The sequence below is a fragment of the Arabidopsis lyrata genome (genome assembly GCF_000004255.2).
Source record: "Arabidopsis lyrata subsp. lyrata unplaced genomic scaffold ARALYscaffold_7, whole genome shotgun sequence".
NCBI lineage: Eukaryota > Viridiplantae > Streptophyta > Magnoliopsida > Brassicales > Brassicaceae > Arabidopsis > Arabidopsis lyrata.
Window position 1 is genome coordinate 11,773,114 of NW_003302549.1, and position 66,593 is coordinate 11,839,706.

The 66,593-nt window shown below is 35.4% G+C and overlaps 10 protein-coding genes and 1 long non-coding RNA gene across 36 annotated transcripts; 8 read left to right on the plus strand and 3 right to left on the minus strand.

Annotated features, from left to right (window-relative positions):
* Positions 1–57: 57 nt before the first annotated feature.
* LOC9304170 (serine/threonine-protein kinase CST20) lies at positions 58–1,792 on the plus strand. The gene has a single exon (XM_021019693.1). The coding sequence runs from the start codon at positions 208–210 to the stop codon at positions 1,615–1,617; it is 1,410 nt and encodes a 469-aa protein (XP_020875352.1). The 5' UTR covers positions 58–207; the 3' UTR covers positions 1,618–1,792.
* Positions 1,793–2,944: 1,152 nt separating this feature from the next.
* LOC9304171 lies at positions 2,945–4,418 on the plus strand. The gene is made up of 4 exons (XR_002330205.1): positions 2,945–3,230; positions 3,316–3,417; positions 3,874–3,939; positions 4,216–4,418. It is a non-coding gene; the product is annotated as an uncharacterized LOC9304171 (long non-coding RNA).
* Positions 4,419–10,665: 6,247 nt separating this feature from the next.
* Positions 10,666–12,298, minus strand: LOC110226800 (homeobox-leucine zipper protein HAT4). Its single transcript, XM_021019505.1, has 4 exons — positions 12,019–12,298; positions 11,543–11,841; positions 11,191–11,270; positions 10,666–11,102 (listed from the first exon to the last, which is right to left on the minus strand). Exons 1-4 carry the CDS (start codon positions 12,176–12,178, stop codon positions 10,808–10,810), a joined length of 834 nt encoding a protein of 277 aa, XP_020875164.1. The 5' UTR covers positions 12,179–12,298; the 3' UTR covers positions 10,666–10,807.
* Positions 12,299–15,175: 2,877 nt separating this feature from the next.
* LOC110226958 lies at positions 15,176–15,427 on the plus strand. Its single transcript, XM_021019995.1, has one exon. It carries the CDS (start codon positions 15,192–15,194, stop codon positions 15,279–15,281), a length of 90 nt encoding a protein of 29 aa, XP_020875654.1. The 5' UTR covers positions 15,176–15,191; the 3' UTR covers positions 15,282–15,427.
* Positions 15,428–33,205: 17,778 nt separating this feature from the next.
* LOC9304172 (2-oxoglutarate-Fe(II) type oxidoreductase) lies at positions 33,206–36,100 on the plus strand. Its single transcript, XM_021018386.1, has 11 exons — positions 33,206–33,339; positions 33,426–33,618; positions 33,763–33,843; positions 34,353–34,404; positions 34,580–34,704; positions 34,843–34,943; positions 35,033–35,091; positions 35,176–35,232; positions 35,324–35,369; positions 35,458–35,537; positions 35,823–36,100. The coding sequence occupies exons 1-11, from the start codon at positions 33,262–33,264 to the stop codon at positions 35,899–35,901; spliced, it is 951 nt and encodes a 316-aa protein (XP_020874045.1). The 5' UTR covers positions 33,206–33,261; the 3' UTR covers positions 35,902–36,100.
* Positions 36,101–36,985: 885 nt separating this feature from the next.
* LOC110226486 lies at positions 36,986–39,591 on the minus strand. 24 transcript variants are annotated; one of them, XM_021018388.1, is made up of 8 exons: positions 39,257–39,591; positions 38,955–39,050; positions 38,640–38,868; positions 38,475–38,567; positions 38,337–38,404; positions 38,121–38,178; positions 37,378–37,618; positions 36,986–37,278 (listed from the first exon to the last, which is right to left on the minus strand). In XM_021018388.1, the coding sequence occupies exons 3-7, from the start codon at positions 38,651–38,653 to the stop codon at positions 37,531–37,533; spliced, it is 321 nt and encodes a 106-aa protein (XP_020874047.1). In that variant the 5' UTR covers positions 38,654–38,868; positions 38,955–39,050; positions 39,257–39,591; the 3' UTR covers positions 36,986–37,278; positions 37,378–37,530. The 24 variants fall into 24 exon arrangements, 2 of the variants coding, with proteins under 2 accessions (XP_020874047.1, XP_020874046.1); XR_002330528.1 differs by having other exon boundaries at positions 37,378–38,028; positions 38,337–38,375; positions 38,475–38,868; positions 39,257–39,587; XR_002330525.1 differs by adding an exon at positions 37,948–38,028 and having other exon boundaries at positions 38,121–38,404; positions 38,475–38,868; positions 39,257–39,583.
* A 594-nt stretch (positions 39,592–40,185) lies between these two features.
* Positions 40,186–44,665, minus strand: LOC110226211. The gene is made up of 4 exons (XM_021016982.1): positions 44,435–44,665; positions 42,213–44,362; positions 40,481–40,553; positions 40,186–40,401 (listed from the first exon to the last, which is right to left on the minus strand). Exons 1-4 carry the CDS (start codon positions 44,663–44,665, stop codon positions 40,186–40,188), a joined length of 2,670 nt encoding a protein of 889 aa, XP_020872641.1.
* Positions 44,666–45,362: 697 nt separating this feature from the next.
* Positions 45,363–47,182, plus strand: LOC9304173 (putative pentatricopeptide repeat-containing protein At1g43010). Its single transcript, XM_002868055.2, has 2 exons — positions 45,363–45,694; positions 45,813–47,182. The coding sequence occupies exons 1-2, from the start codon at positions 45,431–45,433 to the stop codon at positions 47,034–47,036; spliced, it is 1,488 nt and encodes a 495-aa protein (XP_002868101.1). The 5' UTR covers positions 45,363–45,430; the 3' UTR covers positions 47,037–47,182.
* A 457-nt stretch (positions 47,183–47,639) lies between these two features.
* Positions 47,640–50,168, plus strand: LOC9304174 (2-oxoglutarate-Fe(II) type oxidoreductase). 3 transcript variants are annotated; one of them, XM_021018385.1, is made up of 11 exons: positions 47,640–47,793; positions 48,027–48,219; positions 48,290–48,370; positions 48,456–48,507; positions 48,845–48,966; positions 49,147–49,247; positions 49,334–49,392; positions 49,467–49,523; positions 49,605–49,629; positions 49,735–49,814; positions 49,955–50,164. In XM_021018385.1, exons 1-11 carry the CDS (start codon positions 47,650–47,652, stop codon positions 50,019–50,021), a joined length of 981 nt encoding a protein of 326 aa, XP_020874044.1. In that variant the 5' UTR covers positions 47,640–47,649; the 3' UTR covers positions 50,022–50,164. The 3 variants fall into 3 exon arrangements, 2 of the variants coding, with proteins under 2 accessions (XP_020874044.1, XP_020874043.1); XM_021018384.1 differs by having other exon boundaries at positions 47,641–47,793; positions 49,605–49,650; XR_002330513.1 differs by lacking the exons at positions 49,467–49,523; positions 49,605–49,629 and having other exon boundaries at positions 49,955–50,168.
* Positions 50,169–51,049: 881 nt separating this feature from the next.
* Positions 51,050–55,247, plus strand: LOC9304175 (peroxisomal acyl-coenzyme A oxidase 1). Its single transcript, XM_021017494.1, has 14 exons — positions 51,050–51,416; positions 51,547–51,655; positions 51,742–51,803; positions 51,901–52,110; positions 52,203–52,290; positions 52,374–52,536; positions 52,661–52,859; positions 53,106–53,303; positions 53,468–53,599; positions 53,969–54,089; positions 54,201–54,311; positions 54,399–54,468; positions 54,561–54,744; positions 54,820–55,247. Exons 1-14 carry the CDS (start codon positions 51,279–51,281, stop codon positions 55,027–55,029), a joined length of 1,995 nt encoding a protein of 664 aa, XP_020873153.1. The 5' UTR covers positions 51,050–51,278; the 3' UTR covers positions 55,030–55,247.
* Positions 55,248–59,157: 3,910 nt separating this feature from the next.
* Positions 59,158–60,134, plus strand: LOC9304176 (ethylene-responsive transcription factor ERF039). Its single transcript, XM_021016511.1, has one exon. It carries the CDS (start codon positions 59,363–59,365, stop codon positions 59,900–59,902), a length of 540 nt encoding a protein of 179 aa, XP_020872170.1. The 5' UTR covers positions 59,158–59,362; the 3' UTR covers positions 59,903–60,134.
* The last annotated feature ends 6,459 nt before the right edge of the window (positions 60,135–66,593 follow it).

Sequence of the window (66,593 nt, forward strand, 5' to 3'; positions counted from 1 at the left end):
AAATAAAGTTAGGAGTGATTCACACATCAACTTGGATTTCAGATTTTGTTCTCTTCAATCTCATTTTTTTCTTACAAAAAAAAAAAAAAAAAACAGAACTTAACCTCTAAGTCTTAGCATTTCCACTAACTTATCTCTCTCTCTTCTTTCATTACCAAAATAAAGAACCTTTACAAGTTCTCTACACACACTCACTTTTCCTCTCCAATGGTGGAAGCAAGAAGCTCAAAGAAACCAACCCAATTGGGTAATAAAGAAGATCAAAACCCTAGAAAATTCTACTCTCGATTCCTCTTTAAAGCTCTTATCCTCACCCTGCTTTGCGCCGTCGTACCTGTCTTCCTTTCTCAGACGCCGGAGCTTGCTAACCAAACAAGACTCATCGAGCTTCTCCACCTAGTTTTCGTCGGCATCGCCGTCTCTTACGGCCTTTTCAGCCGCCGGAACTACGACGGAGGAGGAGGTGAAGGAACAAGCAATAGTGATAACAACAAAGCTGATCATAGTAATAACAATTTGCATCCCTATGTGCCTAAGATTCTTGAAGTATCCTCTGTTTTTAACGTGGGTAACGAGAGCGAATCTGAACCGTCCGATGACTCCTCCGGCGATCAACGTAAGTTTCAGACATGGAAGAACAAGTATCACATGAAAATTCCTGAGGTTGAAACTCGTTTCGTTGAGAGAGTTAGTTCAGAGATCAGAGAGAAGCCTCTGCTTTTGCCGGTTCGGAGCTTGAATTACTCTCGTGTTCCTGATTCCTCCAGCGATAATTCCGGTCGATGGGAGAAAGTGAGATCTAAGAGAGAACTTCTGAAGACTCTTGGTGATGATAATAGTGATGTACTTCCTTCTCCGATTCCATGGAGGTCAAGATCATCATCATCATCAATGGAGACTGACTCTCAGCCGTTGGTTAAGAATATGGCTACAGTTGAATCACAGCCGTGGATCAAGAATCTGACTCCCTCTTCTGCTTTCCCTTCTCCAAGAAAGTCGAATCTTTTACCTAATCTCGCATCTCAGTTTCATCCATCTCCGCCACCTCCTCCTCCGCCGCCGCCACCTCTACCGGCGTTTTATAACTCATCGTCGAGAAAAGATCATCCCGGAATTTACAGGGTTGAGAGGAGAGAATCATCAGTTCACAAGGCGAAATTTGCAGGAGGTGAGTTTCATCCTCCGCCGCCTCCACCACCACCACCTCCCGTGGAATATTATAAGTCAGCTCCGACGAAATTCAGACTAGGCAACGAACGGAGAAAGTCTTCGGAACAAAAGATGAAAAGAAACTCTCCTAAGAAAGTGTGGTGGTCTAATCCAATCGTGGAATCAAAGGAACAAGACACGGAACAGAATGATCAAAGAAGTTTCTTGGGAAGCAAGGCAACTGAGGAATCGGAAAATGAAGAACTTAGAAGGAGAGAAAATGAAATTCACGACGAGGTTGAGAAGAAGATAGTAGAGGAGGAAGGAGTTAGTGAGAGCAACAATGGAAGTGACGTGGACAAGAAGGCAGATGAGTTCATTGCAAAGTTCAGAGAACAGATTAGGTTACAAAGAATCGAGTCTATCAAGAGATCTGCTAATAAGATCTCTGCAAATTCCTCGAGGTAGAATATATTCAATATTTTAATAATAGGGAAAAAAAAACATTTTCAGTCGATGTTGGGAATCATCACAAGGTTGTAATATTTTTGTTACATTTTAGTCAGCCAGGAAAAAACTGGAATGGAGGTTTTATGTGAATTAAAAGTCAGATTTGAGTATACCCTCTCTTTGTTTCTGGATTGCACATGAATCTTTTTTTTTTTTGTTTTGGTATGTTTTTCTGTGCTGGAAAAACTTAATAGATTAATGATCCGATGGGAAGAGACTTGCCTCTAAAGAGAGTGAATCCGACACGAAGTTGCTTACATAGGAAAACAAAAACCTCATGCTCTTGTCTTTTTAGTGAAGCCATTTTTAGGCAAGATAGATTCATGCTCAAATGAGCTTATTGAGATAGATAATAAGCTATGAAATTTGATAGCTCATGAGGAGCTTTGTTGTACAAACAAACTAAAAAGGAAAGATTAAGTGGAAAACACACGAGCTTAGTAAATCTTTGATTGATATATCATAAAAGGTTAAGAATGAGAGTTACTCCAAATGACAACTCTCTAGGTTAGTCACATTGTTCTCATTACATGATTATAAACAACTACTTGCTTAGATAACCTAACTAGATGCAGGTCCGGTCCATCCATTAAGCAAGCAAAGCACTTGCTTTATGCCACAAAATATATAAGAAAGTTAAGGGCCACGTTTTTCGAAAGTGTTATGTTAGTTTAGTGGTTATGTAGGCCTGAAGTGACCTTAAATATTTTCCACTTTATATAAGCACATTTTTAAATATGCTTCAGGCCACCTACAGGCTAGGACCGCCCTGATTACATGGATGCGTGTTGGACTTTACCCATGTCATGAGAGCTCTAAAATGTAGCAAGCCAATTTGTACGATTATTATTACTTAGCTTCATGCAATCAAATATATCCAAAATACGTTAAACGTATCCCTAAATTAAAGAAAATTCATCTAACTCCGTCAAAAGGCTTGCCAATCCGATTGATTCGATCGATCATCTAGAATTTTCAACATCTTAGAGCAGTCAAATTCAAACACCATAAAAAAAAAAAAAAAGCTCTGTCAACAAGACACATTTCATCGCCCAAATCAGAGTTTGTAATTTAACATGTGTAGTGAGGATAAGACCATGTACATAGGAGAACTTTTAAGAGTATCATAAGCCCATTTATTATTTTTAAATAGACCAAACATGTTTTATGGATCTGATCCGTATCAGCCCAGTGAAACTCATGATACTGGGTATCATGTGACGTGGCAGGGCGTGATTGGTCGCAAAAATTTTTTTTGCCGACAGAAGAGAAAAAAAAAAATCATTTACTCTCTCTCGATTTTTTCTCTCCTCTCTCACGGCGATTTGCCGATTTCTTCTCAGCTCCGGCCGGTACGACGTAGATCTGTCGCCGTGGAGAATCGCAGTACCAAACCAATCTCCCTGTGAGCGACGGAGCTGCTTCGGTTAGGAATAACAGAGGAGGAAGAAGCAGTTGTTGTTGCTGCGATTGGATCTCTAGTTACTTTAGTCTCAGTTTCATTCATGGAGGACAATTTGCTGCAGCTTGAGAACGATATCACCGATGAAATAAGCTTTTCCATGACCAAAGTAAGGCATCCTTATCTCACTCGCAAAAAATTCCATTGTTTCTATGTTGAGAATTCTGTAACGTTTGTTTCTTTTCTTGAGCCAGGTCTTGTTGTTCTCGTGTCTGGAACCACTTATAGACATTGCAGAACATCAAGCTTGTGCTTAACGATGATGGACTGAACTTCAAGCTTCTCCATCGTCCACGGTAATGTTCTGTTCTTTCATCCGAGAAAAATATGAAGGGACGTCGTGTTATAGCTTGAGAAATACAAGGTTGTTGGTTTAGATTCATAGGATTGGAATCAAGAAATAGATTTGTTTGATTGGGTTTGATAAGAATGGGTTTATGGCTGCAAAGTTTCTTGGTTTTGCTGAGCGCACACAAGGTGTTTGATAAATTGCCAAAGAGAAAAACGGATTGGGTTTATGCAAATTTTAGTTGGCTGATGGATGAGAATCAAATAGTGAGTAGGTTTTAAGGAGTTGTGGAAGATATTCTTCGTCACCATGAGACAAATTAGAGGAGTTAAGTGGGTAAAGAAACCCGGATTTTTTTTACATCTAGTCAGGTATATATGTGTAATTTCGCTATAGGTTTTGTTTTGAAAATGAATCTTTTAGACTTGAAACGCTTTCTCAAGCTTATGACTTGTGGATATAGGGAGAGGAACTGAGAAAGCAAATTGGTGCAGCTGCTTATATCGAGTGCAGTTCCAAGACTCAACAAGTAAGTTCCCTGACTCAAGAAGTAATGTTTTGGTGAGAATGTTAGAATCTTATGATGACTTTACTTTGGTTATGTTGTAGAGAGAAACATGTAAGATCTTCCTTTTATTTTCCACTTTCTCCATTTTCATGCACCACATGGATATAACCAGTTTGAAATGCAAACGAGTGATTTCTTGTATGAGCTTATCCAAAAGACTAGAACATGTTCATATTTTAGCTCATCTCTTATTTTCTGAATGTACTAAAGTATGCTAACCCTCTCCTTTTTTCCCAGATTCCATGGCCTAAGCCTCCTACAAAGTGGGACGACTTCTGTGTTCTATAGTTTGAATGTACTAATGTTTATTTGGTTTGAAATTGTTTTTGGTTCTGTTTCTTAGGTATACTGATCAGTTTATACTTTATTTTTGAAAGGAAACCAAGTTTTTTTGGATTGTAATATTACATTTTCTAATCTTATGTTTTTATATATTTATTTTTGATTTTGCAAATAATTTTTTTTTTTTATGATACTTAAACCAGTTTTACCAATGTAAACAAATTTATCAGCAGTATCATAAAAAATCTCAAACAATAAACAAACATTAAAATTAATACTAAAAAAATGTTAATGATATTCATAGAGTATCAACTATGTGCATGCTCTAAGCACTTTCGTGAATCTTTCAAACCAAAGACGCGAAGTGGCCCATAACTTCCATGTTCAATAAGGCCTAAATTTAGCCCATACTCATGTATGGCCATACGGTAATGCCAGAACATTTGGGCCCAAAGTATATAAAAACTATTTCTCGTCATTTTAAGTTTCTACTATTAACAAAAGGGTCTAGTGGTAGAGAAAGCTTTGATGAAGGATGAAACTCACATATCAGAGTTCGATTTTTCCTGGAAATAAAAATACATTTGTTTGGGAAGTCTGTCAGTTAGACCATAGCCAAATTGGTTTACTTGGTAGTCAAAAATGCAGGCGGCCTGACTACCCCTGGTATTAGTCGGAAGGCATTCTAAAATCGGATCAGACAGTGTCAGACAGTGTGGTGGCCCAATTCTACCTGGATTTGGAGAAGTCCACTCTGTAGCACCTCGGTGCGTTCCTACCGAGGCCGACCGGATCCGCCGATAGGGTTTATCAAAAAAAAAAAAAGGGTTTTGTGCAAAAAAAAAAAATCTCTTTATCAACTCGTCCATTTTTACAACTTTACCTTCCATTTCCGGAAAATGAAAATTAATCCTACGAAATACAAAATAATTCGCAATATAACCCTTATACGTATATTGTAAACGTTTTTCCGGTCACATACACTAGTTTTTCAAAATTCTTAAAGTAGATTTGAACTCTTCATCGCGAGGACTTCGATTTGACATATTTTTAACGAATAAGAGTTACATTACATATTATTTTGGACTTTCTATGATTAATCTGCATTTTTCAAAGATAAAAGGTAAAATTACAAAAATGGGCATAACAAAAATAACAAATCCTGAAAAACTTATAGAAATTTCAACTACTTTAGTCGACTATTTAATATTTTAACATAGCCACATAAAACAATTTGGACCATTATTTTTCTTTTGCATTTTCTACATCAATTGTACTTCTCTCTTTTGTCGCTAGACACAATTAAATCTTCTACGAAATATTATTACAATAAGTTTTCTTGTGATAGTTTTGTCCAAAATAATTATTGCAACAAAACAAAACAAAATGATTTCAAATCATAATATCGGATATAATTGGCTGTAAGCATTTGTTGTTACTTGTTAGCATGAACATGGGGAAAATTCCCAAAAAAAACCCCAAGTAATTTTTATTTGGAAGTTTAATACCTAATTCTTTTGCGTTGGTCTAAAAATACTTTAGTTAATTAATTGTTGTCAATTAAATTGTAAACTTATTATTGATGGTCGTTTAAGTCATTCGACTTAACAGACGTTTAATCGGCTGACGGAATCCCTAAACCCGGTTTACTGGTTAAGAAAATGTGGTTTATTAGCCTAATTAAAAGACTATAATGCCCTCGTTACTTTCCCCCAAATTGATATATGAGTATGAGACCAAGAACCCTAGATCAAAACTTCCATTTTCACAACAATTAGAGAGATGTTGAGTCAATGTTCTGGGTCTGATGCCAATTCGGTGAGCAGAAGCTGGGGTCCTCTTTGCAACTGTGGTAGGGCGACAACAATTGTTAAAGCATGGACAAACGAGAATCCGGGAAGAAGATTCTTCAGATGTGGTGTTCATGGGTTCTTCGATTGGGCTGATCAAGAGAAGCCATATGGTTGGCAGAAGGTGAGCTTATTAGAAGCAAGAGATGAGATTCGTCAGCTTAAAGAGGAAATAAAGATGCTTAAAGAATCTGTGAAGACGAAGAATGATCAAGGTATCAGTGCTTCGACGAATTTGGAAAGTGGTTTAGGGATTAGATACGAACAAGAGAAGGCATAGCTTGAAAGTGAAGTTATGGGTGCTAATGAGAGGGAGAAAATGCTTCGGCAGTTCATTGTGTTGTCTTGGGGATGCTTCATTGTTGTTATTGCCATGATACTTGCAATGGGGAAGTAGTTTTCGTTTTGTTTGTTGTTGTTGTTGTTGTTGTTTTCTGTGTTGTTGTTGTTGTTTTCTGTTTTGTTGTTGTGGTGGTATGACAAGTTTGTAAGTCTTGTTTGAACTAATGGGAGTTTCATAAAAAGTTAATCCAACATAAGAGCCAAAAAGAGCCGTTTAGTCATAACGATCCCACCAAAAACATACAAGGATCCCACCAAAACAATCATCATCCAACTTAAGCAGCATCCTACATATCATATCATCCTACATAATCCTAATCCTACATCAGAAAGATCCTAAAAGACATCAATAAGATCAGCCTATTTCTTGCCAGGCTGCCAAACATCAAACACTTTGTCAGTCCATGGGGACATAAAGAAAACAGGCGGTCTAGGAGCTTCATCTTTGCCAGCACCTTTGCCACGACCCTTGCCAGCACCTTTGCCACGACCCTTGCCTTCACCATTCTTAGTTCCTGGAGGGCGTCCACGAGCACGTCCCCTACCACTTGGATTAGCAGCTGGAGCACTTGAATGCTGAGGTACTTGTGTAGACTGACTTTGAGAACCAGATGGTGTGGACTGGCTTTGAGCTTGCTGCCACCTCTTTGGAGCATTGTTAATGCTCCATGGATCATCATTATCCTATGAATAAGACATACCTTGATCAAATCTGAATAAGACATAACTCAAAAGAGGCAATACTCAAAATGTCAGATTACTCTTACAAGACATTTCCTTGGTCTGCCTCTTTTGCGTGGAGCTGCTGCTTGTACACTAGCATTTTTGCATGTTCCTTTATTATGCCCTGACTGCTTACAGTTTGAACAACTCACAGTGCCTCCTTCTCTTGTAGACTTTGTAGGATTAGTTGCTGATTCACCTGGTTCCAGTATCCTAGCAAACTTCTTAGGACGCCCTCTCTTCTTTCTTTTATCAGGCACTTCTATTGGTCCTTTTTTTGTTCTCTTCCACAACATCTCTCCATTCACAGGTGCTATGTTGTCCTTATAGTTAGCTTGCCAGACAGTTGTCAGAAAATGTTTATTAACATAACTACACATAGAGATAAAATGAATCAGTCCACAAAAAAAGGAAAATTGAAAGAGAAAGATCAAATGAATCAATACAAGACTTACTTTTCTGGATCACGGTTGTGTTCTGTTATGACATAGATTGCATGTGGACAAGGTACACCAGTGAGATTCCATTGGTTGCAAGCACAAGTCTTATCTCGAAGATTGACACTGAAGCTTCCACTACCCTCCATCACCTCATATATGTTCTCACTACTCTTGAGGACAGAACAGAACTTGGCTGACTTGCGATTTGCTTCAAGTATCCCCATTATATGCGGTGGAAATTTAGACTTACATTTGGCAGTCTTATCACGTCTCTTAGATATACGCTTCATTGCTTGTCTCCTAACATCTTCAAGCATATTTAGCACAGGCTTCTTCCTAGCTTCTTTGATTGTCCTGTTGAAACTCTCTGATAGGTTATTGCAAACATCCTCACAACTAGCATGACCTTTGAAAAATGCTCTGCACCAAGTACTTGGCTCTGTTTTCAGCAAATCCTCATGTGCAAGTGGATCATAGCTTTTCAAAGCTGTCATGTTATAAGTGTAAACACCTTCTGTTGAACTGTAAGCAATTGCCCAGAAGTAACTCTCATGACAATAGTCCCAATACACCTTCTTCCAATTAGCATAGATGTGCCTAGCACAATGTCTATGTTCTGCCTTAGGAAGTAAGTCAGCTACTGCATTGAGCAATCCCTTCTGCTTATCTGAAATCACAGTCAAACCACTACCTATTCCCAAATCCAAATCCTTCTTTAGTTTCTCAACAAACCAAGCCCATGAGTCATTGTCCTCCACTCTAACTACAGCCCAAGCAATAGGATAAATCCTATTATCTGCATCTCTCCCCACAGCTGCTAGAATCTCACCCTTCAATTCCCATTTCAAGAATGACCCATCTAATCCAATGATAGGCTGACAGCAACTCTTCCAAGTTTTTCTTAAAGCATCAAAACAGATGTAAAACTTGTCAAATTGTTGCTTACCAGACGCTTGAGGAATGGTCACAATCTCTGTCTTGGTATCCTTATTAGACCTTTGAAGTTCAGCCTCATAATCCCATAGCTTTGCAAATTGTTGCCTTTGTGTTTCTATCACCAAATCAAATGTCATTCGTCTTGCTTTCTGGCATATCCACTTAGAAACAGAGAGTGTATACCTCATCATTATCTCATCTTTGATGTCAGTCCACCTCAATCCAGGCTTTCTTCTTGCTTCATCTCTGAACATTCTAGCAATGACTCCCTGCTTCAACATCCTTGCTTTCCCGCTAATAGAATGGTGGTGTTCATCAACATAAGTCATGACTATCCATTTTGCTGGACGCTTATGTGCAGAGCAATAGATCTTCCAATTGCAATTCTCACGACTACATATAGCTGCCAGTTTTGTTGCACCCCATCTACAAAGCTTCACATCATAATTAGTCTTCAATACATACCTCAAGAGCTGATCCTTGAACTCTTCCCCACTGTTGAATTTCTGAGCTATCCAGAGGTAAGGAGGTTTATCCTTGGAGTAGTTCTTTCTTGATGATCTTCTTCTGCTTGGTCATACGCATCCCATTCTTCATCTGTGTCCATGGCAGGATCCGGACGGTCTGCATCAAAACACTGTCTCTCAAATTCTTCTTCATCCTCTAACTGTTCACCCACTGTTTCTTCTTGATCTTTGTGAGTCTCTTCACCACCAGCTTCAGCAGCTGCTTCTGTACCATTGTGAACTTCTGCAAAGAAAGCTTCAAACCTAGGATCATCGTGCACATGTTCTTCTACTGGATCTTCCCCTTCATCTGGTACACCTTGTGGCTCTGCATTTGTTTCTTGTGCAGCCTTGTCAACACATTCTTCATTCCCGTCTACAGAATATGCACCATCATCACCTGCTATTTCTTCCTCATCTTCTACATCAAGATGAAATATAGGTTCACAGACGCCGGAGTCAATGTATATGTCGACTTCACCACCAACCACAGCCTCACGACACAACTCCCTAATTCCACCATCTTTGTCTGTCTTGATAACCCTTGCTGAACTTATGTCCTCATGCGGAAGCTTGTACCAAATCGCTCCGACTTCACCACTCACTCCCTTTTCTTTGCAAAAATCCTCGAAGATTGACCATGTCATCAGATCAGGATCCATCAACATGTCTTTATCCTCGAACCCTCCAATGTAATCGAACGACTGCTCCTTGATTGATACATCTCCTCGGTAGTGAATGTTGAGTTTCAAACACTCGTAATCACTACAAAATAAGAAATTCAGTTGTTAATCGTTGTAAACAAAGTAAAACAATATCGATCCAACCCAAACCCAGAAATTTTTTGAAATCGGATAACCCTAGAAATTCTAATCGACAGAGAAAAAACGCGAATCAACATACCTCATCTCTTCGATATACAATCCACTGACTCAACACATATGCAACCGATCAAACGCTTCAAATCATCGCCTCACTGAATTTCTTAGGAGATGAAACGAAGGAGAGAATCGAGAGAGTTAGAGAATTAGGGTTTCTGATTTTTAGGGTTCGTCGATTTCGATTTGGGGGAAAGTAACGAGGGCATTATAGTCTTTTAATTAGGCTAATAAACCACGTTTTCTTAACCAGTAAACCGGGTTTAGGGATTCCGTCAGCCGATTAAACGTCTGTTAAGTCGAATGACTTAAACGACCATCAGTAATAAGTTTACGATTTAATTGACAACAATTAATTAACTAAGGTATTTTTAGACCAACGCAAAAGAATTGGGCATTAAACTTCCAAATAAAAATTACTTGGGGTTTTTTTTGGGAATTTTCCCCATGAACATGTATATTGGTTTAAACGAGAAAAACTACTCCCTCAGTTCCTAAAAGATTGATGTTCTAGAGTTTTCACATATATTAAGAAGCAATCATTGTTTAATTATTTATCAATTACTTTTTATACTAAATATTTCTTAATAACTTTGAACCAATAGTATTAAAAAACAGTTAATCATTATGTCTTGAAGTTTACGATATATTAATTTTAATCAATAAAAAATAAAACAAAAACCTAAAAAATCAAATTTTGGGGAACAAACTAAAACTCTAGAACATCAAATATCTAGGAACAGATGGAGTATTAATCTGTTTTCTTTCTAAAAAAAAATACATATATGTTAACAACTACATGCACATCTGGTCCCTGAAACTTAATAAAACGACCGAAATGCCCTTTGGTTGCAAGTAAAAGACTTTAGGACCTAGGATGGACGAAGAGCGTCAAAAGTCAAGCCATGAGACCACGCATTGACCGGCAACGACCGGTGGTGCGCTGACGTTGCAGCCTGAGGTTGTGGTGGTGGGACAGACACGTGTTCACATGAAGGGCACATGGTCAAAGTAGTGGGTGGGCTCATGTGCATGTAGAACTGAGGAGAGAGCTTAAGTGCTCTTAACTCCGTTACTTCTTTCTGTAGCCGACGGTTCTCTTCCGTTAGATTCTCGCAGCATCGCCGTAAGAACTCGCAGTCAACCTCCGTCTGCTTCAGCTTTGTCCTGTTTAAATTACGAAAATACCCTTGTCAGTAAATTGGCGAAATAGAGAGATCTTTTGTTTGTGTGTCTGTGTGTGTTTTTTTTGTACCTTGCTCGTCTGTTCTGAAACCAAACTTCCACTTGTCTTGCTCTTAATCCTAATTGCTTAGCCAATGCTTGCTTCTGCTTCTGTAAAAAAGTTGGAAATAACCTTGATTCAGTCTAAATTTACGAAAATGCCATTTACAAATTAATATCTGCATTTATGAGTGACCAAAACCTATAGTAGTAATGTTTTAACTTTGTCAACATGTAATAATAGTCGTGTTGAATACAATAAAGTGAATATTCATTTACGCGTTTTTTTTCGTTTCCACAATAATCATGGCCATTAATTTTCTCAGTAAAAAACTAAATTTTCTCGGGTGAAAAAATAAAGTAAAAGAAGAAAAAAAAGTTACCGGATTGAGAGTACTGTGATCTTTAAAGGTCTCTTCAAGAATAACAGATTGATCTTTGGAAAGTCTAAGCTTTTTCCTGGAGTTATCACCATCTTCATCGTCACTGATTCCTCTTGAGCCTTGTGGATCTGTGTCTTCTTCTCTTTCGCTTCTTTTTCCGGTAGAGCTTGAGACTGTACTGTTAGGTGAAGATACTCCGGCGTCTTCGTCGCCGTATTCCGCTGTAGACGGTGGTCTGTTCACGTCGATTCCACGGATGAAGGTTCTTGTTTCTTTTTGTGATGAATCTGAGTTTGGAACTGCATGCATAAGATCGAAAAATAGATCAAAAGGTGAGACCTTTAAGGTTTTGTCGATGGTGTTTTCCGGAAAAATGAATGTATTTTTAAGAAAGCGAAAAAAAGGTGAGACCTTTAAGGTTTTTTATTTTCTCGGGAAAAAAAAAAAACAGAGGAAACCAGAAAGCTATGAAGTACCTGAAGAAGTAAAACTCTCGTTCCGTGAAGATCTTCGGAGTAATCCAAAGGAAGAAGAAGAAGGAGTAACAGAAACAGAGGGATTTGTTTCGAGATTGATTTGTTTCTTTGGAAAATTCAAGCCTAAGCTTAGACCCAGATCGTCTTTCTCCAAAATCATCTTTTGTTGAATTTTCTCAAGAAAAAAAAAAACTCTGTTTTGCAATAAAGTTTTCTGCTTTTCTTTTGAGAGAGAGAGACAGAGGAAAGATGATGAATGGGCAAGTAAAGGAAGAAGAAAGGTTAATATATAGAGGTAGAGAGAGAGAAATTGATGTTAGTATTTTTTTATTTTTTGCAATCATGAGTGTGTGACTAGCTGGGGGCAAAATAGTTATTATTATTAAAGTCAATAAACTATTGAAACTTTAGTTCAATGAAATAATTTTATAATCACAAACTTTGCTTCTTTGTCCCCCTCTAACTCTCTCAAACCTAAACCAATTATCAAATCTAAGAAATTAATAAAATAATAATTGTAGTCGCACCATTAATGATTATGTTAATATATTAATGTTTATGTAACATCAATTTTCTCAGTCAAAGATGATTATCAAACTATCACTAATTGATACTCCATCTGTTCTTAATAGTTTGATGTTTTGGAGTTTTCACACATATTAAGAACTCAATTATTGTTTAATAATTTTAATATTTTTTAAAATCTTAAATATTTTTAATAATTATCACCCAATAGTAGTATAAGAAAGTTAATGATTTATAATCATTATATCTTGAAGTTTACAATTTATTAATATAACTCAACAAAAATAAAATAAAAATACTAAAAAATCAATCTTTGTGGAACAAACAACAAATGCTAGAACATCAATTTTTTAGGAACAGTAATTTTTAGGATTTTCATATGACTTTTATGGGGGTGTATTGGAACTAGGATTTTAGAAAATTTTGGGTTTTTACTAAAATCACCTGTTATTGAATTTGTGATTTTCAAATCTCTTCTCAAATCCAATGTTATTGAAATTGAGATTTCAATAAAATCACTCACAATCTCTTGTTATTCAAACTATAATTTCTAAACTTGATATCAAATCAACTGTTATTGAAAACACAACTTTGTTTTTTTTAAAAAGCCATAACATTGATTTTGGGAGACTTTGGATACAATTTTACATGAGAAATTCAAATAAAGAAATCACACCTTGAGAGGTGTTATTTGGAAAAAACTTCTTTTAACAAAATAAACATAAGAGAAGTTGTCCTTTCACTTTCTCATTCTCATCGTCAAAAGTCAAAACAAATCTGTCACTTTTTTTTGTTCTTCACTTGCAGAAAAAAAACAAAAGATTTCAATGGCAAATCAAATTCATTACCAACAAAATCTCTCTCAGTTTCAAGTTTTTAATTTGAAGTCCTAATACAAAAACATACTTTTTTAGAACCACAACACACCATGATTTCTTTATCTTTTACCACAAACAACGTTGAACGTGTTTTGGAACGTGTTGTAGAGAGAATCCAATTTTTCTATTTTTTTGTAAAGCAACGTTGCAAAGAGATCCCAAATTTTCTAGACAATGTTGGAGATAAGTTTTTTTTGTAAATCCAGTTTTCCTATTTTTGTTTTAAAAATCTCACCAAATCATCCAATATTATCTCTTAAATCTCACCAAATAACAAACTAGTATTTCCTTTTCTAAAATGAAAATTCTAACAATTCCACCAAAAGTATCCTAAAAAATCACATAACTTTCTCAAAATCCAAAATTTCCTAAATTCCACCAAATCCACCCAAATCTTTAATTCCATACACCCCCCTTAGTGGACAAACTAATAAATAAATAATATTAGGCGAGAACAAAATCTAATCGTAGTTATTTTATTTTGATTTTGTTTACTTTGTTTGTTTTTAACATTTGGATGTATTACTTTTTGTTTTTGTTTCAATCAAATGTTCTAGTGTAGATGATTGATTAGATTTTGAAGTCGTGAGAATATATGAACTAGTCAAATAAAAATTGAAATCCTCTTTGATACGTAATGAAATTAGACATTTCATTTTCGATATTAATTACTATCTGCAACAAATAAACCTTATAATTAAATTAGTAAGCTACGATGCACAGCCAACAATTGTTAGTCAAACGTTTATAATTTCCATGGAATTTATCAAATTTTTGCGATGATTTGACTTTATTTTATAGGATTATTAAAAGTAGAAATGATAATGCAAATCCATCCTTGTGATTGCTGTTGTCGAGAAAGAGTAAAAAAAATGATTACTCTTCTTAATGGCTCTAAAGGCCAAAGAGTCACGCTTGTTGCACACTTTGAAAACCTTTTACTTTTAAGCATCAGTGAGAAAATTAATTAAAGAACAACTAAACAAAAACGGTTGAATTGGATTCAAACTTCTTTTTATGAAAAATTAAAGAATTCAAACTTCTTTTTCAGATTTTCTTGTTCTAACGCATGGGTCGACCTCATGAGTTTTACTTTTGTCGTTGAACCACTTAATGACCAAAAACAGTACATTGTACCAGGAAATAAAATACTATTTAAACTTATTAATAACTTATAATGATGCTTTTTTCTTCTTTTTGTTAACTTAACAATAATGATTAATGAGGATGTTGAGAGACTATCATCATATACCATAAACCTATTTGTCTGAATGATATTTGAGTTTTTTGTTTTGTTGTCTAAAGATTGATATTTTGTGGGGATGTGCCTTTAGTCAAGTGGTTAAGTCCACTTGACTCCGCCTTCCTCACCGGAGTTCGACTCCACTAAATCGCGTTATCCCGCGTAGTAGGGATTGGCTATGGATCGGACCTTGTCGATCAAAAGATGTCAAAAAAAAAAAAAAAAAAGATTGATATTTTGTATCATAATTACTTTCATTTTTCACCAATAAAAAATGGAAGAAATAAAGTTAATACTGTTAAACTAATAAAAATAATTAAAAAATTATAATTATTATTTTTAAATTTATGTTAAAATTTAAAATATCATATTAAAAGCAGAAGGAGTAGTAATTATCATAATTATAACACAATATTCGTGTTGTGGTTCAAACCAAAGATAATTTTTTTCAACAATATCACTCTATCAAATTTTTATATATAGAAAATGTCATAATAACGACACTAAGAGAATCTCCATCGGTAGACATGATCTTGGTTCTAGGTTCTGAGAGATTGGCTCTCTTCTTGATAGGAGGTGGTAGATGTTATCTTTGGGTTGGCCGAGGGCACTCGTGATAAATCTCTTCTACAGGAGCTTCAAGAGAAGAGGTTTTTGCTTTCTTAGGTCTAGTGTGTTTTCTAATGTTCAAGCCTTTTTGCTTATGTTCTTAGGTTATGAGTTTGTCCTCTTTCGATTTCGGTTTGAAATTTCTTGCTTGGTGGTTCTTAGTTTTCCTTCCATAGGGGTTTGACTCCGGAAATTTCGTTTTCCTCCGGCTTTGACTCCGGGGACTTGTTCGTTGTCCGCTGGCTTTAGTTTCCCTCTTTTGGGCGTCTGCAATTTTCTTTGGTTCCAACAAGGTTTATTAATATAATTCAGATGACAAAAAAAAAAGACATGATCAGAGTTTCTCAAAAAAAAAATATTTAATTAATTTTTTTTTAATAATTAAACTAATAAATTTATGACATGTGTGCAGAAACGTTTCTCAGAGTTTGAGAAACTATGTCTTTCTCTCTCTCTTCATTTATTACTTTTTTTATTAATAAATTTTGAGCAGAAACCCTCCTCCATCTCACTGAAGGAGGTGCTCTAACACAATAGTCTATTATATTAGAATACATGTTATCATCAAATAAACCCAAAAAGTTATTGCCAATATCAAAATGCAAACTACTCAAAAAATCACTAGTTAGGAGTTTACATGTATACTCTTTTTATTTAGGGACGATTGGCGCAGAGACAAAAATGGAGTAGTATATTAGTGAAAAGACAATAGTTCAAGACAAAGAATAAATTACATTATAATTGGGTCTGAAGTTCGAAAAAATTACACAAAAACCAGTCTATAATTTTGTCATGGGCGTGAAAATAACGAAATTGACTTTTTCGGCAAAAGAATTTAATTCTGACATATATCTATTGCAAATGGGCATTTAATGACAATGAGACTATTATTAACCGTTGTTTTCTCAAATTGGAGAAGTTTTAACACGTTACAAACATACATTACACGTCTTTAACATTTGTACATATGTTAACACATATATAGAGCGTTAAAAATAGTGATAATGTTAAGTTATTCGATCTATATATATATATATATATATATATGTAAATATATATAGAGCGCTATTAACATTGGTATACATGTAACATATACATAGAGGGTTAAATTTATTTATATGCATAGAAATACATACATAAAACAATATTAACATTTGTATACATATAAACACATATATAGAGTGTTATTTAGAGATCATTGAAATCATATGTTTCGTCGGATTTTTAAAAAAATTCCGTATGTTTTCAAAGAATTTTCACCGGGTTGTCACCAAAATTTTCACTAGATTCCATCGATTTTTCACCGGATCTTTATCAATTTTTGTGAAGTCATCACTGCATCTTAGGTGTGATTCATCATCCTAGTAACATTGATTAGATTCCATCATCGCTAGCGGGTTTTCGCCATTGAACCAAAGTCGTCGAACCATCAAATATAATTACAATTTCATTCGTCTATTGCAAAACGGTTACCAGAGACGAGAAGTAACAAGAAGCGTGATAAATCTTGTATAAATGAAAAATTAATTACGATAAATTCCAAAACTTAATCATGTTTAATAAGTCAAAAAGATAAGAGAGAAAGAAGAGAGCATGAATCTTTTTTTTTATGAAAAAATGGAGCACTATTAACATAGATAGATAACCTAAAAGTCAAAAAATTTGTTTGTCTCATGTAATAGATCGACTATAAAACAAAATGGAAAGGAAGCGCGTGAGGTTATATTTGGCAAAAAAATGTCTAAAATTTTCATTGTTGTGGATTTTACTAAAAAACTAATTTATTTCTCAATCCTTGTCTCCCAATTAATTGTTTCTTTTGTTTATTTGAAGTGTATACTGTTTTTTTTTTTTTTGCTTTTTGAATTCACACACATGTTATTCTTCTTCTTCTTCTTCTTCTTCTTCTCTTTTTTTTTTCTTGTAAATTACCATATATTTTTTAGGGAGACTCACAAAAATGCCCCTTTTTCAATACCCCTTTTCAAAAATGCCCTCTTTGGCTGTCAATTTTTAAAAATACTCATTTTATGTACAAAATGACTAAATTACACTTCTTTTAATAAAAGATATCACAAATATATAAGGAAATATAACAAAATTAGGTCCACAAAATACAAAATATTTTTTGGCGGGAAAAGTGATCCCGCAATTTTTCCCGCAAAAACTCTTGTAAAAACCTTTAAAATACCTTGTAAAATTTTCCCATAAAATTTTTTCCCGCCAAAAAAATTTTTTTGCGGGAAAAGTGATTCCGCAATTTTTTTGGCGTTAAATTTTTGGCGTGAAAATTTTACAATGTATTTTAAAGGTTTTTTACAGGGTATTTATAAGGTTTTACAATGTATTTTAAAAGGTTTTACAACGTATTTATAAGGTATTTATAAGCTATTATAAGATTTTACAAGCTATTTTATAAGATTTTGCAAGTTATAAGGTTTTACAAGTTTTTTATAAGGTTTTACAAGTTATAAATACCTTATAAAACCTTATAAGTACCTTGTAAAACCTTTTAAAATACATTGTAAAACCTTACAAAATACTTGTAAATACTCCGTAAAACCTTTAAAATATCTTGTAAATTTTTCCCGCCAAAAAAATTTTACGGGAAAATTTTACAAGGTATTTTAAAGGTTTTTACAAGTGTTTTGGCGAGAAAATTGCGGGATCACTTTTCCCGCCAAAAAATATTTTGTATTTTGTGGACCTAATTTTGTTTCAAATAAGGGTAAAATAGTCATTAAAAATTAAAAGAGATCAAACTTAAAAATTGACTCTCAAAGAAGGCATTTTTGAAAAGTGTATTGAAAAAGGGGCATTTTTAACAATTTTTGTATTTTTTATTTAATGCTCAAATAATTTTGTTGTAACACAGAAGAAAGTATTACTTTTTTAACTCACATATATATTTTTTATAAAATATTGGTACACTAGTATATGTACATGTATATCAAAAATATAAAACATGCATTGATACATGGGTTCATTCGACTTTATAAAATGAATAGCATCGTACATTAAGTATGGTTAGATGTTGTTGTAATGGGAAATCATTGAATAATTTTAAAAATCAAATGGTTACTTGTCAAATCATATATTTATTTTAAAATTAAATTTCCTCAATTTCATAAAAAGTGTCATTCTACCATTTTTTACACAAATTAAAAAAAGTAAACAAATTTCATTTCTACTCTTTATTAATATACTAAATAATACTCTCTCTCTAATTAATAAATTAAAATAGTGAGGTTAAAAAAGAGAATTAGTCTTTCAAACTGTATTAAAAACACAAAACGACACTCTTTATTAAACGAGATTAAAACTTTAAACGATACTCTTTCTGAAAGGGAGAAAGTATAAACATTTTATATTAGCCTAGTTAGCATAGAATGATTTAGCATTTATCGTGAGTCTTGACCATTTTGTCATAAAGGTCGATTAATGAGCATCAAAATCGATTCCTTTTATTAGTTGCAACAAGATTTTTCTTGCCTTCAAATCCTTAAAGGATATTATAGAGATTGAAAAAGAAATTGACGGTCACGATTAAACGTTTAGAAAACAAAAAAGCTGAAATGAGATCATACGGTTGAGAAATGTTTTCAATGTTGCGCCCCACTTAATCCACCAGCTATATGCTTTGACAACCATCAAATATGAGTGAATTGGATCAATATGATTGGAATCAGACACATAAACTTTTCGTCGATCTGATTTTCATAATCAATGTGGGTCCTTTTTATAGTCGTTTTTTGTATGTGCAATAGAAATAGTCGCATACAAGCAAGATATTTCTATTTTATTTTTCCTACCAAAGATAATTTCACTAAACTTCTTCTTTCTCCTTTGAAAAAAAAAAAAAACTTTCTATTCGTATATACAAAAAATGAAACTTTCTATACACCAAAAAAACTGGAAAAAAATATATTCATTCCCCAAAAAATATATATAAACTATAGATTACCCAAATGGTTAGAAATTGGTTTTGAGATGTAACTCTCTAAACCTTCACATGCATTTGTATATCACAAATGACTATAGTTTAAACTTTTGTCTATAGAAAAAAAGTTTTTAAAAAACAGAGGTGGAGTACACGTGGGGTGCAGAAAAATATGGAGACATTTTCAACAAAGTATATTTTTTTTTGGAAAGTGTAAAATTTTATTAAATATAAAATATATCAAGTAATATACTGATTTTTGGGGTTATTAAGGGGTCGGGATTATTACGGATTTTGCCCTTTTTTATAATGACATTTATGGATTTTGCCCTTTTTTAAATAATTTATGGATTTTGCCTTTTTTATCACTTAAAAATGTACGTATTTATGATTTTTTTTTTCAAAAATAAGTACATTATACCAAATACTAAACCCTAAGAACAACTGGAACCGACTAAACCCAAACATAACGAATGAAACGCATGTTAAATCATATTTTTGGAGCCTAAAAAAAGCAAAATCCATAAATTATTCAAAAAAAAGCAAAATTCATAAATACTATTATAAAAAATGGCAAAATCCGTAATTAATTATTAAGGGGAAATAAAACTACGTATAAAAGAGGGGAAGAACAAATAAGAAAAAAAGGTAAAGAAACTCACGTGGACCCAATATGATATGAGCCAGTGAGAGGCGTCGAACCACGTGACTCACACACACGCGCGTGCCGATTTGTCGGGTCACGCGCCGACAGAAGAAGTCTTACCAATCATACGATACTTGTTATTCGTCCCTAAAAACAGCAAACTCCATGACCATCCATCATCGCTCTCTCCTTTTTATCCTGCTTCGTTTTTGCCTAATGTATTTATTATAATAAGGGAATGGTATTGAATAGAGCATGGCCTTCTTTAATGATACTTGTTCGAACACACACTCTTGCACGTACATTTTCAGCATGATTTTTACTCTTATCTGATCCTAAAAATTTGATCTTCTAGTGTTTTGGATTTGTTCCACAAAAAATAGTTTTTTAAATTTTTTCTTTAGTTTAATTAATTGATATTAAGAAATTGTAGATTTCAAGACGTAATGATTAACTGTTGCAAATTACTATTGGTTCGTAGTTTATTACTCCCTCTGTTCCTAGATATTTGATGTTCTAGAGTTTTAGTTTATTCCACAAAGTTTGATTTTCTAGGTTTTGTTTTATTTTTTATTAATTAAAATTAATATATCATAAACTTCAAGACGTAATGATCAACTGTTTTCTAATACTATTGGTTCAAATTTATTAAAAAATATTTAGTATAAAAAAGTCATTGACAAATAACTAAACAATGATTGCTTCTTAGGGCTTGATTGGTTCTCCCGCTAGCACCCGCCTAGCGGTTGTTAGCGGTCGGTTGCGGTTGCTAGCGGTTGGTACCAATCATATAAACCGCTCCACACCGCTTCGAACCGCTCGAAATCGCTGGATTTCAAAAGCTCCTTCCCGCAAGCGTTTGCGGTTGCGGGCGGTTGCGGTTGGTGTAAAAAAGGAAATAAACTAAAAAAGGAAAATAAATAAATTAAAATATATATCATCATGTCTGATTTATATTCACGTTAATTCTAAAAAAATAATTATTATTTAACTATAATTTTCTAATATAAATAATTATTTTTGTTTTCAATATAAAAATTTATATGAATAATTATTTATGATTTTTAATCATTAATCATTTTTAAAAAATTTATACTTTTCATAACTATAGTTTCTGGTGTTTTATAATTTTTTATAATCATATATTAAATTTATTTTGGTAAATTTTGGTTTAACCGTTATCGTACCCGCTAATCAACCAGTCGTAAATCTCCCGCAAACGCACCCGTTTTCAACCGCTAAACCAGTCGGTCAAAACGCTAAAAAACGCGTGAAACCGCAACCGCCCGCTTCCGCAAACTCCCACAACCGCAACCGCAACCGCTGCGATTAAACCAGTCAAGCCCTTAATATACTCCATCTATCCCATATTGTATGTAGTTTTAACTAAAAGCACGTTTATTAAGGAAACTTAATTTTGGTTAAAAATCATTAATTAGATAAATAATTAAACAATGTTTTGACTACGTATGCTTTTGTCCATTGTTATACTTGGACTTTTGGACTTCTTTGACCAATATTTATTAATTATTTTCGGATTTAAATTAATTACTGAAAAAATATAAATTGTTGGAATAAGTAAAATTATGCATAGATATGTGAGAAAAACAAATAAATTGGAACAAAAAAAAGCCTAAAACTACAAACAAAATGGAACAGAGGGAGTATGTGAAAACTCTAGAATATCAATCTTCGAGGAACAGATGGAGTAAAATATATTTAATATAAATAATTAAACAATAATTATTTCTTAAAATATGTGAAATCTCTAGAAAATCAATCTTTTACGAACAGAGAAAATAGCATTTTATGGCAGTTATGTGAACATTTATTTTTTGTTATAGTTATTAGTGACAATTGAACAAACTAGTGTTGTTAAAGAGAAATAGACGAAAATACGGACTAAGTGGTGTAGTATGTGTGTAAACAAGTCAAATATGGATTACAATACTTCAGTTGTAACATTTCATTTTCATAAAAATATGGTGGTGTGTACGAAAATGTTTTAAAAAATTGATTTGATCACATATATTATTAAAGTAAATTTATTTATTCGATCAAATATTCTGAAAGAATTCTATATATAAACGTGTTTGGACTATAAATTTTTAGAATGAGTGACTTACCAGAAAGTGATTGTTGGTACTATAAGAATGAAGACAAAATACAAAAAATCATGTGGTGATTTGTAGGATCGGTAAACGAATCTTTAAAAAATTTCGGACGTAACGTACCAGCCGTCGGATAAAAATTTCTATCTAATATGTTAGATTAACAATTACCACAACAATTGTCGAAAAATCTTGTAATTATATTCTTAAGCTGTGGAACTTAATTTTTGGTGACGTTGTGATGCTTATCGACAAAGTATGTCCTATAATTATTCTCTTTAGTTATCTTTAACGATGAATCAAAAAACTTGTTTGTTTGTTCTAAGATTATTTTCTTATTTATTCTTAACACTGAAGTCATTTGTTGGAAAGCATGTCTATTTCCAAGTTACGTTCTATTATCGAAAATCTATAACCGTGGTAAAATAAACTACTATATAAACGTGGTAAAATAAATTACTATCGAAAATCTATAACCGTGGTAAAATAAACTAGTTTATAGTATCTAGTTTGTTGTATTGTTCTGATATGTTGCTAATGAGAACAAACTAATCGTTTTCCACCGCATAATTTACTCCAATATGGAGTATGAGATGTCGGCTATGATCATAGCCACTAAGCTAGAAGGGCTTGGATTCATAGGGTGAACTTTGGTGATTGTTTATGCATCATCATCTCCATGATTTCATGTAACCTGGTCTCTTTGTCTCGACAATATGTTAAAGTACAGCATTGCCCCTAAGAGTAGGCCTGGGCATTCGGTTAACCATTCGGTTTCGGTTCGGTTACGTTCGGTTTCGGTTAGTTTGGATATGGTAATATAATAACCATTCGGATATTTTAAGAATTTCGGTTCGGTTCGGTTCGGTTACTTTTCGGTTCGGTTCGGTTTGGATATTTAAATAGATAACCGTAACTAACCAAACTTTTATCACGTTCGGTTTGGTTCGGGTTTTTACCCAAATTAACCAAAATTTACCGAAACTAACCGAAATTTACCGAAAAAATAAAAAAGGAAAATACGAAAAAAGAAAAATATTAGAAAAAAAAATTAAAATTTGATTCAATTTTGTAAAAGAGTATTTAACTTTGACAAATATAACAAACAATATTTGAATATTTTGATTATTTAAAGTATTTGATTGTTTTTATTCTAAAAATAATTAATATTTTGAGTTTATAATTATAGTTTTGGATATTATTTTTGGGTATCTTATAGGTTTTTAGATATTTCGGTTAACCGTTTGGTTATCGGTTCGGTTCGGTTCGGTTTTGGTTAGTTTGGATAGGGGATTTTACAAACCATTCGGTTGTTTTAAAAACTTCGGTTCGGATATGGTTCGGTTTTTTTCGGTTCGGTTCGGTCGGTTATTTGGTTAGCGGTTTTTTTGCCCAGGCCTACCTAAGAGTAGTGGTGTGATATTTTCTGCGGGTATTACACTGTACTTGATGGTTCAATTATTGCGCTTCTTCACCAATCTTGTTGTCGGTCGATTTTTTCTTTCTTTCTATTTCTAATGATGACTAATGTATATATTTATGTGATTTTGTTATTGTATTTAAAATTTAAATCACTGTCAAGCCCAAAGAAGAAACTTTTATGATGTTAGAAAAACCGCGATTCATATATACTAAAATAAACTACTATAAAAAATAAAAAAATTACTATATAAACGTGGTAAAATCATAAAAATCATGCATACCACCATTAAGTTGGAATATTGATTTTCATATAGACTGAAAAATTGTGATACATATATCCCTATTGACCTGCTCGCGATAAAATCAAGATGAATTAAACTCAAAATTAGTTAGCTATGATTAAATGGAAAATATGTATTTCTTATGAAAAAATCAGTTTTAAACTAGAAAAGTATTGTTTTGGATTTGTTGAAACATAAAACGTTATTAATTACAACATTTGAATGAACTAAGGGATTATATATTTCTAGTATTTCTAGTATATATGATTGTTTTCACCCAAAAAACATAATGGATATGGGATATATGATATATCATATATATACACACATATACACAACGTTCTAGAAGACAAAATACATACAACGGTCTAGAAGAGATATAATAATTTGTAAAGTGATTGGGAAAATTCATGGGAGGAAATTAGATACATCAGTTTTTAAGGAGAAAAAATAAAGATAAAGAAGGTTAAAGGAAGACAAAAAGTCTAAATGGTAAGCATGAGAAAAGTTAAAGGTATATATTATATACACAAATGAAAAGAAAGATGAATTATAGAGATATGATAAATGAATAATTTCGTTCCACTCGTTATTCACTCATAGAGGAAACATTTCACTGAAAAGAAATTAAGAAAAACTAAATTTTGGGTGATTGTTATACTTGTGAAATATATAAATGAGGATGAGGGACCAATATTAATCATGTGGATGTGACTGAGTAAAAACCCCACAAAAACAAAAACATTGTAGATCTAAGGGCATCGTGGCATGTTTTCATTTGTATGTACTTAATCATTAGTTTATGTACATACCCCTTAAGCTAATCGACAGGTCAACATCCCACGTGCGGCTCGTGCGGCTCTCTCTATTCTCCATCTTTACACCGTACGAGGCTCGTGTGTCCACACCATCACCAGCGTGACATGCACGTGAACACTACCCCTTCTGTTTTTGTTGTCAATTAAATTTAGTAGATAAAATCCATACGTACGTAATTTCGACCGTTTTATAAGTGCATTTTACTGCTTAATTACATCGGGGAAATTTATATTAAGGTCATGTCATGAAGAAGGCAAACTCTATATCGAAATGAGTCTTCTTTTTTTCTTTCTTTCGTTTAACAAGAAAATAGGATTTTGAAATGTCAGTTTCTTAGCGAAATTTATCAATGATTGATTTTTTTTACTGCACAATCATTTGAGTAAACCAAAGAAGCTAATGTGAAGCCCATCGATATACACTGCTTTCAAATTAGGTAAAAATATTTTTTATCAAAAAATTAAAAGATATATTAGCGAGGAGCCATTGTATTTCTGAATTCTCAATGAGATTTCCTACGGCATCCAGAAGCTAGAAGGTATGACTTTTCTTCATTTTATTTATCTGATAAAGTTCTTCATATATTTATAAAATTCTTCCTATTTTCTCTTATACATACCAACCCCGTTATTTCGATGTCCTTGGCAATTATATGTTTTACAACAAAAAATACTATAAACTAATAACATATTTTTTTTAGTTTGTCACGAATTGATATCTTGGACCATCTATGACCACAAAATATATGAAAATTTTAAATATAAACTCCAAATTTAAAATATAAGACCAGCGACAATAATAAATATACCTCAGAAAAGCACCACAATTTTTATGTGGCTTTTAGTTTGTTTATACATATATTGATTGATTTTTGTTGTGAGCATTTTATTTTTTTCGAAAACTGAATTTCCATAATATAGCAAATAGCAAATAGACTAGTAAATAAGGCGGGACCAACAGAATGAGTGAATGACCCAAACGGTGCATGGAAAGCATGTGAACTTCACGTGGAGCTGACCCCACCACGAACGGGACTGGACTGCGTCCTAAGAAAAGAAAGGTGTCCAAAAATGACCATTTTGTCCTTTCAACGTAATATAGTCCTCAATTATGTTGTGGGCCCCACAGGTGCTTTTGTCTGATTTGGACTTCAGTTTTGGGTTTTAATTTCATTCTCTCTAATCATGATGCATGACTCCTCCTGAGTCCTCTCCAATTATTTGTACTCCATCGATAAGTAAATAAGGATGACCCAAAAAAAAAAGAACAAGAGAGTATAATACTCCTAAATCATTTACTTTTTCTGTTTCCTAAAGAGTAAAGAGTCCGGTGAAAACTCGTAGTTACGATTTATCAACTTAGGAGGACATCATCGACGGGCCATTATTATGATCAGAAATTCCCTTTTTTTGACGATTATATTAGAGATCTCATATGAAACCAAGACTTGCACGGGAAAATAGTTATTTACTTAATACAGTAATATTAAATCACATATTGTGTCTGTAGAAGTAGCTTTGTTATTTAATTACTTGATAATGTGATTTGCTGAGTACAGTTGTTTATTAGGCGAAAAAAAAAAAAAAGAGTACAGTTGTTTATTAACAAATCTACTTCTACACACTATGGAATATGTGAAATAAAATTTTAAACATCTACAAAAAAATACATCTATATTTTAAGTTCTATCAAAATAAATTAAAGTGGTTACATAGAAAATACATTGATTATAACTTATCACGACACTCTCACTAGGAGGTCCCCAAGCGAATCGACATGAGAGCTAGCATTTGACACCCCATCACGTATATAAGGATGCTAATCGCGTTGAATCTACTAGATCACTTACATTTTCCGAAAGACCGACAAAATGTGCCAAACCCTACTTTAAGACCCAGTAACCCGATAGATAGAGGAAAATATAAACTATATAAATACTACTCTAAACAGGGCCGGCCTAAACTATTTGAGTGCCTAAAGCAAAAAAAATTTGGCCCATTAGCAAAAGCTGTTATAAAAAAAAAATACAAGTTTTAACATGTATGGGATTTGAAACCATGACCTGTACAACAAAAAACTTCAATCTAACCACTAGACCACAGTAACATTTTAAAAATTGATGCCCCTAAAACTACTTATAATTATTTGATGCCTAAAGCCCTTGCTTCATAGACTTTACCCATGGGCCGGCCTTGACTCTAAACTAAACATACCATGAGATATTAATCCGAGTAAAACATCTGAAAATAAGAGAAAGGAATACGGATAACAAACTTGACCACTAGAAACACTAAAGCAAACGTTGAATTATTCCCCGGGGTTCCTCTCTTAGAACAACCGCGCTTTGGAGGATATAATTCGCAAAACACTAATATATAATTTTGAGTGGTTTTTCTATCATAAAATGTATATTTTTCATCGGCGGTTCTTTAATGATCTTCGGAAACAAGTTGCAGATACCTAAAATTCTGCATGAACAATATGAATTATACGTGTACTATTTGTTTTGCATAGACAGAGACTAGAGTATTCGAATGTTGGACCTAAAAAAAAGAAGAGTATTGGAATCATTTTAAACGGCTATGATAATATAATAATATAACTTTTATTGTAATAAACAAATGTGCAAACCTCGACTCCATTAAAAAGACAAACAACGTTAAGAAAAGAAATAAGAACATTAATGTGAAAAAGGACAGGAGGGGATCGAAAACTAAAGGCAAGTTGGTTCGACCATTACCATCTTCACGTGGAAGGGACGTGGAGCTCGAAGTTCGACACTCGATTCAGGATCATAAGACAGCGAAGCACACGTGTGTCCTTGTTTGCCCCATAAGGCTTCATCTCCCCAACTGTCAAAATTTTCCAAAAATTCGATGACTTCCCATTTCGGACTTTATCAGATCATTGGTATTTGATCTATAGTGATTGTTTTTACCGGTCACAAACAAGTACTCCATCTGTTCCTACTTATTTGATGTTCTAACTTTTTTACTTGTTCCACCAAAATTGATGTTTTATAAAAATATGATTATTATTTTTGTTTGTAACCAATAGAGAAAGGAGAGAAGTAAAACTAATATTATTATTAAACTAACAAAATAATAATTAAAAATATAAAAGTTACTTTTTTTAATTTGTGTGCAAAACTCAAAACATCATTCTTTTTTTTTATTCTTTTTTTTTGTCAAACACCATTTTATTAAGTTATCGGACGGAGACTTTCTTCTAAAGAGAGCCAATCCGGAGCCGATGTGCTTACATGGGAGAATAAGGATCCTCGTGTTCTTGCCTTTTTTGCAAGAAAGTCGGCACGGACATTGTTACCATGCGGGATAAACCTAATACAAAACGAAGGGAAAGAAAGCTTTAAAAGCTTGAACAGTTGTAATTATACTTGTGCCAGAAGAGGAGTGATCTCCGGTCCCTAAAAAGGGTGGTCACAAGTAGGACGGGAAATATCCCGCGCAGCCCAATACCCTGACTTAACAGAGTAGTTGCCAGATTTTGTTCCATTCCAACTATATCCATCATTTAAATATGAGCGACTCGGGCAGATACCTAGAATCAGAGGAATATCCGAAGGTTCGATCAAAGCATGAAGTCTATCAAGTTTCCATTGTTTGGAAATAGGATCAATCAAATGGTCCACATAGAGATGTGGATCTCTCTCGGTTATCGTGCTCTTCGCAGGACGAGCCGGAATATCAGGAATCCAGGGGTCTAACCAAACTCTGGTATTCATCCCTGAGCCTATGGTCCTCCTTAATCCCGATGTAAGAAGGGGTTTTGACGCCATAATACTTCGCCACCCATAGGAGGGTCTATTAGATTTTGATATCTCGAGTGGATCACTATAGCGATAGTATCGTTCCCGGAGCACACGGCTGAGAAGAGAATTTGGGAATTTGATTATGCGCCATAACTGTTTTGCTAGAAAAGCAAGATTAAATTCTTCCAAAGTTCTAAAACCTAAGCCTCCTTCTGATAGTTGGGTGCATAGTTTATCCCAGGCAATCTAATGGATTCCTTTACTATCGGCTTTTGTCTTCCACCAAAAATCCGCAATAGCACTGCTCAGCTTTGAGCGGATGGCTTTAGGTAAAAGGAAACATGACATGACATATGTCGGTAGAGCCTGAGCTACAGATTTTATAAGAATCTCTTTCCCACCCTTGGAAAGGAATTTGGCTGACCAAGTATTGAGCCGACTATGGAGGCGGTCTCGGACAAACGCGAAAACTTGGGTTTTAGAGCCGTGGATCTTTTCAGGGAGTCCCAAATAAGTCCCCATTCCTCCTTCATTAGTTATCCCAAGGGTTCGCTTGATGGTATTTTGGGTTTGAACATCAACGTCCTTGCCAAACATCACCGAGGATTTCCGAAAATTTAATAGTTGTCCAGAGGCCCCGCCATATAACCGAATTATGTTAATGATAGCCTTCCCCTGATCTTCATTCGCTTTGCAGAAGAACAAGCTATCATCTGGAAAGAGCAGATGAGAGGTCGACGGACTTGCTTTTGAAACTTGGAGGCCCTGAATGTGACCATTCCATTCCGCCGATTTTAATTGGGAAATTAAAGCCTCCGTGCATAAGATAAAAATAAAGGGGGAAATCGGATCCCTCTGTCTTATTCCTCTCCTTGGTTTAATTAAACCACGAGGAGTGCCATTAAGGAGAACTTTATAGGATACAGAGGAAATGCAGAACATAATCCGATCTATCCAAGTTTGGGAAAAGCCCAATTTCTCCATCAGAACACGAAGAAATTGCCATTCTACACGGTCATATGCTTTACTCATATCTGTTTTTATCGCCATGAACTTCTTTTTACAAGCCGCATTAGACCGGAGAGCGTGAAAATTTTCTTGGGCAATAAGAATATTATCTGTTATAAGTCTACCAGAAACAAAGGCTGACTGGGTCTCGAATATAATATCCGGAAGAATCTTCTTGAGACGAGCGCTAAGTACTTTAGAAATAACTTTGTAAGCTACATTACAGAGGCTTATCGGTCTGAACTCTGTCATTGATCTCGGTCTCTCCGTTTTTGGGATCAAACAGATATTTGTCTCATTAAGGCGACTATCAAAAGTACAAGAGACAAAAAAATCTTTGACTAGCTGAAAGAGATCCATTCCAACTATATCCCAAAATTTCTGATAAAAAGCAGCCGTCAGACCATCCGGCCCTGGTGTTTTATCAGGATTTAGAGAAAAAGAGCTCTTCGGACTTCTTCTAAAGAAGCTTCTTTCGTGAGCCTCGCATTCATTTCCTCTGTAATTATCTCGGGAACATCTCGGAGTACCGCTGAGAACTCAGTCGGATTGGATGTAGAGAAAAGACTTGGAAATAATCCACTGCTAACGCTTCAATACTAGTTTCTTTATCAACCCACGTCCCATGCTGATCTAAAAGACCAATAATTCTATTACGGGCACGACGTTGCTTCGTAGTAGCATGGAAGTACTTCGTATTCAGATCGCCCTCTTTATACCAATTGGCTCTACTTTTCTGTTTCCAGAAAATATCTTCTTCTCTGTACGCTCCACATAATTGGAATTTTAAATCCAATAAAGCTTCGGAAGATACTTTCCGAAGCTTTCCAATATATCATTCTTTTAAGAACAGAAAGAGTAGCAAAATACTTTCCAATACAATTCCTTATTTATAATATTTTAGTTCGTTTTATTTAGAACTCAATTTAATATCAAATGTTTTAGTTGGTGCTTGTTACATACTTAAGTTTAATGTGATGAAAGTAGTTTCCATTTTGATTGAACCAAAAGAAAATATATACTTGAAATTTAACAATTTTGTTTGGTTGAATTATACGATGATCCCTGAAAGTACCTAGAGTCATAGCCGTCCAATGAAAGCTGGAGGAACCAGCATCGTGCGTCCATTGATGACAGAATCACTCGCACGTGTGGCTACGTGTATTTCCAAAAAATACTCCTGAAATCTAAATTTAATAAACGAAGCGTGCTTAGGGAATGGGATCGGTTCGGGGACTGGTCCCTCGTGTCTCCGCCATGTGACTAGCTGAGCTGGCACATGCGATTAACCGCTAAATCAAAAACGGCAATAATCATTTGCTTCATTAGATCCATAATCACTTGTTAATTAATCTATTGCTTAAAAGCTGTGCCACACGTGCAACCTCGTTCATGGATACGATCTCTTTACTTTATTTTATGACTTCAATTTGATTTACATGTATTCCCTCTTTTTATTAATTAATACTTCAATTATTGAGTATTAGCATAATAAACATTTACTAGTTGTTTTTTTGTTGTGAGTATATATATAAGGTGGTGCGACCAATTCAATAATCAGTCGAGATTTGCAATCAAATCGCGGACATAATGATCTATGACTATATATACAATTATTATACAAGAAAGCTAAATGATTATTAATTTATGTACGCCAAGCTGTCTTTTGCTTAAAATGATGGAAGTTGTCCCCCACACTAGTATATACTAATTGCTCATATTACATAGATATAATACACACATTCTGTATATATACAAGAGTGTTTTGTATAAACCATTCTATGTGCAATCAAGACAAAAATATACTATAATATATGTAACCTATATTATATTCTGAAAGTAATTTCTTAAGAGACTTAAGTTTTTTTCCCCATCTATTATCCATCCATGATAAAATCAATGGCTAAATTAAATTAGTATATATATATATATATATATATATTCATAATCACTAGTGTGTATAAAAAAGATTTGTTAGTGTTCAACTAAAATTGGACGGACAGAAACAATGTGCGACCGGCACAATCATTAACAAGAAGAACATAACTAAATTTTCAAAACTTATGAAGGTGATTTCATTTAAAGTTTTATTCCATTGAAATGAAAATGATTGCATTCATTAGGTTTCTGCAACATGTTGTCATTAGTAAAATGTTCAAAAATTTACTTAAAACGTAGAAGGTTGTACAAATGTGTTTACCAATGTAGTTGAATCTAATTGAATGTACCATACTAGATAATGTGATAAAACGAGGAGCGGTCCAATGATGGAGACCATGTTTGTTGATGAAGCAAAAAAAGCTAAAGAGAAAACGTGTTTGGGCAATGTCTTCTGTGGACTGTGGCATTGGAATCATCAAAATTAGATATATGGTCCACCTGCATTTATTAAATCTTCCATTAATTAAGGAATCACTGTCCTAAGATCTTTTTCGTTTTCTAAACATTGTTTGATTTGTAATCAGCCGCATTATGTATTTCTGCCCAAACCTATTAAATCAGGTCCATTAATGAACAAACAAAACATATTGCAATGGTATCAATCATAATATATCGACGGAATTCCACAAGAATATTTTTGTGTCTATAGTTATAGTAACGTTCTATTTAAAACTACACACCAGTCGGTATGTTTAGCTCTTTTGAATTTTCATTTTCGAAAGTTATTTTATTAGGTTTACTATTTATTTTTAATTTTTGTAAAGTAACACGTCAAAATACTGACTTTTTTTTAAGTAACAAGTAAAATTATACATCTGTTTTCTTTTTGGACATGATATTAGCGGTGTTAGACTGATGATGAGTGTTCTTAGAACTTTTAAGTTTTAATTTGTACTCTTTCTGTTTTAAAATATAAGACGTTTTAGTTAAATATCCACTTTTAAAAAGTTTAACCAATCATGAATGAGACTGCATAATATAAATAATAAAAAATTATTAAATTAATTTATAATTTACATAGAATTTTGAAAACGTCTTACATATTAAAACAAAAATAATACCTTAAAACGTCTTATATTTTGAAACCGATGGAGTATTAATTAAGATCACTTTTTTTTTCTTTCTCTTTTCTTTTCGTAAGTAGTGTAAGTTCGTATTATTAAACCTCATAAAGTATGTGTCCTGAAATTATTTATCAAAAAAAAAAGTATGTGTCCTGAAACTACTTAAATTGCTTTATATAGCACTTAGTTTTCTGTAGTTATTTCTATTGTAATTTTTTTTATTATCTTTATTTTTGTTGAAGTTACACGTCAAACTATAATACTCCCTCTGTTCCTAATAGTTTGATGTTTTAGAGTTGTCACACATATTAAGAACTCAATCATTTTTTGATCATTTTAACATTGTTTTTTAATTTTATATATTTTTATTAATTATCAACTAATAGTAGTCTAAGAAAGTTAATAATTTATAATCATTGTATCTTGAAGTTTACAATTTACTATTATAAGTCAATAAAAATAAAATAAAATTGCTAGAAAATCAATATTTGTGGAACAAACAACAAAAGCTAAAACATCAACCTTTTAGGAACGGAGGGAGTATGTAATTAATTGAATATACTATCAACTGTGTCAGAATGATCGGTGTTCACAAAACTTTTTCTATTAAAATTACTGTAGTTGATATTATGTTTTAAAAGTTATGTCGCCAAATTTACATAAATTTTTTTTTGACATAATTTCTTGTTTATATAGTTAAAAATTTTATAATTATTTCGATTTTCTTATGACTTTCATATGTTTACTGTTTTTCTTTTAAATAACTCAAATCACACATTCGATTGTTTGAGCTAAAATGAGGGCTAAAATGATAACAACGTGGACTAAAGCCCAGTATATGAAAACCCGGGCCCAAAGTCAAGAAATAAAATTACAACGACGTCGTACCGACATAGTCTGACAAGTGCATACAGCTGCTTAAAAAGAAAACACAAGCGAGATGAAAGAAATCCATATGAATTTTAATAAGGATAAGAAGAAATAATGGGAACAGCTCTGAAACTTCCGATCATCGATCTTTCTTCGCCGGAGAAGCTCTCTACTTCCCGATTGATTCGTCAGGTTCTTCTTCTTCTTCTTGTACAAATGTCGGCTTCAAATAATAGAGTTTTAGAGTGATATTTTGGTGATTATTTTCAATTTCTTAGGCTTGCTTGGATCATGGATTCTTCTATCTTACGAATCATGGCGTTCCGGAAGAGATGATGGAAGGAGTGTTAATGGAGAGCAAGAAACTATTCTCTCTTCCCCTTGATGAGAAGATGGTGATGGCTCGTCGTGGTTTTCGTGGATACTCACCGTTATACGACGAGAAACACGAATCCTCTGCCAACTCCAAAGGTTCTTAGTTATATATATATTATAGGCCATGAAAATTAATTGCTTGATTTGTCAACGACCAAGATTCATGTTATAACAATTTCTACCATTTTGGTTAGTAGAAAAGGAAAATTGTGTAATCAAATGAAGTGTTTCTTATAAAAGGTGATTCCAAGGAGATGTTCACTTTTGGATCTTCAGAAGGTGTTTTGGGACAACTTTACCCTAATGAGTGGCCTCTTGAAGGTAAAGTTTGTTGCATAATATTTTTTTAAGAATATAATATAGATTCATGAATCATGATATACTTTATTTAATAAATGGTGACAGTGTGGGATTACAATTTACAAAGAAAGTGAGGAATTTGATAATGGAGCTCGTGTTACTTACTCTTGAGACATATTATAAGATATTGTTTTTTAATACGAAATGGGAAACCAACCCGGATTTTCCGGATCGTCGATTCAACATACAGTATCATCATAACTTAATGGGAAACCAGCTAGATCATGAATTTTAACGAGTAAAAAAAGTACGGTTTCTAAGATTTAACCAAAAAAAGTACTAGAGTTTAGGTCGTTAGTTTACATGTCTAAACCGGATGGATTGGTCTGAGTTTTCATGGATAATAACCCACAATAAAACCAATATAGCAAGAAGTAATAAAGTCTTTGTGTTGTACTTGTTTCTATCAAATACTAATTCTTTCTTCAGTTTATGTTGATCATCTATCTTATGGTTCTGGATGTTTGTAGAGCTTTTGCCGCTTTGGAGGCCAACCATGGAATGCTACTATAAAACTGTCATGTAAGTAGAAGGAAACTTGCTCTACATCTGCTTACCTTTGAAACTAGGCTCAAGTTTGAAACCGCGTGGTTAAAACAAATGGCTACGCAAAAAACTGTCATGATGCCATTGTTGTTTCCTTCTCGTATATTGGATCGTTTTTGGTTTGTGCTTAATGCTCTTTGTTGCATCTTAGGGATATTGTCGGTAAGAAATTGCTTGGCCTAGTGGCTTTGGCATTGAATTTGGAGGGAAACTTCTTTGAAAAAGTAGGAGCCTTCAATGATCAAGCAGCAGTTGTTCGTCTCTTACGTTATCCAGGTCTTTAATTCACCAAAAACTTATAGCATTTTGGGGATTGATTAGAGACATTAATATTTAGAAGCTGTTATATAAGAAAAAATCACTGTTAGTTTCTTTACTTTACTCTTAGATTCCCTCTTTGTCACATTATTATAGGAGAGTTGAATTCATCTGGAGAAGAAACATGTGGTGCCTCTGCTCATTCAGATTTTGGAATGATAACTCTTCTTGCAACTGATGGAGTTGCAGGGCTTCAAGTATTCATCTCATAATCGTTTTAAAACTGAGAATTTCTTCTTTTGTATTCTTCTACTTCTTATAACAATTAATGTTTACGTAATAAAAGGTTTGTAGAGATAAAGATAAAGAACCAAAAGTTTGGGAAGATGTCGTTGGAATTAAAGGGTAAGTTATATAAACATATGCTTTTGATTGACACTATTTGCAGTTAAGGCCTAAAACTTATGAGAACTTTGTGTAAATCCACAGGACTTTTGTTGTCAACATCGGCGACCTTATGGAAAGATGGACTAATGGTCTTTTCCGGTACCAAAAAATAAGATCCATACTTTCTAGTTAATTTACAATTTCATTTATAAGGTGATATTTTGATTTAATAGTGCTTCTTGATTTTTAGATCAACAATGCATAGAGTGGTGTCAGTGGGAAAAGAACGTTATTCGGTACGGTACAATTTGTTTGAATTAGTATCTGTTTTACTAATCATCATCATTATCGTGACATAAACTTGTCGGTTTAATTATTTTGAAGGTTGCTGTATTTGTCGATCCAGACCCAAACTGTGTTGTAGAGTGCTTGGAGAGCTGTTGTAGTGAAACATCTCCTCCCAGGTATGTAACAACTCTCATTATTTTTGTTGTCTCATGTTATAAAATTGTAAAATTTTAAGTTTGACTGTTTTCATAATTCATCATGTGTAATTTTGTGTAAGTTAAATGTTTTGGTCTTTTATCGGAAAACCAAAAAGGTTGATTTGTCAATTTGTTGTCTCATGTTATATAAGCTTTTGAGTTTTGAGTCTGACTGTTTTCATCCATCATGCTGGGGGTGATTTTGTGATAACTTGAAAGTTTTGGTATCTTATTGGAAAACCAAAAAGGTTGATTTGCCCTCAGGTTTCCACCGGTCCGGGCCAAAGACTATTTCCACGAGCGATTCAGTCAAACCCTCGCCTCGTACTCCGGTTCCGACTGAGAAGCTAGCTCCAGATTTTCTTAAATAAGACATGTGTCAAATGTTTGAGTGTTCACTTTTGCTTGGACATGACATAATACCAAAAGGTGATAAAACACTGAAAACTTGAAACTGTATCTTGTAAGGTGTATTTTCGATCAATAAATGTATTAATTGTAGACATGATTCCACATTAATTAAAAATAATTTGTTCATGACTTGTCTTGCTTTTCATAAGAATTCTTAGAGTGTGATGAATGAAATGACACTGTCACTGTATAAACATTCTCCAGCTAATACTTCAGCCATTATTGGTATGTTTTGAAACCAAAATTTCCCAACCTAGCAAAGGCAGACCAATTGTGCGTCACTTTACGATAGTAATAAGTCTGCTAAGTTAAGCAAACTGATATTTCATCTTCATGGCTTCATGCGATAAAGGAAGAAAAACAAAATCTTCTTCCTTCGCTACTTCATCTTCTCGTCTTCTTCTCGATCTTTCTTTCCTCTCAATCTCATTGTTAAACTCAATAATTTGTCTTCTTGTTCTTAGTCTTTCTTAAAGTTGATATCAATGTTAATGAAATGTCAATTAATAACTCAGTGTGTAACCTATTTTGATATTATAAAGACTTTGCAGGTCCAAAAAGTTTACAAATATTTGCCAATCTAAAGACTTGCATGTACATAGCACATGAACCGACTCAACCGATTAAGCCTATGAAATAAACATAACACAGAAACATTGAATCATGTAGTAAGTTATTGACACTACAAGAAATATCTACATTGTTAGCATGAGAGAAGAGCTATTAAATGTCATTAATAGCGATTTCATAAACGCTATGTTATGCCCCTGTTATGGTAGACCTCCCATATACAATAGCATTTTTTCCGAATGCTATTATAGGCCGTTCTATTATAGCACTAATCAATTGTTTTAAAATACTTTCTTGTAGCATATATTTAGTGTTGCTTTATATTGTTTTATAACATTTTTAATCGATGTTTTGTTATATTGTGTCGTAACACTTATTTTGCTATTTTGTTATTTCGATTTATATAATTTTTCTATTTTATATTTTACAGAATTTATTAAATTAGATTTATCAATAAATTTATATTCCATAAATCATCAACATAAACAATAACAATATTACATTACCCAAAACAAGTAATACATAATATTATACCAATTCTTATACTAACTTACATTACTAATAACAGAAAATATAGATTTCAAAGCCGACTGTGGTAGAAAAATCGTAGCTTTCCTAGATACATCCAAATGGTTGGCTCATAAACGTTCACGAACTCAAGTACACAGTTGTTCCGAGAGTAGTTCCTTACAAAGCTCTTGATACCCGTAGACTTTGCAAATTCTTAATTTTCATCTTCCTGCAGCCATGAATAAGGTAATAAGCAGTCAAGTTATCTATAAGACATCTCAATATCCAACGAATCAAATATAAGAAATCATTGAATAGAGACAAGTACCCTTCGATTGGGGTTTTTGGTGAACACAATTATCTGAATGCAGAGACAACTATAAGTGCACTCCTCATAACAAATATGAAACATCTAAACTCCATGACCTCAGAAATCTGTTCATAGAAGCCTCACAAAAATACATGAATCACAAACCAACCTCTAGAGTAAAAGCTTTGTGCTTGAGGAGAGATAACTTAAAAGAGGTTGACGTAGAGGAGCATCCAATGAGTATTTCTTCACAGAAGAGCTACAAGCACCAAATTAAGTTTAAAACTCATTACTTTCTTTCAACAAAATCAGAAATCCAATCATGAATTGTAATAAAACTCAGTTACATATAGACTTGTTCAATGAAACTGCTAAAAGTCAAAGACTTTTCTCTAAACTATCAACAAATCAATACCCATTTAGATATGTTTAATCAAACTGCTAAAGTCACAACCTTTCATAAATTAAGGAAAAGAGATAAGAAATCCAACAAAAACTTAAGCAGAAAATTACTTATTTCTAGACTGGGGAAAAACACCCATCCCAAAGATGCAAAAGTAAGATCTAGTTGGAAACATCTTCACTTACGGTAAGAAACAAAACCCCATCAAAGATAAACCAGAACTCTACTCTACTCTTCTATAGGTTAGTGACAAGAATCGTAAGCACCTGAAAGGTTCAAGAGCAACACCACAAAACCAAAATCAACACAAAACAATTAAGAAACAAGCCAGCCAATAATGAGGCAATTCGTCGAACACCTTAAGGGCATGAAAAGGTTCATCAGAACATACACCACTCCACTCCGGTCAAAAGCTTCTAAGAAATAAATCCAACCCAAATCAATCAAAACCTAACAAAATCTAACCCAAAAGCTTTTAAGAAGAAGAAGAATTTGGGGATAAGATCTAAAGCGACAAAGAGTGATAGAAATTGATATAACCCAATAGATCTAGGGGTGTACAATCAAACCAAACCTGACTGATGCAACGAAAACTTATAGCTCAATGGACCATCTGAAGTTAAGAGATAAAACCAAACCTGACTGAGGCAACAAAAACTTATTCTCTTAAAAGATAAACAAGTTGAAAGCTACGAGAAAGAATTCGACGAACCTGACTGAGGCAAAGTAAGAAACGGAGTAGGAGAGAGCCTTGACTGCGTCACTTCTAGAGACTCCTAAGGTTCCATCTCTCTCTTCTTCACAACTTACCAAAAGAATACAAGTTCAAAACAAATGTGATCTCACCATATATATCCAACAAACAGAGGATACTAACCGCACATACTCCATTTCTCTAGCGTCAAAAGATTCATTCACCCTATAACAAAGGCAAAACAACAACAATCCTCATTTCCGATGAAACCAACATATGATTTTTCATGTAAGCTGTGTTTGATTCAAAATCCGGTTAATAGCCATGGCAGTAGCCTTTTTACACATATACCAAAACTAAGACAAAGTAAGCTTACGATTTTTCTCAATATCAAGAGGTAAGAATTCAGAACCTACACCAAGAAGAGATTGATTAATTAATCTGCATAACTGAGAAAAACAAATAGACAAAGACATTTTCTTAGTTCACAAATCTTACCATGAAAGAGTAGTTTGTGGCCAGAGAAGAAGCAAGAGAAGAAAAAGAAAAAGAAACCACCATACTTCTTCTCTCCAGGAACATTATTCCCAAACACTGCAAAATTCAGCCCAATTCAATATTTGTACATGTCTGAGAAGCTTTAAGAAGATACAAAAAATAATTCTACTTCAGTACTACAACACCATGACGATAATTCAAGATACAGATTTGGAAGAATATTTCACACGAATTCATGAAATTCTGAGAATCAAAACCGCAAAACAACAGATTCAAGAAAGGAAATAACAGAAACTCTATACCTGAGAAGCGAAGACCTCTAGCTCACCATGAAACAAACCTCGTGACGATTCAGAAACAAACTTGGTGGCCTCTCGATCTCGATCTAGATCCGTGTCCCGATTGGTGTTATCTGTATCGGAGGAATCGACCATGTGAACCAAGCTGGAGGATGAAGGATAAGGATGGAATGGACATGAAATGAGGTCGGCGAAGAGCTTTACGGTGGTGGAGTCGGAGTTGAAGAGACAGAGGTTTTCGATTTGGGGTTTTTTTTTTTTTATGTTTTATCATTGAGAGAAAATAAGTTTATTATTTGCTTTGGCTATACACCATGACACTTAAAAGTTTTAGATCTGAAATTATTTTTGGCGCTTAAGTGAAATTTTCACCAAAATATTAGCGGAATAAGTGATTTTAGCTTCTGATTTGGTGATGTTCTTACTTAGCGTGATTTTAGTGCTATTATATCGTAATCAAAAATAAAAGTTATCTATCATAGCAGTTACGAAAAATGAGCTATCCTCTTATGCTATCAATGTAGATATTTCTTGTAGTGTGAGATTCCTTTCTGATAGAGAGGCGGAAGCTATGTAACAAGCACGAAATCGAAGTCTCCTGGAGAAGACGATATCGAACTTGGATCTTACTAGAAACGCTTAACGTTTAAGTAATAGGGGTGAGAATCCTCTTCTCAGGGCTAAAAGCTCTTTAATAACTGAATTCAATAAAACCAAGATGATCTACAACGTGAGTCGAGATCGACTACTTATAACAAATAAGAGATAAAGCCAACGAGATAAAGAGAATCAAGAGAAGTAGTCTAGAAAGGATTTGAGTATATCCTTGACAAAACAGAATGAGAAAACAAATAGAAGAAGAATGGGCCGAGAGTGGTCAGCCCACGAAGGAGTCTGTCACGAGGCCCGATTGTTGCAGAGGATGCGCTGCATCAGGTCCCTCCGGGTGAGAGGGGGTTCGACCACGAACCCAGAGTGTCGTTGTCGCCGCGAAACGGAGACAAATACTTCACATTAAAAACGTCCGATGTTCGCAGATGAGGAGGAAGCTTGACACGATACGCGTTGGCGTTAATCCGTTCCACCACTTCAAGTGGACCAATTTTTCGTGACTTAAGCTTATTGTATTCACAGAGAGGAAAGCGGTCCTTCGTTAAGACAACCCACACCAAGTCGCCAGGATTAAAAATCAGCTCCCGACGTTTCGAATCAGCCGCTTCTTTGTACTTGGTCGCCGCAGCCTCCAGATTGGCTTGAGCTTCCGTATGAACTTGCTGAAGTTCCTCCACGAAGTCCAAAGCTTGCCCATGTAGGCGAGTTTGATCGGGGAGTGTTGTAAGGTCCAATGGGCAGCGCGGAATAAACCCATAGACAACCCGAAATGGAGAAAACCCAACACTACGGTTAAATGCATGGTTATGAGCAAACTCCGCTTGACAAAGCTTGGCATCCCAACTCTTGATGTTATCCCCTACTAAACAGCGCAGCAAATCTCCGAGAGCACGATTAGTGACTTCGGTTTGGCCGTCGGTTTGTGGATGATAAGCGGAACTCATATCCAAGCTTGTTCTTAAGAGCTTCCACAAAGATCGCCAAAAATGGCTTAGGAATCGTGTGTCCCTATCCGAGACAATGGATGTAGGTAATCCATGCAAGCGATAAATTTCCTTGAAAAATAGTGAAGCCACCGTGATAGCATCTGTGGTCTTCTTACAAGGAATGAAATGAGCCATTTTCGAAAAACGATCCACCACGACGAAAATCGAATCATTCCCACGTTGAGTGCGAGGCAGCCCTAAAATGAAATCCATACTCACATCGGTCCATGGTTGTGTCGGGATTGGTAATGGAAGATAAAGACCGGCGTTGGATGCTTTTCCTTTAGCCATTTGACAAACTCTACAACGTTCCACAAAACGTTCAACATCGCGTCTTAAGGTTGGCCAGAAGTAAGATGTTGATACTAACTGTAATGTCTGGTCTCGACCAACGTGTCCTTCGTTATGGAGCTCACTGATTATTTGAAGGCGCCAGCTGCCTTCAGGGACACAAATCCGTAAACCCTTGAAAAGGAACCCATCTTGAAGTGAAAAATCGTCCGTGAGGTTGTTTTCCGCGTCTTGGAGGATTCGTGAGAAAAAAGGGTTAGTCTTGTAGAGATCCGCAAACGTTGCAAAGCCCTTAACGGATGCGTGTATGGTCGTCAAAAGCGTGTGTCGACGACTTAATGCATCAGCTACTCGATTTGTTTTGCCGGATTGGTGTTTTATGGAGAAAGTGAATTGTTGTAGGAAGGCGATCCAGGAGGCATGTCTTGATGAAACCTTCGCTTGACTATCAAGATGACGCAGTGCATCATGATCCGTGAAAAGAACGAAGTCGCGGTGAACCAAATAATGTCTCCAATGCTTGATTGCTTGAACAATTGCATAAAACTCCACGTCGTAAGTGCTATAGCGGCCACGTGCTCCCGATAATTTTTCGCTGTAATATGCGACCGGCCTGCTTGACTAAGCACCGCGCCAATTCCTAGCTTAGAGGCATCACAATGTAGCTCAAAGGTCAAGGAAAAATCGGGAAGGACCAAAATGGGGGCTGTCGTGAGCTTGTGTTTGATGAGTGTAAACGCCTCATCAGCCTCCGGTGTCCATGAGAACTTCCCATCACGTATGCAGTCCGTGATAGGGGCGACAATGCTGCTGAAATGGTGGACGAAACGGCGATAAAAGGAAGCGAGACCGTGAAAACTGCGTACTTCCGTCACTGTGCGTGGTACTGGCCAAGAACGAACAGCTTCAATCTTGGATTCATCTACGGATAACCCTTTGTCAGAAATAATGTAACCCAAAAAGAGAACTTGCTTGACTCCAAATTCACACTTGTGACGGGCTGCGAATAATTTTTCATTTCGGAGAACAGTTAAAACGGATCGGAGGTGAGTCTCGTTTCGTCGCCGGAAGAGCTGAAGATGAGTATGTCGTCAAAGTACACGACGACGAATTTTCCAATAAACGGTCGGAGGGCTTGATTCATCACACGCATGAACGTACTCGGAGCATTGGAGAGTCCAAACGGCATTACCAACCATTCAAACAGTCCCTCACGGGTCTTGAAAGCGGTCTTCCATTCATCCCCAGGACTAATCCGTATTTGATGGTAGCCACTCTTTAAGTCGATCTTAGTGAAGATAGATGCCTTCCCAATCTGGTCTAATAGATCGTCTAACCGAGGAATAGGAAAGCGGTAATGGACTGTGATTTTGTTGATGGCACGGCTATCAACGCACATACGCCATGTTCCGTCTTTTTTTGGAATGAGAAGAGCGGGCACGGCGCACGGGCTGAGGCTTTCACGTACATGGCCCTTGCTAAGAAGTTCTTCTACTTGTCGGTGGAGCTCATCATGTTCTTGTGGACTCATGCGGTAGTGAGGTCGATTTGGTAGTGTAGCACCGGGAACGAGGTCAATGTGGTGTTGAATGTCACGGAGAGGAGGCAATTCTTGTGGTAGTTCATGAGGGAACACGTCTGTGAATTCCGTGAGGACACCATCAAACAAACTAGGGGTTTGCGGGGTGGCTGGTTTTGGTGACGAAGTGAGGACGGCTAAGGCGAAGCCTTCTTGTTGTAATTCCTTTTCAAAAGTAGAAAAAGAACAGAGAATGGTGCCACCATGATGACCCGTAGCTGTCAGTGTTTTTGGAGGTGGTGGTGATTTTTCGGGCGGCGGTGTTGCGTGAGGCACTAAGGGAGTGTCCGGTGATGGTAGCAGCAGGATTTTGTGAGTTTCCCAAAGGAAGTCATAGGTGTTGGCGGCTCCATCGTGAATGATTTTGCGATCATATTCCCATGGCCTCCCCAAAATTAAGTGGCTCACGTTCATTTGTGCGATGTCAAAATACATCCTGTCTTTGTAGAATGGGCCAATAGAGAAAGGAACAAGGGTCCGATGAGACACACGAAATGAAACGCCTTCTTGCAGCCATGTGATTGAGTAGGCTGTGGGGTGCGCTTCAAAAGGCAGGCCTAGCTTGCGGGCTGCTTCCTCCGCAATAATATTACGACAGCTTCCCGAATCGATGACAAAGGTACAAACGCGGCCTTTGACGGTACAAGTCGAACGAAAAATATTGGTGCGTAGCCAGTGTTCTTCTCGTTGTTGTGGAGTCAAACACAAGAAACGTGACACTAGCACACGACCTGTATCTCCTGGAGTAGCAAGTGTCGTGATAGGCTCTTCTGTTCCTTCATCTTCTAGTGAATCATAGTCAGGATCTTCGTCTATCACCTTACCATCTTCAATAAGGAGCCCACGTCGGGCTTGGTTGGGGCAGGCGGTTTGTCGATGACCTGGTTCTCCGCAGGAATAACACCTTAGAGCATTAGGACGAGTGGAACGGCGCAAAGCAGGCTCTTCTTCTTTGGTGGTGTGAGTTGTACTCGTATTTCCTTGCTCTGTTGTATCGCGCGATGTCACACTCGTGGTGGTGGGTTTCTGGTCTGTGTTGCGGGATCGAGAGAAGGAGGAGTTTGAGGCTGTGCGAAATTGTTGCTCGAAAGATGAGGCACGCCTATGAGCTTCTGCGACTGTGGATGGGTCAAATTGGGCCAGGGCGTTCTGAATTTGAGATCTCAATCCACCAATAAATCGTGAAACCATTTGAACTTCGCTGTCATAAATGTCATTGCGGGTGGCCAAGAGGTAAAATTCCTCCGCATACTCCTCAACGGAACGTGCTCCTTGACGCAAATTCTGTAGACGATTATACACAGTACGGTCGTAATTGTGTGGAAGGAAGGTGTCCCGTAACTTTTTCTTGAGCTTATCCCATGAACGGATTGGTTCTTTCCCGGCGCGAGCTCGTGATGACTTGAGTTGTTGCCACCAAGACGCTGCGTGTCCCCGAAAACATGTTGCAACGAGTGAAACCCTCCGATTATTTGGTACACCTTTAAACTCCAACACTTCTTCAACAGCTACCAACCAATCCAGAAGTGAATCGCCACGGATCCCTCCGACGAATTCTGGTATGTCCACTTTAAAACCAGTCTCCCAACGTGTGTCATGTTGTCGCTGCTCCTGTTGTCTGAAACGTGCGAGCTCGTGTTGCTGTGGGTATTCAAGTGCTAAGGGAAGTTGTTGCTGTTACGGATTGTGTTGCTGGCCACCGTCAACGATGACCTGCTGGTTGTTTTGGTTTGCTGGTGTGTTGATGATGGCTGCTGGTGGCGGCGCTTGATTACCTCCCCCAAGATGTCGGATCAACACTTGACTCAGCTCTTGAATGGAAGTTTGCAGCGCTGCTTGTGATGCTTGCATAGCGGCTTGAGATGAGAGTAGAGTTTCATGAAACTCTTTCCAATCGATGTTGTTGTCTGGGATCTTCTCTCCTTCGTGCTTAGGAGGAGGCATGATTGATACAGAATTCAAATCCAGGAAAGACAAGAATCTGATACCAACTGATAGAGAGGCGGAAGCTATGTAACAAGCACGAAATTGAAGTCTCCTGGAGAAGACGATATCGAACTTGGATCTTACTAGAAACGCTTAACGTTTAAGTAATAGGGGTGAGAATCCTCTTCTCAGGGCTAAAAGCTCTTTAATAACTGAATTCAATAAAACCAAGATGATCTACAACGTGAGTCGAGATCGACTACTTATAACAAATAAGAGATAAAGCCAACGAGATAAAGAGAATCAAGAGAAGTAGTCTAGAAAGGATTTGAGTATATCCTTGACAAAACAGAATGAGAAAACAAATAGAAGAAGAATGGGCCGAGAGTGGTCAGCCCACGAAGGAGTCTGTCACGAGGCCCGATTGTTGCAGAGGATGCGCTGCATCACTTTCCCACAGAAGTCAGAACCGTTGTGAATTTGCGAATTCTTGACAAGGCAAATTTCATCGCCAGTTATAATAGGAATGTTTGAGCAAATTGTTACAATGTTATACGGATTAATTTAGAACAAAGGCAAAAAAGATTTGAAACAAAGCAAAGCCCATTTATAAATTCACTCCATTGTTTGTTAAATATATACTATATTTATTTATTTTTGGTAGATTAAATAAAAGATTGTTTAACACGCCAAAAATTGACTTATTATTTATTGACTTAACCCTCACGAACCAACAATAAAACTAAATCACGTAAACCCTAAATCTTCTCCCAATCGTCAGAAATGTGCAAGACACAGATTCTTCAACAACACGCGAGACGTATTCTCGCTCACAGTAACAGGAGTTGTTTGTTTCGCTCATACGGAACCGTATCGGCTGCGGATCAAAATTTGCCTAGTCGGATCGTGACAAATTCAAATCAAAATGCACACATCACTCCAATGTTAGCGTCATGGCAGAAACAAGGGCATCAAGTGAAGCCGTCTGACCTCAGAGGCTTCATCAAGAATCTCCGTGGCTCCAATCAATTTTCTAAAGCTCTTGAGGTTTTTCCAATATCCATTATAGACTACTTTTGTTAATTTTGGTATAAAAATGTGACATATATTCTTAAGAGTCTCGTGTAGTAAGGAGATTTGATATTTTGTAATGTATTATTATTAGGCATCGGAGTGGATGGGTGAACAAAAGGTTTTTGATATTGTTCCAGAAGATTATTCAGCTCGGCTTCATCTTGTTGAGAATGTTCTTGGCTTGGAAGAAGCCGAGAAGTTCTTCAAAAGCATTCCTAAGAACATGACGGATTATTTTGTCTACGCCACTCTTTTGAGCTCTTACACGAAATCTGAGAATACATTAGATAAAGCTGAGGCCACGTTTGAGAAGATGAGAGAGCTTGGATTCCTCTTGAAACCTTCACCCTTCAACTCGATGATTTCTCTCTACGGTCAGCTCCAAAAACTAGATATGGTCGAGAAGCTTGTACGTGAGATGCAAGAAACCAAGGTGGAGTGTGACAGTCCCACGGTGAACAATGTTTTGAGGGTATACGCGGACACATGCAAGATAAAAGCGATGGAGACGTTTAAAACGTGGGTTGATGAGCAAGGAATCAAACTAGAGGGAGGTACCATCGTTGCAATGGCAAAGGCTTACCTTAGATCTGGTTCGATAGAAAAGGCGATAGAGATGTATGGTAACGTGGCAGGGAGTGAAAAAGAAGTGTACCGTCTTTGGGATGAGTACAAGAAAGAAACAAAGGTGAATGATAATGGATATCGAACAGTTCTTAGCTCTTTGTTAAAGCTGGACAATGTACAAGGAGCAGAGAAGATATATGAAGAGTGGAAACCGGAAGGACCGAAGCTGGATATGAGCATACCGAGTTTACTGCTTTCCCGGTATTACGCTGAAGGCATGGAAATAAATATTGACCAAATGGTAAAGTCTATTAGAAAGAAGAGATATGAGATGCATTTAAAGAAGATAAAAGAACGTTTGATCTTTATAAGGAGGGTGATTGTTGTCATGGGATTGAAGTTGAAGGTTGAGCAAATGGTAAAGTCGATTAGACAAAAGAAGTTGAAAGAACCCTTGATCTTACTGGAGGCGAGGGAAGCGAAGGTTAAGGAGATGGTAACGTTCATTAAGAAGAAGAGGTTTGGGATGCGTTTACACAAGTTAAAAGAATCTTTAATCAAACTTGGGCAGATTGGTATGTTGGTGGGGTTGATTGTTGCAATTTTGGCCGTCATTGTTGGTGCTCTAGTAATCAATGTAGCTTGGAATGAGTGGCTCATTCAACAACATCCCCCAACATCATATTGGAAGGTGCGGATCTTAAAGGACAATCCTATGTTATATTATTTTTTGTTCGTTCGTAAATAGGTTTGTGTTTTCACTTTTCACCAAACTTTTTCTTGTACATTTTAGTTTTTCTTTAGGGTTTAGGATAATGGTTTATGATCCTACAAAGTTTTAGTTTATCTAATTTTCTTTTATGTAGCAAAAGAGAATACAAATACAAAGATATATGCGAGTTAGTATTTTCTGTTGTTATTAGTAAGGCTTAAAGAAAACTCACTTTGTTTCATTTTAATTGATGTTTAATGTTTTGACTTTGACACACCAATTAAGAAACTATATATTAAAATAACATTTTTTCTTGTCTTTTTTATATTAATTAAAATATTATTTACTTACTAAAAAAAATTATTCAACCAATAATATTAAATGCATAGAATAATGAGAACATCACTCGGAAAAAGGAAGGACTAGTTATTAATTTGCTATCAAATTTAGGTGAATTGACATCTCTTATCTCTTACATAAAGTCATAAACCCTCCAATATTATGATGATATATGAATGATATTCAGCCTATGGCCAATGTGGGCTTAATCTGTGATATGAGATTCAATAGCCCATTAGAGCCCACTTCAACATTAGCAAATTTTTTTACATTTCGTAATTTACCATTTCATAATTGCAAGCACCGTCGTATGGTCCCTATGAGTCAAAACGATCAGAGCAAATTCAGTTTCGAAACAGAGAGACTATTAGGAGAAATGGGAACGTCGCTTCTACTTCCGATCATCGACCTTTCTTCGCCGGGAAAAATCTCCACCGCTCAATTGATTCGTCAGGTTCTTCTTCACCTCTCTGTTACTTTTTTGTATTCTGATTCTCTACTAGTAAGTGATGATAGGACTCGTACCTGTACCATCAATTGACGAAGATTGTTTTATCTTTTTGTTGAGTATATGAATTTTGGTCTGCGTTATTGATTTGAAGGAGGTCTTTGTGTATACTAATTTAGTTTGAGACATACATGTCTCTATGATTGCTGATGAAATGTTTGTTTTGTTATTTTTATAAGGCATGTCTTGAACATGGATTCTTCTATGTCAAGAATCATGGAATCTCTGAAGAATTAGTGGAAAGGGTTTTCAAGGAGAGCAAAGGCTTCTTTAATCTCCCACTAGAGGAAAAGATGGCTTTACTCCGCCGTGATTTGCTCGGTTATACTCCATTGTATGCTGAGAAACTTGACCCGTCCTTGAGCTCAATAGGTTAGCATTTTTGCACATGTGGCTTGTTTTCTTGCTGAGTTAGTGTAAAAAGTTGATCTTTCCTTGTTAGGTGATTCCAAGGAAAGTTTCTATTTTGGTTCTTTGAAAGGTGTTCTCGCTCAACGTTACCCAAATCAATGGCCTTCGGAAGGTAATTTCTTTCTACCTGTTTCGGTAATCGGTTTTGATCTCAAACTTTTTGTCTCTATCTCTCAAGGGTTATGTGTATGTTAAAGGTATCTTGCCATCATGGAGGCAAACCATGGAATGCTACTACAAGAATGTCCTGTAAGCACCTGCTCTTTTCTTTCTTCTGCAAAGTGAATCTCAGAATAAAACTTCATACCTGTCTTCTCTATATATCCTCAGTTGAAAATAGGTTTCAAGTTCATTATAACTGTTAGATTTGAACCTTGATGGTAGGGATAAATATAGTCTATTGTAGCCAATTACATCGGTAGTACAAATGAACAATCTTAGGTGCCTGTGCGTTATTGAAATAAATTCTTTTCAGGTTACAAATAATAGGAAGAGTACGCTGTTTCATGAGGGTTTTCTATTTTTTTATATCTCATTACTTTCCTGGATTAACTTGCTAGTTGTGTGTTTGCATTGCTGCTTTAAGGTCCGTGGGTAGAAAATTGCTCGGCTTGATTGCCTTGGCATTGGATTTAGAAGAGGACTTCTTCGAAAAAGTTGGGGCCTTGAATGATCCTACAGCAGTTGTTCGCCTCTTACGCTATCCAGGTGTCTCTATGTACATCAAATTCTGGTTGGATTGATATTAACCTTAATGAACTCTCGTCATAGTTAGATCTTAACATATGAAAGGAATATTTATCTTTACATATGTGAATCAGTGGAAAATTAAGCCACATTCCAGGAGTTCGAGTCAGGTTTTGATCTCTGCACCTGTTATGGTTATAGGTGAAGTGATTTCTTCAGATGTTGAAACATATGGTGCCTCAGCTCACTCAGATTATGGAATGGTCACTCTTCTTTTGACTGATGGAGTTCCAGGACTTCAGGTAAATATCTCTGGATTTCTCTTGTAGTTCTTGTCATACTCTTCCTTTAGTTATGTTCTTACACCGTCTGTGAACTGAACTCTTAGGTTTGTAGAGACAAATCGAAACAACCACACACTTGGGAAGATGTCCCTGCAATTAAAGGGTAAGTCTAGCTTTTTTTGGTTACAAGATTATGATTAGAAATAATTGTTGAAATCCGGGGACTTGTAACCGTAGGGAGTTTATCGTCAACATTGGTGATATGATGGAGAGATGGACCAATGGATTGTTCCGGTAAACTTAAATCAATTTACTTAGGCGAGAATGTGTTTTCTGCGTTTCTTCACATTTGGTATTTTCTTGTAATGGGTTTAGGTCTACATTGCACAGAGTGATGCCGGTAGGAAAAGAACGTTACTCGGTAGCTTTGTCTTGTTTCTTTCTTTCTAATTTCTATACAAACTGATAAAGTTTTGGTAATTAATTAAAGGAGAAGTTTTTGTAGGTGGTGTTCTTCTTAGATCCCAATCCAGATTGTAATGTGAAATGCTTGGAGAGTTGTTGCAGCGAAACTTGTCCCCCAAGGTATGTCTTCTTGAATCTTAAATCCAATTTTAGGGTGTGAGGAGGGGCATATTACACGTTTTTAAAATCTTTTGGTCTTGAAGTGTAATAGAATAAAAATTGAGTCCTTTTCTCATAAAGATTTATTTCCATCGGTGCAGATTCCCGCCTATCCTCGCCGGCGACTATATAAAGGAGCGTTTCAGGCTAACATACGCCACTTCGTAGATGTTTTTGTTACGAAATGTAAGAAACAATAGTGTTCAAAGTTCAAACTTCAACCTACTATAATGTTTAATTAGTGAATATCAAGGAACTTATGGAACTTTGAAAATGATTAGTCAAAAACTCTCAAAGATAGACACGCTTAAAACCCGTGGAACTTGAATGGGAGATTACGTGTTTGGACCAAACTTGTACACGTGGCAAGTTTTTTTGTGGTGTATAGCGAGATTAATGTTTTAATTCAAAAAGACAACATTGTACGAGTTATAAATATAATACTATAGTTTTTTTTTTTTTTTTTTTTTTTTGAGTATAATACTATAGTGTATACAAGTCTAATTACTTAACTATACTTTGATGGAAATACAGTTGACAAGCTAATGCGTTTGACGGAGACAAAAAAACAAAATGCTTAATATCTATGGAAAATTCATTTTGTGTAAACATTTTAAGTTTTTTTTTTTTCTATTGGAAATATGCATAACGCAACTATACATGCAAGTTTGCAACAATATACTATTTTAAACATTAGAAAACAAAACATTATCTTATCTTCAATCTAATTGTTTTATCTTCTTTTTATAAACATGTCCTTTAGATGCATGCATTCATTTTTTTTTTCATACAGCCGAATTAAAATTTTTATTACACGTCTGATTTTACGGTATTTTTTATTTTATTTTAGTACAGAAATTACAAATACAACATACTTTTATTAGTCAAATATCTTTTCTTACCACATATAAAATTTCTATACATTGATATTCCTTTTTTGTTAGTCAAATAAATGTGTATATTTATTCCATATGAGGGAAAAAAATGATATTATTACATACTTGCAAGGTTTTTTTGCCAATAGTTTAATTTTTTAGTCATCAATCGTTGAATAATAATTACGTATATTTGGAATATAATCCAATATTAAACATTTATCCATTTTCCACGTGGGTTTTATCAGTGTCGGAGCTGGATCTGAGAAAGAGATAAACCCAAAATATTTCAATTATAGAAAGAAAAAAAAGAGAGTCTATTTTAAATCAATTTGTATTTCTCTTCTTTTATCTCCGAAATAAAAGCTTAATTTTTCTCCCAACTACTCTGCAATTAAATCGGTAGAGTGAGACATTGGCCATCGTTTCCTCGCTCTGTTTTCTGGGCTTGTTTTTTTCCTTCTTCTTAGAGATAGAAAAAATCATCTCTGAGAGTTTTCTCGGGAAAGTTTTTTAGTGTTTAGCTACTGGATTTTGAATTTACGAATCAATGGAAGGAGTTGATCACCTTGCCGATGAGAGAAACAAAGCGGAGTTCGACGTCGAGGAGATGAAGATCGTCTGGGCTGGTTCCCGCCACGCTTTTGAGGTTTCCGATCGAATTGCCCGCCTCGTTGCCAGCGATCCGGTGAGTTTCTTCTTAATTCTCGTTGATTTTTGTTCTGATTTTCGTTTGGATTACGGGAAATGTTTATGCGGCGAGGGAATAGGATTAGGTCTGTGTTAGATTTGTGAATTTCGTTATCTTCTTTGTATAGGTATTTGAGAAAAGCAATAGAGCTCGGTTGAGTAGGAAGGAGCTGTTTAAGAGCACGTTGCGAAAATGTGCTCATGCGTTTAAGAGGATTATCGAGCTTCGTCTCAATGGTATGGATTGTTCTCACGCACCTTGGTTTCAAGTTTTTTCGTATTACGTCTTATTATTGTGCTCTTCCATTTGTTGTTGGTTACAGAGGAAGAAGCAGGAAGATTGAGGCACTTTATCGATCAGCCTGCTTATGTGGATCTGCATTGGGTACTTCCTGCGTCTCATTTATCGATAGATAGACTCTTCTAGAGACAGAATTTTGATTCTTTTATTCATGTTTTTTTTTTGTGTCTCTTTGCTCTAGGGAATGTTTGTGCCTGCTATTAAGGGGCAGGGCACAGAGGAGCAGCAGAAGAAGTGGTTGTCGCTGGCGAGTAAGATGCAGATTATTGGGTGTTATGCACAGACTGAGCTTGGTCATGGCTCAAATGTTCAAGGACTGGAGACAACCGCCACATTTGATCCCAAGACTGATGAGTTTGTAATTCATACTCCAACTCAGACTGCATCCAAAGTGAGTAGACCGAAAAGGCTTTGATTGAGTATTATTATGCACAGTCTCCCTTAGTTGTGTAAAGATTTTCATCTGTCTTGATTGTTGAATAGTGGTGGCCTGGTGGTTTGGGAAAAGTTTCTACCCATGCTGTTGTTTACGCTCGTCTCATAACTAACGGAAAGGACTATGGTATCCATGGTATGTACCGGGAAAAGTTTCCAGTATTTTTTTTGTTCAATTTTTCTTGCTTGGGTATTGGTTTCTTAAACTTTCTCTTCCAGGTTTCATTGTGCAACTGCGCAGCTTAGAAGACCATTCTCCTCTTCCGAATATAACTGTTGGTGATATCGGGACGAAGATGGGAAATGGAGCATATAATTCAATGGACAACGGGTTTCTTATGTTTGATCATGTTCGTATTCCTAGAGATCAAATGCTCATGAGGTCCTCTCTCTTTGCCTTTCTGGTCTGAATTTAATAAACATTCACGATGTAATTCTAGAGGAAATTGCTTGTGCTTAAATGCGGGCTTATGGTTCCATATTTCTCCTCTTTCAAAACGTTTCAGGCTGTCAAAAGTTACAAGGGAAGGAAAATATGTTCCATCGGATGTTCCAAAGCAGCTGGTATATGGTACTATGGTGTATGTGAGACAAGCAATTGTAGCAGATGCTTCAATTGCACTATCTCGAGCAGTTTGCATAGCTACAAGGTACAGCGCAGTGCGGAGGCAGTTTGGCGCACATAATGGTGGCATTGAGACACAGGTACTTATTCAAACCCATTTCATGTGCATGGTTGTTTACACCTATTGATGTTGGATCATAACAAATTTCAAAGTATATTTTACCTTGAAAACTCTGCTTGTATATTTTGCGGTTTTAGCCAAATTTGTCTGTAAGTTCCTGCTGAACTGTTTTTCTTCGACATGGCTTTTTATAGTTTTTTTTTAACTCTCATTAACGTTGGCTAGAAAAGGGAATGTAATATATTTCTGCATGTTGTTGTAACAGGTGATTGATTATAAAACTCAGCAGAACCGGCTATTTCCTCTGCTAGCATCTGCATATGCATTTCGATTTGTTGGAGAGTGGCTAAAATGGCTGTACACGGATGTAACTGAAAGACTTGCGGCTAGTGATTTCGCAACTTTGCCTGAGGCTCATGCATGCACTGCAGGGTTGAAGTCTCTCACCACCACAGCCACTGCGGTAAGTTCCAGACCTGATTCTTTATACTCACTAGACTAGACTGATTGGTTTCGTCTCTCTGAGGGTCCAACCGCTCACATGTTGGAAAGTTTGTTCCCTCGTTGACATTGTTTTGGAGGTGTATTTAGAATTGAAAGTCAGCTTAAGGGTACTATTGGGTGCAGGATGCCATTGAAGAATGTCGTAAGTTATGTGGTGGACACGGCTACTTGTGGTGCAGTGGGCTCCCCGAGCTGTTTGCTGTATATGTTCCTGCCTGCACATACGAAGGAGACAATGTTGTGCTGCAATTACAGGTATTTATCATCAACTGCAAGCTATTCTCACTTACTAGAATAATTCTGTCAGCTCAAATAGATTTCTTAGCATGTGGCTCGTTATCTTATGTCTCTCTGGACTTTTGGCTGTGAGTTCTTGATTTAATATTGTTTCGTATTTTGAATTTTTACTTTCTTAGATATGGTTATTTGCAGGTTTTTGTCAATTTTTCCTGTTTCATATGTTTTGGCTTTTGTCACGTGCAATTTGATTTTTTTTTTTCTGATTGATATGTAAACACACATTTGACTGCTTTTATAGTTTTGGTTCATTGTTGTTTCGCCAGTGTTTTTAACAATAACAATAAGAATAACCATTCACGCTATTGTTCAAACTTGTGTTGATAGGTTGCTCGATTCCTCATGAAGACAGTCGCCCAGCTGGGATCTGGAAAGGTACCTGTTGGCACAACTGCTTATATGGGCCGGGCAGCACATCTTTTGCAATGTCGCTCTGGTGTTCAAAAGGGTGAGTTTTCAATTTATATATATTTTTCTTCTTCCTGCTACATTAACAAACTAATGATCTTTTCTCAATATAATTCCTGAGTTAATGATGAAGTTGGTTTTATTTATGTAGCTGAGGATTGGTTAAACCCTGATGCGGTACTGGAAGCTTTTGAAGCAAGGGCTCTGAGAATGGCTGTTACTTGTGCCAAAAATCTCAGCAAGTTTGAGAATCAGGAACAAGGTACGCTTCTAACTCCATGAATCCAGAACAATTGATTGCCATGTCAGCTCATAAGCCAAACGACACACAAATTCTTCCTGTCTGCAGGATTTCAAGAGCTCTTGGCTGATTTGGTTGAGGCCGCTATTGCTCATTGCCAATTGATTGTTGTTTCCAAGTAATCTTCTTCTTCACCATTTACACTTATCAAACAAGTTAATGATTCTCGCAATGTCAGCTCCTAAATTTTGCCAACTTTGTCTCGGTTAGGTTCATAGCGAAACTAGAGCAAGACATAGGAGGCAAAGGAGTGAAGAAACAGCTGAATAATCTGTGTTACATTTACGCGCTTTATCTCCTTCACAAATATCTCGGTGATTTCCTCTCCACTAACTCCATCACTCCCAAACAAGCCTCTCTTGCTAACGACCAGCTCCGTTCCTTATACTCTCAGGTTCTTCCTCTCTCTATCTCTGCATTTGATTCCTTGTTAAGCTAAGTTTTAACATCTATTTGTTTCTTCTTTTAGGTCCGTCCTAATGCGGTTGCACTTGTGGACGCCTTCAATTACACAGACCATTACTTGAACTCGGTGCTGGGCCGTTATGACGGTAATGTGTACCCAAAGCTCTTTGAGGAAGCGTGGAAGGATCCATTGAACGACTCTGTGGTTCCTGATGGGTACCATGAATACCTTCGACCTGTGCTTAAGCAGCAACTTCGTACCGCTAGGCTCTGAAGAGTTTTCTTACTTGATACTCGATATGGTTAATCACATTTGACTTGCTTCTTCTTCTTCTTCTCGCTTTGAATAAAGTTGCGGTTTAAAAACTGGTGATGCCCTTATTTATATGTAGCAATGTAATAGTTAATGTAAGGTCGTCTTATGGCTGAATGTTAGTACTATTTTTCGTATTCAATGCAACATTAATAAATTGATCGTTTCTTTTTTTTTTTTATGGTAAAAGGCTCCATATATTATTAAGCTGGTTCGAAAAAATTGGCATCGATAGCCAACCACTCCGGAACCTGATAAGATACATGGAAAAAAATAGCATCACGAGATCGAGCACTTTTCGCAAGGGTGTCGGCTCGGATATTTAAGTTTCTAGAAATATGAGAAATCGAAAAACATCTAAAACGATTATGCATGAGATTAAAGGACTCAATTTCTGTTTCAAAGACTGGCCACGGGTCTTCTTCCTCTACGACTTTTATCACATCCGTGCAATCCGTTTCAAAGTAAACTGATTCAAATTCATGATGTATCACATACTCCATAGCCCATAAAAGGGACTCTAGTTCAGAATGAAGCGGGGAGGGCAATCGTGTTTTACCTCTTGATCCAAGAAGCCGTCCTGATGGAGCGTCGAGCACGAAACCAAGACCTGAGGTATTACCATCACTCACCCATGAAGCATCAACTTGACATCGGATCTGTCCAATTGATCGTTTCTACTTTCTACTCTGAGAAGGATACATATTTGTAATCTTCGTATGTATATACTATATAGTTCAATTTTAGGGATGTTTCTGGTTAGGTTAATATGTCATAATGACATTTTTCTCTTGACTGCTTTCGCAAAAATTATATTTGTAATAGGGTTACTTCGGCAAAGTTTTTATTTTAGAAATTCTCATGTAACTCATTGTAGAAAAATCATTTATTCAACTCTTTATCATACGGCTGAATAGTTTAAATAACCATTAACTTATTTGATTTTTTTTTTAATGTAGTTAAGCTGTAATATAAACAGTGGTTTGTAATTAAAAGAAGCCTGTTTTTTTCTATTATTTTCCCATCAAACTTTCACCAAAAATAATTTTCTTCGGCAAAGTAATAAACAATGGTTTGTTGGTTCTTTGATTGCTTTGGGAGTTAACCCACAATTTCAATGTAATGCGTCATAAGAAGAAGAAATGAAACATGCATATGAAGTTTTCAGGATTGTGCTTTGTTTCAATTAGCATCATTTTCCGACATAAGACTTCCAAACCTTTATATTAATTAAGCATTTAATAACCGAATTCGGTAGGTAAATTAATATAGTGCAAACTAATGTTTTGGTTGTAATCAATCCCCTTTATCAACCAACTGTTTTAGAAAACTTAAGGAGTTTCAAAAGTTGTATTAATCTATATATTATGAGATTTTATCTTAAATAAATATTATTGGTCAACATAAACAATTAATATCTGAACAGAAACACTACAAACAATTTACAGTAAAACAATTCTGGATTTCATAACAAAATTCACTCAAGTTGTTTACTACTGAATAATCACCATATATCTATAGTCTTTTCACTTTTATGTAAAACATTTTCTATTTTTTATTTTAACATATACATGTATTAATTATGTAACATTAGGTTGTTTATACTTTCAAATGGGCCCCACGATAAACTAATACGTAACTTGCTCCCTCTAAATGATAATGTATACATTTTCGACATCATACTTTGTACATATACTGATATACACTACATGTGTTTACGTCCTTTTGCGTACATGCAGTACTCTCTCAATATATAATAAGATCTATGCCAAAACTAAAAAAAAATTAAAAGCTCTTTAATTTTCTTTTTTAATATTTTGGACCTTTTTTTTTAAGAAATTTTTTGAAACTAATATTGGATCCTTGACATTTGTCTATCTTGCCTAGGGGTAGAGACGGGCCTGCGTACGTGTGTCGTCCATAGCAACCTTTCGACTCAATTTCTTTACTAAAATGCTTAATCTTTAAGTTCTATAATATTTAAGAAAAAACTTCGGCAATTATTTAGGTACGTATATTCGCAAATGTGCAAAACATAATCCTTCTATTAAGCAAACGTCCAAATACAAAATTTTGACTGACCGTTGTTAAATACTATATATAGTGTCTCGTTTCGGAAAATTATCGTTTTGTTTGTCCTAAAAGATGCTCCGGTCAGTGAATCCGTGCTTCAAACTATAAATATATGTGCAGTCTACCAAATAATCTTTTTTTTTTTTTTGGGCAAACTACTCAATTAAATCAGAATTTAGGTTGCAGTACAAAGGGAAAGAGCCTCTTTGGCCAGCGCATCAGCTTGGCGATTGAGATTGCGAGGTACGAAAAGAAAATTACACACATCGAAAGACATAGATAGAGAAAGGATATCGTGGAGAATCCCATGAAGCTCCTTCACTTGGAGCTTCTGATTGATTGCTTTGACAATGGTTTGAGAGTCAGAAGCGAAAGAGATGGTTTTGATGTCCGATTCAATTGCAGCTCCGACAGCAGTAAGAGTTGCCATTGCTTCGGCAATCAAAGGAGAGCCAATTGTTGACGAGGATGCAGCTCCTTCGAAGGTTATTCGATCCAGTTCATCTTTGCAGATCCATCCCAGTCCAGCCTTGCCATCTTTCCAGGAGGCGTCTGTGAAACAGGTTTTGCCTGAGAGGGATGGCCTATACAGGGTAGAGATCTGATGATTGGCTGTACCAATTGGATTGGTGGGTTGAGCGCTTTGCCACTCCTTTGCCCGAGTCATAGCAATCTGTAAAGCTTCTTCTTCGGAGAAGTCCAGATAGTCCAGATCAGCCATGGGAACAAAGGACCCGCTCCGATTCCTGTGGGAGGCAGACAAACAAGTTTATTCGCCAGGTAAATTCCATCTTGAACAGAGTTTATACCATCAAGGTTCAAAGCATTCTTGAAAGGGGCAAGTGACCAAATCTTCTGTGCAAAAGGACAATGGAAGATAAGATGGAGAACTGATTCCTCAGTCTCACAGTGAGGACACTTTGCAGATTCAGTAATATGTCTACCAAATAATCTTAAGAAATGAAATAAAGGTTGAGTATTTTATGACGACCACACATAATTCATTTGAATATGAATTAATATTAATCTTGTCTTTGTCAAACTTAATCCAAGTGAAAAACGTGGGTTAGCTTTGTAGGCAGACATGGGTCATGGTCAGAAACCCGAAGATATAACATTTTTGGGAAAAAAAACAAAAGATGGAAATTAGAATAAAATTGTAAAAAGTAAAATAAATGCAGATAAGGGCCCACAAGTTACAATTGAATATAATTTTTTTTCCTAAAATCTACTCGTACTGTTCTGTGAAAATGTATGTCTACAAACAGGAAAAACCAAATAGATCTGAAGTTATATCCACATGTAGAAAATGGTGGATCTACTCTAAAATAGATATTTCAAACTTCAATGAAATGATGGCCAAAGCATATGTCAGAACTTTAAAGAAATATCTATTATATTCCAAGGTGAAATATTCTGGTTCAGTAGTCTAGTTATTCTAATTTAAATTAGACCGTTTAAAGTTTTATTAAACCTATATTATATAAAAATTGGTTCAAACCGAAACAGAACAATTAAATTTAAATACAATTTTGGCCTATTTCAAGTACATATATATTTAAATTTGGAAGGCCTTAGACGATTTAAAAGAAACGAGTGACAACAGTACACTAGAATGTTTTTTTTTTGAAAAATCAATACAATAGAATGTTACAAACGAACAAGTGTCCAATTCAGGTCTAAATTAGTGAATACTATACTCCCTCCGTTTCAAAATATAAGACGTTTTGGAGAAACTTTTTTGTTTCACAATATAAGTCGTTTTCAAGTTTCTATGCAAATATATATTACTTTAATATTATGATTATTTCTATTATGCAGTCTCTTTTATGATTGGCTGAACTTTTAAAAAGTAAATCTCCTTAATCGGCGTGCTTTTAGCTAAAACGCCTTATATTTTGAAACGGAGGTAATATTATTTTACACAAATATAAAGTAAAGTAAATATCATTGCAAGTAAAAACAAAAAGAAAAAAAGGACAAAATCTTAATGTAGTCAAGTCTTTTTTTAGCTTTTAATATTTGATTTATACATAAAAGAAAAAACATACACACAAGAATAATTGCATCGTATTTGGATGTATATATTAGAAAGAAGCAAAACCAATCTCTTCTCCTCAAAACTATTCATACTCTCACACTCCAAAATACAAAAGAAAAAACATTTTTATTTTTTATCTTCCCACCAAAAATTCTCTCTCGTTACATTAAATTTCTTTAGATGCAAGACTCTTCTTCTCACGGATCACAACGTAACCTCCGGTCACCGATACCGGAGAGAACCGGAAAGATTTCGAAGACTAACAATGAGCAAAAAGGTGTTTCTAAGCAACCAAATTTTCGTGGGGTCAGAATGAGACAATGGGGAAAATGGGTGTCTGAAATTAGAGAACCAAGAAAGAAATCAAGAATCTGGCTCGGTACTTTCTCTACGCCGGAGATGGCGGCGCGTGCACACGACGTGGCGGCTTTAGCCATCAAGGGCGGCTCTGCTCACCTTAATTTCCCGGAGCTAGCTTACCATTTGCCGAGACCGGCAAGCGCCGACCCTAAAGATATTCAAGAAGCCGCCGCAGCGGCAGCTGCCGTTGACTGGAAAGCACCGGAGTCTCCGTCTAGCACCGTGACGTCATCTCCAGTCGCTGACGACGCTTTTTCCGATCTCCCTGATCTTTTGCTTGACGTGAATGATCACAACAAAAACGATGGATTCTGGGACTCGTTTCCGTACGAAGATCCTTTCTTCTTGGAAAATTATTAGAAGGCAAATTCTTGCCAGCGAATGAATTTTCTGGTGGTTTTCCCGGTAAATAAGAAGACGGTGTCGTTTTGCACCACTTCTTTTTTTTTCTTTTTTTTTTGTCTCTGTTGGGAAATTTCTTTTTGTACGTGTGAGTAAAAAGTTTCCGAATGTGTGATGTGTAAGTAAGTACAGGTTATTTAATTTCTTTTTTTTGTATAAATACGTACGTAATTACCAAAAAGTTTTCATTTTTTTTTTTTTTTGTCATCAGTTTTCATTTATTGTGCTTTTATCTTCCAAATTCATTAAGTTTGTGTCTTGACCCTTTATTTTCACATCTTTGAGTTCTGACAAAGACTTTAACTTTACTCCAATGGAGCCGGCAAAGAATATATACATTTAGAGGTTTCTTCGCTTGAAAAAAAAAAAAAAAACTGAGACAAAAGTACTATTTATTTATATCTTTTTGGTATACCTCATGCAAGAGAAAATATATCATCAGAATCGACATGTAAATGTAAAGATCAGTATTTTCATGGTTAAACATAGTAAGGACTTATCACCTTGTATAGTTATTCGTTATGTAATCGATCTCAAAATAAGGACATTTACTTCTCATTATTTGCAGGTAAGAAAAGTATAGCATGGATTATATATTTTTTATTTCTTGACTGTATGGTCTATTACTTCTTTTATTGTGACATTTATAATGATAGTCGATATAAAGATATTAAATATCTATAAAAGAAATCAGAAACCCAACTATATCCACCCTATAGTATATGCACATGAACATTAATCTCGGCCGCATTTTACCTACCGAGAAGCATAGTTTAGAATGGAATTGTTTTGTATATTCAGAAATCTAGCAGCCAAAGTCACAGTAGGTAGAATACAACGAGAAAATGGCAAATTAGTAGAAGAGACAAACTTGATGGTATTTTCTGTCATTTTCCATTTTCCACTTTTCTTTTCTTCTTTTTTCGTCTCATCTTATTGGCCCTTATAAAGTTGAAAAATTAAAGGACCTATTGGCCCATTTATTAATTAAATGTATGGTGTATTTAATGTATGTTTAGTTAGTACTAGTGTTTTAAAAAGCGGTTTAGACGGTCGTTTAGGCTCCGACTAGGCGCTAGACTCTCATGCGACGCCTAGATAACCGGTTTGATCGCCTAATATTACATAGATCTTGTTTAATATATTTTTTCAATTTCAATTAAACTTTTATTTTAATATATATAGTTATAAATATTCATATATTGTTTATAATTTCATAATTTTTAGTTTTATATGATTTTTATATATAATATTATATTTATAATGTTTTATGTTATAAACGTCTAAACCGTCTAGAAAATCGTCTAGCCCCCGATTAGGCGTTCTAGACGCTAGGCATTGGGTCACCGCCCGCTTAGCGCATAGCGCTTTCTTGAACATTGGTTAGTACTGATTTTCATTCTTCTGTGCAATTAGTGTCCTTACTTTTTTTCAATCTTAGTATTATATTGCTTTTACCAAATTCAATCTAGATAGAGGGTTCTTTTATAATTCTTTGAAATCAGTTCTCTAAAAAATTTATTCTCTCTGTCTTAAACTTTTCTTTTTAGGTTCACATCAAACTTTTCATTATTATTTCTACAAAATTGAATTTTAATTATTAACTTGTACATATATATCTTGTATATTTTAGTATTTATTTATATCTTATATATATATATATAGTATATGTTGCATAACTGTTGAAACTATTGAATGAAGTATGAAACATTTTAGATTCATCTTTTGATGGGATGCATGCTACAATAAAAATAAAAATAAGTATGCTTTTTTTTTTTTTTGGTCAAACCATAATCTTTGTTTCTTTTTATTATCTGCAGGGTAGATTTCTGATCGAAACACAAACTAGGCAATATAAAAAAAATCAAAATTTCTTATTATTTAAGAAGAGCATAATTTTAAAGAAATAAAAATGCATTTTTTGGCTTACTAAAGAAATATATTGAGTGTTGACATAAAAAACTCATATATATTCCTTTGTGTTTGTATTACTTTTTTTTTTTTGTGTTTGTAATACTTGTAAGAACACATTATTGTGTAAGAATTTTTTTTTTTTTGTTAATGGCATAACATATTGTGTAAGATGTACACTGAAGTCTGAATGATGCCAATTTTTGATTCAACCGAATAATTACGAAAAACTAATTAAAGAAACTTTTAAAAGCCGATATGGTTAATGAAACAGAGGAATGTTTGTGTAAAAAACTTTGTTTACGTGCATTTGCACTTGCCATTAAATTTTCCAGATTATCACTGTTCTCATCATGTTTTTAATATTCAGTTTACAAAATAAAATAGAAGGTGAGGTGGATTTTCTCGTATCCTCTTTGTCTGTTTGTAATCATATTCTGAACACAAACTTTTTTCGGCAACGCGACACTAAACAATTAAAAACGTTTCATTCATTGTAGAGAAAGTGGTGAATAGAAACAGGGTATAAAATTACGGTTAGATATAGCTGTGATGATACAATAAACGGTTGAATAATAATAAAATTATTATAAAAATAACATAAGATAAACTAAAAAATATGTATAAAAAATATTTTTCTAACATTTCTTTATTTTAAAAATTTTATGAGTAGAATTACATAAAAATTATTATTATTCTATAAATAAAAAGAAAATTCTAACCGTCGGAAAATTATTAAAACCGTCTTATTTATTGGATGGTTGGTAACCATTTTCTCCAACTGCTTTTTTTTTTTCGCCTCTTCTAACCATATTTATGATTGACAACTTCTGAAGCGGTTCTATTCCAACCATGACGGTTGGAGATTTCCAATCAAACCCACATTTTTAATATACTTTTGTTCGCTGCCTTACATTTGATACAAGAATAATTATAATGTTAAGTAAATTTATCCTGAGAAGATGTATTAGAAAATATTAAAATGAATTATGTTAGTAATATTATCTAAGAGGTTTATAGTGTTAGTGGAATTCTTTCGAGGTTTAAAATGTTATCAGAAATACTTTGAGGGTTAAAAATATGATTTTCCCTTATTTATTTTGTAAACTGTTATATAAATTTTTATTCAAACATTTCATTCAAAGCAAAAGATGACTAAGACACTTTGTGTCGCAAATTCGAACACGCCTACTATGGGTTTTGTACGGACGCTTGATGTAGATCCTGTTGTATATTTAGCAGCAAATATCGAAACACCATCCTTCCTCACAATGTTTGATAAAATAGTATTTTAGATAATTAATTTTGTAAAATCCTTTATGTGGGAGGCCTGTGAACCATGTATTGAGTATTGGCATTAAGCCAAATCAACATTATTGTTAAATAATAGCAACAGTTTTGAATACGATTGAGCTTTGATGCTGCATGCCTGCATTCCATATGTAATATATATATCTATGGATGTCATGTCATTAAAGATTTTCAATTTATTTATTTAATTGATTTGATTAAATACCAAAGTGTCATCATTAATATATTGCGTCTAGAAACTTATCTCATGTTCATGTCGGCTGTGGAGTTTTTTAAGTCTGACCTAAGTGGCTAATTACGAATAAAAAATTAATTAAATATTATTTACTTTTCTCTAATAATAGTTGATGTTTATAAATTCTTTTTAGGACGAATCTTGCAAGAGCTCATATCTATCTTTTGGAGTGGGAAGAATATGTTCGCAGGATGGAGAAAGACTCATTCTTGTGGATGCAAGAAATCTGAAGGGAGCCTTTCATAAACTATAGGCCCTAATCTAGGATATGTCATGTATTGGATCATACAGGATTGTGATTGACTGTCCAACATTTGAGATGGGTACTGCTTAGAACTGCTATCGATGGCACAATGTCCGTACTCCGTCGGATTGTACAACAAGTTCCAATATTTTTGATACTTTTTTCTTGGTTAAAAAATCGGTTTATATATTCTTTTTCGTACATTAAATTCTCAAACGGACCGTTTAATTCGTAATGCCAAAGACATGATTGTTTTTAAGCCTTATGTAAACTATTTTATACCAATTTAGACAGCTAAACCAAATAGTTTATTTATGTTGTGCTGTTGAAAACAAAACTTATTTAAAATAATATTTATTTCTTTTGTAAAGATTAGATATTTTTTTTTTTTTTTGACAAAATACTTCATATTAATTAGATTAGGAATTCGTACAAAAGAGGAGGAGAGCCTCCTTAGCTAAAGCATCAGCCTGGCGATTCAAGTTTCTAGAAATGAAATTGAAAGAGCAACAATTGAAATTAGAGGATAGATTCAGGATGTCGTGGAGAATCCTGTGAAGTTCCTTTGAGTGGAGCTTCAAATTAAGAGCTTTGACTAGATTAGACGAGTCTGAAGCGAAAGAGATGGATTTGAGATCCGATTCGAGTGCACCTTCAACCGCAGTGAGAGTTGCCATTGCTTCGGCCATCAAGGGAGATCCAACATGGGATGCCGCAGAGGAGCCTTCAAGGAGTGTGAGTCCAGAAGAGTCTTTTGCGATCCATCCAAAGCCGGCGGTACCATCGGGTTTCCAAGCGGCGTCAGTGAAGCAGAAGGAGCTTGGAGAGACATTGGGTTGCAGGTTTGGGGGACAGATAGGTGTGATAGAAGGGGAAAGGAGCTGAGCCTGTTGCCATTCTTTTGCCCTCATGAGGGAAAGACACATCACATCAGAAGCTTGGATTTGCTTGTTACTGAACATCAGATTATATCTCGAGGTCCAGAGAGACCAAAGGATCCAAGGGGACAGGGGACCGCCATTAAGTCCTGTGGGAGGGAGGCACATGAGGTTGTTGGATAGTTTGATGCCCTCTTTAATGGAGAGGATGCTTTCTGGTTGGAGCATTGATTTTACAGGAGCCAGCTTCCAAACCTGCAGTGCAAAAGGACAGTGGAAAAATAAATGCAGAGAGGATTCAGACGCTCCACAATGGGGACATTTAACCTCTCCATTGACATGTCTGGTAAGGAGATTTTCACCCACAGGGAGGGCATTTTGGGCGATTTTCCAGAGGAGCAGTTTGGTTTTAGGAGAGGCTTTTTGAGACCAAATGTTGGCTCTCCAATTGAAAGTATCATCATTCAACGGAGTTGTCGGATCATCCACTTTCTCAGCAGAGTAGAGGGCTTCAAAATACCCAGATTTAACAGAATAGACGCCATCTGGATTTGCTAGCCAAGCCCAAGAGTCAGGTGCTCCTTTTTTACTCGGTTTCAAGGTAAGTATATCTTTTTCATATAATGGGAGGTGAAGTCTGATAAGCTCTTGATTCCATTCTCCAGTGTTGGGAAGAAGCAGATCCGAGACTCTCAGATTTTGAGCTGCTTCAGTTGGAGGTCCCATTGGAGATAAAGGAGAATTCAAGGAGAGCCACGGGCTTCTATAGACTGGTAATGTTTCGCATGTACCTACCATCAGTCCAAGTTGAGGTTTTAGGAGGTCACGACCCATACAAACACTCCTCCAGCCGTGGGATGCAGAATTTGAGACTTTGCAATTCAAAAAGTCAGAGGATTTGCAGTATTTGCCCCGGAGAACTCTTGAGAGGAGACAATCAGGAGATTTGAGGATACGCCAACTAATTTTTGCCAATAGCGCCTTATTAAATGTTTGTACATCTCTAAATCCCAGACCTCCATTTTTAAAGGATTTTGTCATTTTTCTCCAGGAGATCCAACACATCTTCTTTTTGCCATTACTTGAATCCCACCAGAATCTGGTTAGAGCAGATTGAATACGCTTGCAGAGGGAGTTGGGAATATGGAAGCAAGACATAGTATAAGTAGGCATAGCAGCCAAGACAGATTTGAGCATAGTGAGTTTACCCGCAGAGGAGAGAAACCGAGAAGATCAGCTCATGGCTCGCTGCTTAATCCGATCCACTATCTGACTGAAAAGATCCTTCTTTTTCCTACCAAACAGCTCAGGTAAACCCAAATATTTGCCTTGTCCTCCTTCTTTATTAATGTGAAGTTCTCTTTTTGCTCTGTCTTTAGTTTCCAGAAGGGTTTTCTTTGAGAACGTAATAGACAATTTGTCTTGATTTAATTTCTGACCAGAGGCCTGTTCATATTTTTGAAGGATAGATTGTAGTTTCCTGCAGCTTTGGAGATCAGAACGACAAAAGAACATGGTATTGTCGGCAAAGAGGAGGTGATTAACACGGGGGCTTCCTTTAGCAACTCTTAAACCGGGTAAGCTACCATTAGCCTGAGCTTTGTTACATAGACAAGAGAGTACCTCACTACAGATAATGAAAAGATAAGGTGATAGTGGATCGCCTTGTCTTATGCCACGTTGGGGAAACACTGAACCCTTAGCTTGGCCATTAAGGAGAAAAGAATAGGACACAGTAGTTACACATTGCATTAGCCATTGTATCCAAGTCTGATGAAAACCCATTTTGTTCAAGGCTGCTCTTATAAACTCCCACTCTAGCCTGTCGTAGGCTTTGCTCATGTCTGTTTTGACAACCATGAAGCATTTCTTCTGGGCTCCGGAGGTTTTAAGATAGTGTAGGGCTTCATGAGTGATAAGAACATTATCAGAAATAGCTCTTTGGGGAACAAAAGCCGATTGGTTTTCAGAGATACAAGAGTGGAGAACTGGTTGCAGTCTTTTGGCTAGTAGTTTGGATATGATCTTATAATAGACTAAGCAAAGGGCAATAGGTCTATAATCAGATAC

Bases quoted from the DNA above. Each gene is read 5' to 3' on its own strand.
- LOC9304170 (XM_021019693.1), top strand. From the start codon at position 208: ATGGTGGAAGCAAGAAGCTCAAAGAAACCAACCCAATTGGGTAATAAA.
- LOC110226800 (XM_021019505.1), bottom strand. From the start codon at position 12,178: ATGATTTTGGAGAAAGACGATCTGGGTCTAAGCTTAGGCTTGAATTTT. The intron at 11,271-11,542 runs GTAACTTTTTTT...ACTTTTTTACAG, and splicing joins ATCACAGTACTCTCAATCCG to AAGCAGAAGCAAGCATTGGC. The intron at 11,103-11,190 runs GTACAAAAAAAA...TAATTTAAACAG, and splicing joins TTTCAGAACAGACGAGCAAG to GACAAAGCTGAAGCAGACGG.
- LOC110226958 (XM_021019995.1), top strand. From the start codon at position 15,192: ATGATCTTGGTTCTAGGTTCTGAGAGATTGGCTCTCTTCTTGATAGGA.
- LOC9304172 (XM_021018386.1), top strand. From the start codon at position 33,262: ATGGGAACAGCTCTGAAACTTCCGATCATCGATCTTTCTTCGCCGGAG. The intron at 33,844-34,352 runs GTAAAGTTTGTT...GGATGTTTGTAG, and splicing joins TAATGAGTGGCCTCTTGAAG to AGCTTTTGCCGCTTTGGAGG. The intron at 35,233-35,323 runs GTACCAAAAAAT...CTTGATTTTTAG, and splicing joins TGGACTAATGGTCTTTTCCG to ATCAACAATGCATAGAGTGG.
- LOC110226486 (XM_021018387.1), bottom strand. From the start codon at position 39,388: ATGGTCGATTCCTCCGATACAGATAACACCAATCGGGACACGGATCTA. The intron at 39,051-39,256 runs GTATAGAGTTTC...TGAATTTTGCAG, and splicing joins TAGAGGTCTTCGCTTCTCAG to TGTTTGGGAATAATGTTCCT. The intron at 38,869-38,954 runs GTAAGATTTGTG...TTCTTGGTGTAG, and splicing joins CCACAAACTACTCTTTCATG to GTTCTGAATTCTTACCTCTT.
- LOC110226211 (XM_021016982.1), bottom strand. From the start codon at position 44,665: ATGCCTCCTCCTAAGCACGAAGGAGAGAAGATCCCAGACAACAACATC. The intron at 44,363-44,434 runs GTCATCGTTGAC...GAATACCCACAG, and splicing joins CAAACCAAAACAACCAGCAG to CAACACGAGCTCGCACGTTT. The intron at 40,402-40,480 runs GTACAAAGAAGC...GTCTTAACGAAG, and splicing joins CTGGAGGCTGCGGCGACCAA to GACCGCTTTCCTCTCTGTGA.
- LOC9304173 (XM_002868055.2), top strand. From the start codon at position 45,431: ATGTGCAAGACACAGATTCTTCAACAACACGCGAGACGTATTCTCGCT. The intron at 45,695-45,812 runs GTTTTTCCAATA...TATTATTATTAG, and splicing joins AATTTTCTAAAGCTCTTGAG to GCATCGGAGTGGATGGGTGA.
- LOC9304174 (XM_021018384.1), top strand. From the start codon at position 47,650: ATGGTCCCTATGAGTCAAAACGATCAGAGCAAATTCAGTTTCGAAACA. The intron at 48,508-48,844 runs GTAAGCACCTGC...TGCTGCTTTAAG, and splicing joins TGCTACTACAAGAATGTCCT to GTCCGTGGGTAGAAAATTGC. The intron at 49,815-49,954 runs GTATGTCTTCTT...CCATCGGTGCAG, and splicing joins AGCGAAACTTGTCCCCCAAG to ATTCCCGCCTATCCTCGCCG.
- LOC9304175 (XM_021017494.1), top strand. From the start codon at position 51,279: ATGGAAGGAGTTGATCACCTTGCCGATGAGAGAAACAAAGCGGAGTTC. The intron at 52,537-52,660 runs GTCCTCTCTCTT...AAAACGTTTCAG, and splicing joins AGAGATCAAATGCTCATGAG to GCTGTCAAAAGTTACAAGGG. The intron at 54,469-54,560 runs GTAATCTTCTTC...TGTCTCGGTTAG, and splicing joins CAATTGATTGTTGTTTCCAA to GTTCATAGCGAAACTAGAGC.
- LOC9304176 (XM_021016511.1), top strand. From the start codon at position 59,363: ATGCAAGACTCTTCTTCTCACGGATCACAACGTAACCTCCGGTCACCG.